At 38.8% G+C, this 72089-nt stretch overlaps 1 protein-coding gene and 1 pseudogene across 1 annotated transcript in view; both read left to right on the top strand.

Moving 5' to 3' along the window:
* Positions 1-21980: 21980 nt before the first annotated feature.
* On the top strand, positions 21981-23015 carry LOC110214983 (DNA-binding death effector domain-containing protein 2 pseudogene; annotated as a pseudogene).
* Positions 23016-65521: 42506 nt separating this feature from the next.
* TRPC6 (transient receptor potential cation channel subfamily C member 6) overlaps positions 65522-72089 on the top strand; it is a 169048-nt gene continuing 162480 nt past the window's right edge. Inside the window, exon 1 of the mRNA XM_020996177.2 lies at positions 65522-66162. Within this exon, the coding sequence (XP_020851836.1) occupies positions 65999-66162 (164 nt within the window). The 5' untranslated portion in view covers positions 65522-65998. The remainder of the gene's footprint in view (positions 66163-72089) is intronic.

Here is a 72089-nt window from a genome sequence, read left to right as displayed (position 1 = left end):
TAGCTCTTCTTTTTACTCTCCTCTCACTAAAGCCTACTCATAGTCCATTCTTAGTTCTGGTTTCTGTCTTGCATAAATCCCTAATTTCTTAAATTAATTCATCCTCTGTTCCCCAAATTGTTGACTCCCCTGTAAGGATAACTGTCAAAGATGGTCTTGACATCTTTCATGCCTTCTTCACCTTATAGATCTATGCCCATAGTCATAGATCTGAACACTCAGCCAAAGAAAGAGAAAAAAAAATCACCAATTAGTTATTTGGAAGAAAGTGTGAAACACTTTAAAAATAAAAGCAACTACTCTGTATTTAGAGTCCAAAGACTTGGGTGCGAATGCCATCTTGGCCACTTACTACTTGTACAGCATTTAAACTTGCTAGAGCTTAATTTCTCCTCTATAAAATGAGTGGAATGGATTACATGATCTCTGAAATCTCTCTCCCCTCTAAATCTGTGGGCTGATAAAGAGCCAAATATTTAGAAATTAATAGAGGTTTCTGGAGAGTAAATAAAAACTTGTGACCCCAAAGCAAAAGAGAAACAGGTTACCTCCAAACTCGTTTTCCTTATGGTGAATTGTCATACTGCACTAAAAGGTTGCTCTGGTGACTAACCTTTTTTCTCCCAAAGTGATAAAGTATAACCCCAGACTAGATTTGTTGCAGAATCATTGGAAAAAAGATGAAGACTTGAGCAGATTAAAGGAGCAAAAAAATGAAACTTCAGACACGCTAATGAGAAAAGAGGGGAAGAAACAGGCCATTGAAGATGTCTGCTTAGCACTGAGCTATAAATTCTCTCTCCAATTATTTCCCTTCAGCCAGCTGTGCTGTGTGACCCTTTGCTTTGCCCAGGAGGCCTTCCATTTTTTAATGGAGTATGACAAGGTAGCAACTCACTCAGGCTGAAGGCTTTGGGCTCTTCCAAATAAGAAAGATGTGCAAATCCAGCTACTATATAATAGATACTACATATTTTTGATATGTGAAGGAGCTAATAATTTCTTTCTTTGAATATTTTAAACATGTTATTGCTTAAATTGTCACAACAAAAATATGAAGACATTATAATAACTGACACTCTTATGGAGCATTTTAAAAATTTGCAAAAATGCTTTTACATGCATTTCCCCATGTAAGCTATACAACAACCCACTGAGTTAGTTATTATCTAGGTATATTATTATCCTTATGTTACAGATGAAGAAACAGGATCAGAGAGGAAAAGTGACTGGCCTAGGACCACACAGCCTAGGAATTAGCAGTGATGGGATTTGAGTCCAGGTTTCCTGACTCCCATGCCAGCACAAAATCTACCCCACACTGCCTCTAATGTAAATTGTATGCCTTCCACTTAAAGGAATTATATCAATTGTTACATAAAATAGATTTACCCTTATTCTCTCCTGTTTGATTCTCATGTTAGAGTGATTGTTCCTTTTGTGTATGGGTTGGACTTGCTGGGAACTGTGATGCCTTCTGACTCTCAGATTTCTATGATTCTGCAATTGGATTTTCAGAACTACAATTTGAGGATTAGTTACAGAGCATGCCACATACCTGACCTAAAAATGTCATTTGAAAATACTGGGTAAAGCAAAGGGCAAAAGGTTACAGAGGAGCAATGGCATGGTTGGATACTGGTGAAACAAGCTTATTATTACATGTAGGATTACAGTATATAATAATTAGTAATAATAATGATAATGAGGATGATGATGATTATCATAGGTAGCCTTTTATAGTGCTTTAAGGTTTGACAAATGTTTTACATGTGTTATCTCAGCTGATCTTCACAACAGCTGTATGAACTTGGTGTCATAATTATCTCTATTTTACAGATGAGGAAACTGAGGATAACAGCCTTATGGATCTAGGGCTAGAATACACCTCATAAGTCTTTTTGTTCAACTATATAATTTGAAAGGAAATCAAAGATGTGAGAAATTGAGTAGACATATTCTAGGTCATACTAATAGTGGCAGAGATGGGATCTGAAGTCAATTCCTCTGGCTTCTTCCAGTGAACTATGCTACCTCCCTTGGTTACACTGCATTAACTATGTTATTATAAAACAATGTTGGCAACCAAGATTAGAAGGGAAGCAGAAAACTGGAAAAGAATTTTTACAACCAGTGTCTCTGATAAAGGCCTCATTTCTAAAATATATAGAGAACTGAGTCAAATTTATAAGAACATAAGTCATTCCCCAATTGATAAATGGTCAAAGGAAATGAACAGACAGTTCTCAGATGAAGAAATAAAAGCTATGTATAGCCATATGAAAAAATGCTCTAAATCACTATTGATTAGAGAAATGCAAATCAAAACAACTCGAGGTACCACATCATACCTATCAGATTGGCTAACATGACAAAACAGGACAATGATAACAAATGTTGGAGAAAATGTGGGAAAATTGGAACACTAATACATTGTTGGTGGAGTTGTGAACTGATCCAACAATTTTGGATAGCAATTTGGAACTATGCCCAAAGATCTATAAAATTATGCATACCCTTTGACCCAGCAATATAACTCCTAGGTCTGTATCTCAAAGAGACAATAGAAAAGGGAAAAGGACTCACATTTACAAAAATATTTATAGCAGCTCTTTTTGTGGTGGCAAAGAATTGGAAATTGAGGGGATGTTCATCAATTGTGGAATGGCTAAACAAGTTGTGGTGTATGAATAATGGAATACTATTCTGCTAAAAGAAATGATGAGCAGGTGGACTTCAGAAAAACCTGGAAAGACTTATATAATGTGATGCTTAATGAAGCGAGCAGAACCAGGAGAACATTGTATGTAGTAATAGCCACATTATGGGATGACTGACTTTGATAGACTTTGATAGATTGCTCTTCTCAGCAATGCAAGGATCTAAGACAACTCCAAAAGACTCATGATGGAAAATGCTACCCACACCCAGAGAAAGAACTATGGAACCTGAATGCAGATTGAAGCATAAGCATGCTATTTGTGCGCTCTCTCTCTTTGTTTTGTTTCTTCTTTTGGTTTTTCCGTTCTTCTTTACAACATGACTAATCTGAAAATATGTTTAATATGAATATATAGGTAGAGCCTATATTAGATTGCATGCTGTCTCGGGGAGGGGAGAGGGGAAGGAGGGGGAGAAAAGTGAAAACTCAAAAGCTTATGGAAGTGAATGTTGAAAACTAAAAATAAAAAAATAAGTTTAATAAAAGAAAAAGAAAGAAAACCTGTTGGCCAGCATAGCATTATATGAGGTATGCCTTTGTGTTGGGACAATTGTTCAAAAAATGTCTCTTGGACATTGCTGAGAGAATGGCCCCCACAAAGGACAATCAAGGGTCCTCCTTGTAAGTCTCAGCAGCTCCTAGTCAAGGGGAAAGAGGGAGTATCCACAGAAGACAATGGTTTATTTATGCTTAGAAAGTAACACAAACACCAGGGTAAATGAATATCTTACAAACATCAGCTTTGAAAAAGACCTAATGTCAAGAAGTAGCTAAGAAGTGCTAAGGACATTAGTTAGTAAGTATTATTTTTTAAAAAAAGGATGTATATCAAAGATCCCTAGAAAACAAATGATTCCAACAGCACTGGATTGTTGAGCCGGAAGGTTGTTCTGCCTCCCTTTGCTTAAAATGACCTGAGGTTAGCCATTTACAAAATATATCATCAATGACTATAAGAGCAGGGTGAATTAGAGAGATATGTATTTATCTGAATAATAATGTAAACAACCCTAAGATGACTCCTTTTTTTAATAGTAGGAGGTTTGGGGTCAATTAAATGCAATATATCTTTATTTAAACCCAAATCATAATACCTAAATACAGTTGAAGTGTATCTCTGCTCCACTCTCATAGCCCAGGCTTTATTTTGTTGGGGCATAGATCAGAACCAAGCACAATTTCATTGAGCCTCCCCCATAAACCCTTAGGCTAGCTAGGTGGTACACCGGATACAGTGTTTGGTCTGGAGTATGGAAGACTCATCTTCCTGAGTTCAAATCTGGCCTCAGACACTTACTAGCTATGGGATCCTGGGTAAGTCATTAAACCTGTTTGCCTTAGTTATCTTATCTGTAAAATGATCTGGAGAAGGAAATGGCAAACCACTCCAGTATCCTTGCCCAGAAAACTCCAACTGGGGTCACAAAGAGTTGGGAACAACTGAAAAATGACTGAACAACATAAACTCTTAGAAAGTACCCTTGTCCTTAATTCTACCCTCCTACTCACATCTCTATCTCGTATACATAATCTCATAGGTAATGAAAGAGAATTTGTTTTCATTTTTAATAGGGGAATACATTATCATTTTCTGACTTTTGAGTTATTGGTCATGATCACGGTATCATCTAGTTGATATTCTGATTTTTTGTTTTTGTCTGTTGCACTAATGGACCAATGATACTGTAAACAACATATAAAGACCAATTTACTTCATGAGCTTTTTTTTTTTCCTTCAGTAGTCTGGATTTTTTCCTGGACAGAATCCATGATCATATTATGTCACAAACTTGGGGTCTTTAAAAAAGTATGAGTCCAAGAACATAGAATTATCACTGCTCTCCTAAATTAGTTTTTAAGCTGCTTTAGTCGGTGGTCTCATGAGATGATTTTCTTTTAACAATGAAAGAATTAGGTCTCTGGCATTATCCTGAGCTGCATCTGGCAGCTTCTTACCTTCATCACCAGTCAACAGGGTCTTATCCAATTTGAAAAATGATCCTTTAGTGCCCTTTCCATTATTTTTGTTTATTTTGCTTTACTTCTTTGCATGTCTGAGTATCTCAGTTGTATACTTGTATCCAGACACCATAACTAAAGCATGGATTAGGGAGCACTGTTAAAATTTTTTCTTCTCCTTGGCATGAATCTTACCTCTGTATTGTTTCACTTCTTCTCTGTATAGTATATAAACCAACAGGCCCATCTAATTAATCAGTTTAGGGCCTGCAAATCATCCAAAAGAGACAGCAGAGTGCATTCTACCACCTTTTCTGGAAATGTTTTGGTGTTTTTTCCCTCCTTTCTCCATGTACAGTAGATTCTGAGAATTGTTGGGAGAGCACATGACATAGAGAAGAATGCACCCCTCTGTTTCCTTCAAACTATAAGGATTAGATTTAGGTATACAACAAAAATGAAACTCTTTAATAGATCTTGATCGATAATATTACATGTCCTGTTTGGAACTGGCTTTATGCTTGTAGACCACAGATTTTTTTTTTTGGTATCATTGACAGTAAGAGGATATGAATGGGATTCCAAAGTCTTAGGATGCCCACTTCTACCTGTCTCTTCTCTGCCACCTCTGCCATCTTTGCCACCCTATGTCCTAATCAGTTGCCAATCATCTTCAACACAGTGCCCCTTCCCTCCCAGTGATTGGGACCATCAGGACCGAAGAGGAGCCCATGATCCTGTATATCTTTTAACAAGGGGATGGCCATAGGGTCTATTGGAAGAGTCCAGGGTATCAATTTAGTAGAAGTCCTCTGGACATTAGATCAGGGGATTCCTCTAATTATCCTATTACCATTACACTGATAAAAATGTTTTAACAAATAAATGAGGCCACGTCTGAGTTTTGCAAATGGGAAAGTCAGATGGCTCTAGTTAATTGTTGTCCTTCGTTCTTGAAGAGGACCAAAATGACATCACTATGTTAAAGTCAAGTCACAGTATGTCTGACTGTGGCTGAACAGACCAATATGAGCTTGGGATGCTCTACCACAGGTTGGGCACAAATAGTCCATGTGAATACATGGGGTGGATTCTCTAAATTTGTGTATCTTGCATTTCTTTTGAGCTTCTTCAATTCTGCTTTGCTCATAGAGCACAGCCTCTTCTCTGATGAGGGCATGCCATGATGGGTGGTCCTGTGCCAGTGTTTTCCATGCCATTCAATCAAAGGTGGCTCTACCTTAAGTGTTAAAGTAAGGAATGGGAGGAGGAGCCAGATAATTTTTTGCTTCTGTTACTGTATAGCTTTGGCGAATTTCCAGGAGGTTTTGCCAAAAGCGATCTTATTGGTCTTGCCAAGTGACCTGGGCCTGAACACTTTCACAGGTGACCATAATAGTGCCACATAAGCCCACCTACACTCTGAAGTTTGCGTGACATCAGCTCCATGACCCAAATTCTAGAAGCAGAACCCTCTTTGCTCCAGGTCCATCCAGATAATGTTTGTTATAAAAAGTTTAAGGGACATAGTTTCTATGTAATTAATCATTTTATTAATCATACTAGCAGATAATTAATGAAAGGGGCCAGTGTCACTCTTAAATGCCAGATGGAATCCACTTAACACTTATATGCCTTTAGAAGAGTGGGTATTCCTGAGGATGGCAATCAACTCTGACTGATTAACAATGAGAAGAAAGAATATTATAATGAGAGGTGGATCCAGTCTAATGAGCGACTGGGGGTGATATGACTATGATCACTCTCAATCCCAAACCACCCCCAGTGCCTAGCAATCTAGACAAAGGATCTACCCTAACCCAAGCCTGAGTAGAACACAAAGGAATTCACCTTAGATTAAATTCTTTGTAAGTTTCTCTAGTTGGGTAGGGTCTCTTACCCACAATCGAAAAGCATGTACCTTGGGGATTTGGGCTATCTCATCTATCAACAATGTCCTTCAGTTCAATGTAATTCAATAATTGATTATCAATATAACAGAAATAATTATTTTTCTCAATAAGAACTGAATTTGTGATTTTGGTTGTTAGGGAACTTCTGGATGAGGAAGCTCTCTCCCAATGCAGGTTGTCACCTTCTTTGAAACTTACACTCTTAAAAGAGTTGCCCAGAACAATGAGAGGTTAAGTGACTTGCCCAGTGTTACACAACATGAGGCAGAGGTTGAATTTGAACTGAGGTCTTCTTGGTTCTAAGTCCAGCTCTCAATTCCACTCTTCCATGGTAGGTTCTCTCCCCACAATTCCTAGTAAACACTAATAGAGAGCAGCATCATAGTAATATGGAGAACACTGAATTTGGAATCAGAGAGTCTAAGGTTGAACTGTGGCTCTGCGCCTTACTGCTTTCGCTTCACAAAGAGAAACAATTCTAATAAAGAGCGGAAAAAAAGGTGTGTCTGAAGTGACAGATGTAGATGCAAAGAGAACTCACTAACAGATACAGATTTCTACCTATATCATATCTGTATCATCTATATCTATACAAACATAGACATACATGTATTCAAGTATATATACACATATATTAAATCTATATTGGCATATATACATATATATTTAAATTTCTCTGTATATATAGTTTACGATGCATACATGTATGTACATATACACACATGTCACACACATATGCATGTGTGTATACACACACATATGTAGAAGATGCAACAAAGGATAGGTAGCAGAGGGTGAATACAAAAGCATGACTGTACTGTAAATATATATATATAACGTGTGTGCATATATATACATACATACATGTTCACATATATATAATGTGTGTGCATATATATACATACATGTATACATATATAATGTGTGTGTGCATATATATATATACATACATACATGTATACATATACAACATGCAGGTACACATTCATAGATGTGTATGTATATATCTATAGGTATCAGTAGTACTAAAGCTCAGAATGCACTGAGTTGGCAAGGAAGGCCACATTGACTATATGGAGGGAAAAAGGAAGATCAGAGAGGGTACAGGCCCACTGCCTGAGGACCATAGGGCAATAACTGACATTGGAAAGAAAGCAGAGCTGCTTGATGTCTATTTGGCTTTGGTTTTCTTTGCCAAGAAGAATGGCCTCTGGACTGGAAAGCACAGAACAAAAATGTAACAAGGGGGTCAGTTCTCAAGGTAAGGAAGGAGATAGCAAGGAAATATCTAGCTGTCCTTGATCACTTCAAGTCACTAGGCACAGAAGAACTATATCCTTGGCTGCTGAAAGAACTGATGGAGGGAACTGCTGAGCCACTGTCAATTATATTTGAAAGATCATAGAGACTGAGAAAGTTACTACAGAATGACGGAAGGGTAAATGTTGTACCAGTTTTCAAAAAAGGGAAGCAAATAGAGTCTACAAAGGAAAGGTCCCTGAGCTTGACATTCCTGCAAAATTTCTAGACCTAGTTTGTGAACTTCCAGCAGCTAGAGTGTCTTGCAGTGAATAGAGTGTCAGCCCTGCATTCAGGAGGACCTGAGTTCAAATCTGGCCTCAGTTAGACACATAACACTTACTAGCTGTGTGACCCTGGGCAAGTCACTTAATCCCATTGCCTAGCAAAAACACCAACCAACCAACAACAACAACAAAAAAAACAAGTACTATCAGTCTAACCACTTTTGTTATTTGACAGTCTGACTAAACTGATAGATCAGAGAAATGTTATAGACATAGGTTATATATTTTTCAGTAAATCATTTGATAAAGTATATCATGCTATTTTTGTGGAAAATACAGAGAGATGTCAGCTAAACCATAGTACCATTAGATATATTTGGAACTGATTAAATGGCTAGATGCAGCTTTCAGGAATAAGGAGATGCTAGCTAGGACCACTGTATCATGTCATGGCCAGACTTTCTATGGAGTGAGAGATATAGTTTTGGGTGCCAGAGCTTAGGAAGAATGTTGGGGTAGTAGCTTCATTCTTTGGGTTGCAGTCTCCTCATCTGAAAAATGAGGTAGTTGGAGTGCATGACTCTTTCAGCTGTAAATCTAAGAGTTGAAGATGGGGGAGGAAAATGAACATAGTAAGCATGGATAGATGAAGAATATGCATCCATCTCTGGATAAATGATGGAATCATCTTGAGACATCACTTCATTAGTAATTCAGTGATAGTGATCCCTGAGGTTGAACAAGCATGAAGTGATGAACATATGAATTTATTTATTCTAATCTTATTCAACAAACATTTATAAAGTACCTACTATGTGTAAGTCACTATCCTTGAACCTGGAAATCTAAAGACTAAACTGAAACAGTACATACCCTCCAGGGGCTTACAAGTCTAGTGGGAAGAAGGGGAGATACAAAGAAACAAGTAAAGGTAATTTGAAGAGGTAGGAAAGCCTAGTAGCTGGGGAGGGGGCAAGGAAGGCTTCATGTAGGAGGTAGCACATAGGTCAGGCACTGATACTACACCATAAGAAAACCATTGGTTATGTGGAACAATCTCTTATTAAACTGGACACTTTGGAATAGGTTAAGGGGTAGGCTTGAGAAATGGAATTGTCAGGGATAGGAGGAGGAGGGATAAATAGTAGTAAGTTCAAGGAAATGTGCAAGATATGGTAAAGGGGTCCACATTTACAGGAGAGTTCAGTTTATGATCTGCCCACTCAACTTCTAAAATTCCTTAGGACTAAGCATTGTCCTCTTTCTGAGGTCTTTTTAAAAACTATTCCTTCAGCCACAAACAGGGAGGGATAATACATTTAAGTTATCAGTACCTTCATTTGCATGAATTTATCTCATAGCTTTTCTCAATTACCAGAATGAAGTGGCAGCATCAGACTCCTGGCCATCTGCAAGGGAAATGGGAAAGGTAACAGAGGAAAGGAACTTGAGAAAGGAAGGAGGAGCACCAAAGACAAACTTCATTTGCTTGAGAGACAATGGGGTGTAAGAGAACAAGTTCCAGCTTGATAGTCAGGAAATCTTGCTTCTGCCGCTAAAGATATGTATGACCTTGGACAAGTCATTTCTGTTTTGAGTCTTAATTTGCTCTTCTATATGATGCAAGAGTTAGACACATTTTAACATATAATTATTTTCAGCTACATCTAGGGACAGATCTGATGGCAGACATCAGTGAAGAGAGAATTGCACAGATCTATGCCAGGAAGGGAAAAAAGAAAAGAAAATGTCTCATGAGGTAAATGTCAATCACATTGATGAAATACCCTTATGCAAAGAGCCCTGCATTTGATGATTTGGCAATGAACAGAATATTAAACACACACACACTACAATTCTCAGTGTAATTAAAACCTCTCTAAGCACATTGAAGACATGGGTATCATCAAAGTTTGACTCCAGAGCTTTCTTGTACAGTCTGAATTCTTATACAAAAATAGATCTTTTCATGCTTCATAATATATACAGAAAATTTATTTTAAAATATGACATAAAAACATCTAAAACTATTTACCAAAAATTTAAACAACTGAGGGATATGCATCTTGAATGTTTAACTTAGTTGCTTTGTCTTAGTTCAATCAACAAGCATTTATCAAGTAGATGCAAATACAGAGAATGAAACAATCCATTCTTGCAAGGAGCTCACATTCCAAAGGGGAAGACAAGAAGTACGTATATAAGTATATGCAGAATGATTATTAAAAGAATAAATAACAAAAGGAACATAGTGATTAAATACCAAATAGTTTGGGAAGGAGGGCACTAGCAATTGGAGGGATAAGGAAGACTTCATGAAGAAGATGTTTCCTGAGCTGTGTCTAGAAGGAAGAGAGGGTTTTATGAGAGAGACATTAAGGAGAGAGTGCATTCCAGGCACGGGGAATGGCTAATACAAAGGCAAAGATATAGGAAATACAGTGCTGTATGAAGAGTAGAGAAGCTAGTTTGGCTGGAGTTTATGAAAAATGAGTTTAGAAAGCAGTTTAGGCCAGGCTGTGTACAGAGGAATTTGTATTTTATTATAGGGGCAGTAGGGAGCCATTAGAATTGATTGAGCAGGAGAGTTGCAAGGTCAGAACTGTGCTTAGGATTCTTTAACAGCAGTATGTAGGACGGACTGGAGTGGTAAGAGAAATGAAGTATGAAGACTAATCAGAAAACTGTTGGAGTTAATCCAGATGAGAAGTAATGAGGTCCTACACTAAGATAGTAGCTGTTCTTTGCCTATAGCACTGCATGCCTCTGAACTGGCCATTCCCCTTGCTTGGAATGCTGTCTCTCCTCACTTCCACTTTTAGCTTAAGCATTGTCATCCACATGAAGCATTTCCTGATCCTTCCCTGCCCCAATTGCCAGTGTTCTTTCTTTCTAAATATTTTCTATTTATTTGGTGAGAGGCAGTGTAGGGTAGTACATAGAAAGCTGCCCTCAGAGCCAGGAAGACAGGAGTTAAGTCATTAAATCATGCTTCTGAAGCACGAAGTCTGTGTGACCCTGGGCAAGTTACATCTCTTAGCACCTCAGGAACTCTTAAAGACTGAATCACAAAGAGGTACTGACCTTTACTGATAAAGAAAGCCCCTCAAAGGGAGCTCCCTAAACCAATGAAAACACAGCTGCAGTCTCTATCTCTGGCCCCTCCCCCACCCCAATTCTATATTTGTACATTGGAAAAGCAGTCACTGTGGATGTCCCACGTTAGAACAATTGCCAGGGCTAGAGCAGGCCGGCAATCCCTGGGCTTATGGGGCCGTGCATGTGAGTGGAGCAATAGTGACCTCCCTCCCTAGAATGGTTCCAGGAGTTACTTGTTAAAACAGGAACCAGAGGAAGCATCATCTAGCTTATTTAAGGCTCTGACTTGCTGGGGTCAGGGGTGGGGGGGGGAAGGGGGGAGGGGGAGGAGACAGGACTACTAGGAGGGAACTGAATGATGGTACCTGAGGTTGAACCAAGAAAATCTGTGGTCAGAAAAGCCAGACCCAATCTAATATGGAACACTGCAGGCACTGTCAGACTTTGGTTTTCCCTGAAGACATGGTGTCAGCCACTCCTTTTCACGCATGCATCACCAGACATTGCTGCACCATTTAAAGATTAAGTGGGAATCTAACACTATGGCTGACGAGGGAGCCCTGACTCTAGTCACCTCCAGAGGGTACTATTTGGTTTAGGAAGTTCTTAATGATCAGAGCCACTCAGCAAAAGCCATACCAACAAAGCAGGTGCCAAATGTTCATTCTTTGTCTAACGTTTCATGATGAATAGAACGGAAGACAATGGGGATTCAATGGGGCTGATTTTCTGGGTGTAGTAAAGATGACCTTTTCCACTCATAATGATAACAGAAGCAAATTAGACAGACTGGCTGTGCTAGAAGCTATGTAGCGATGGTTATATAAGTGCTAATACTGTTGCAGATTCAGACTTTAGTAAAAAGAATTTCTTAAGTACTTTCGTTATAAAGCCATGCTTGAACTTCAGGCCCACATTGAATTACTAATGGATGGAAGAATATAAAGAACCAGGCTAAGTACTAGAGATATAAGTAGAAAAGAAAATGTCTTTTCTTTAGGAGTTTATGTTTCCTTATTGAAAATGTTTGCGTTTCTAGATGGCATTACTGTAGGTGTCTATGGTTGTGTCTAAATGTAGCCCCAAAATAGACCATGGCATGGCTAAAATAACTAGGACTCAATTCACTTGAGCCAGCCCACTTGGCTAGACAGTGTTGGTTTTAAAGACAGATACAGATCACTACCTAAACAATGGCTGGAAGGATGGAGATCTATTGTGAAGAATGGCAGCAATGAGCACACATGAGCTAGGCTTCTGGCTGCTAACCATGCTCAAGTTCACTTTGTTCAATTTGAAAGAACCAGAAAAATATGTGGTTTTTTGGTTTTCTTTTACTGTATGGACAAAGTGCATGCTAGCTTTGGAATTATGAAGATGGGTTCAAATCCTGCTTCTAACAGTAGCTGTGTGACTCCGGACAAGTCCTTTAACTTTTATGTCCTTCAGGCAATTCCCTAAGACTTATCTGCCAAGTCACAGAGAGGTTGCTATTTGATCTTCATGGGGTAAGAGAAAGTTTCCACATTGGGAGTTTCCCCAAGTTTTGATTTTGGAATAATAGATATTCCATCCTTACGTGCCATATAGTTTAAGTAATTATGATCATGTCACTCTAGTTCTCAAAAATCCTCAATGTTGTCCCATTGCGGTTAACTTCTAATTTAAGATCATCCATAATCTAACTCTAATTGATACTTCTGGTCTTTCTCACATTATACTTCATGTCACTTATACTTTAAACTGGCAGTTCCCAAACTTTTTGGCTACAGGACCCTTTTACACTCTTAAAAATTATTGAGGACCCTAAAGAGCTTTTATTTAAATGGGTTATATTTATCAATGTTTGCTGCAACAAATTAAAATATCTGAATACTTTTGTGAAAAGTTTTGACCTCTCAGATACCTTGAAAGGGTCCAGGGATCTCCAGGTATCTCCAGGGATCTCTCCATCACACCTTTAGAAGTGTTGTTTTAGAAAAATTTGAGTAACCACCGTTTCTCAAAGATGTCTTATACTTTTCTACCTCTGCACTTTTGCTCATACCATTCCTTACATACTTGGATTACCTTCTTTCCCTTGACCCCCATCTCTGTTGAAATCCTATCTACTTTTTAAGATGGTTAAAATGCATCTAATTTCAGGTAGAAATGATCTCCCTCCCCTTCCCCCTCCCCTTGGAATACTTATAGGCTTTTCTTCATATTTCTGTTTGGATAAAAGGGTCCTGTATCTGGAGCTGGAAGGGACCTTAAAGGTTATCAGATACAATCCCTTCAGTTGATAGATAAGAAAACTGAGGCTTATTAAAATTATGTGACTTGCCTAGGGTCACACAACCAATAAGTGTCTGAGGTAGGATTTATGTTGCCAGGCACAAAATAAATTAGAGACATGGGCCAGGCGGATCAGTAAGGACTGACTCAGTTTATTCATCTGAGGGTACAGGTTATAATAGACAAAATCTAGCCTAGCTACAAAGAGTCATCCCTGTGAGACACTCCTCAAACATCTGCTGAGAAGTGACAATACCTATTTTCTCGTAACCAGAGTTCCTAGATTGGGATGGAAAACTCTAAGACTTTTCCCTGGCACCTAGGCCACCTGCAGAGAGGGTGATATGTAAATCTAAGGCTCAGAGAATGAGAAGGAATGTCTCTGGAACCTCCCTTGCAGCGGGAGATTTGGAGAGCCCTGCCTCCTAAATGATTGAGCCCTGTGGGTTAAGCCTGGGCAAAGGTCAAACTTTGTCCTGGATCTTAAACCCAGATAGGACTCTTAAAGACAGCCCTCTACAGATTTAAATCCATCTCTTCCTGATGCCAAATTATGTGCTCTATCTGCTATACCATGAAGCCTGAAATCTTTGCTCCTCATTTTTACAAATTAAGGAAATGATGGTCAGAGAGTTAAGAAAGTTAATACTTATTTGTTCCTGAAATTCTCTTCCATGAATAGCAGCACCACTCACCCAAGAACATAAAAGAAGTAAATACTAAAATGAAGTACAAAGAATAAAAACAAACTATCCTCAGAAGGTTAAAACTATGCGGTTCCATCACAACCAAAACTGCACTTTATTTAAAAGTGGGGCTTATATTCAGCAGACTCAATTTTACTTTTGTATTCAAAATTTCAGGTCAAATGGGTAAAGTGTTCTTAATAGAAGAAAGAATGGGTACATTATTATTCAAACTCTGGACGACAGAAATTGTCCTAAAATCACAGTGACAAATAGACACAATTGTGTCATTAACAACAAGGTGACCTTCTCTCCTGCCTTCCAGAGATAACCAGCTTTCTGCCTTAAACAAGCTATTGACATATTCATCTCCAACAACAACAAAAATAGAACATTTTTGGTAAGTTTCACATTTTTTTCTAGCCAGTTTTCAAATCCTGTTACTTTCCTTTTTACCAGCTGCTGTACTTTCTCTCTCTAGTCTTATTTTCTGAAAGTCACAACCCTCCTGCCCCCATTAAGATCATCTACATCTCAGAATAAGTCTGACCATTTCACTCTACTACTTAAGAAGCTCGGATGACTCTCTATTGCCTTTATAAGTAAATGCAAACTTTTCAGGTTGGCCATTAGAATACTTCATGTACTCCAATCTGTTTTTCCTTACTTTTTTTCACATGACTTTCCTTCACTCTCTCCCCCACCAATCTGGACTGTTTGAGAGGCCGGAAACTGACTTTCCATCTCTTGCTTCCATATCTTTGAACAGACAATATTACGAGCCTGGAACTATAGCACTGCTCACTTTTAACTCTTAGAGTTCTAAGCTTACTCTAAGGCTCAATCACTTGTCATCTACTACAGTTGGACTTTCCTAATCTCCCTGGCTATTACTGTTCTCCCTCTCCTCAAAGTATTTTATACCTGCTTCTCTGATACCTTTAATATTGTATCCCCTCAACAGAATATAAGCTAATGAGGACAAAAACTGTTATTTTTATCTTCCCCAGTGTCTATCACTGTTCCTAACACATAGTAGATACTCAACAGAAGAAAGAATGAGTTCATTATTATTCAAACACTGAATGATAGAAATTGCCCTAAAATCACAGTCCCAAACAGACATAATTGCTATCTTAGTTAATTGAATTGAATGACCTCCTAACTCAAATAATAACATGTTTCTTAGGCACTCTACTTTGTATCTGTTTGAACAAGATGTTCTTTCCAGCATAAGCTCATCACCAGCTCATCATCTAAATTTACACTAAGCTGCTAACTCATGCCTTGATTGACTCACCTTCCTTAGACTCTTCTCTCCTCTGATTGGCTTGTTGAAAGGTGGACTACCAAATTTCTCCCAATGTCAGGGCACAGACCGCGCTGTCAGTTTATTCCACTTTGTATCTGCTGCCCTGTCTCACCATAGAATAAGATGACCCCACACTGAATATCTCCCTGTTGTTCAACAGGGCACCCTGCTTTCCCCACCCCTGCTTTCTTGCCTCTTTTTATGCACTGTCTCCCACTTTAGATTGTAAGCTTCTTGAGGGCAGGGGCTTTCTTTTATTAATTGTATTCCCAGTGCTTAGCACAGTGTCTGGCACATAGTAGGCACTTAATAGATGTTTATTAGATTAGAAATGTTTACTGTATTGGATCGATAGTTTACAAAATGCATTTCTGCAAACAAACCTGTGAAATAGGAAACTGACGGCTACTTCAGACAGTCTGTAACTTGCAGGGATGAGGTACTAAATGGAAATTATCTTCTTCTCTCCCAAATATAATTCCATTGGACTGGGTGTATCACTTGTTTGACTCAATATGGTAAATTCTTACTTGTGTTCTCTTGTAATATAACCTCTCCTTACGCTCCTCATCTATTTCAAGAGCTTTCTCCAGGGAATACTAAACACAATTGCTACCAAAGTTGTCTTCTCCAGCCATCATTTTCCCCAGGTCATTCCACTCCTGAAGGCTAAGGAATACCTTCCTATTAGATGTTAGATCACACCTTTTCTTTATACCTACTTTTTTTTGTAACTTAGTAATCTGTCCTTTTATACTCTTTTATGCAATGTCTCCATACTTTCATCCTCCTCCTTCTAACCTTTTGTGTATATATTACCGTGCCTCCAGTAAAAGTTCTATGTCCTGTGAGCTTGCCAATGTCTTCTTCCAAACTTTTAAGTCAAGGAGCTTCTGCCCCATTAATGATGGAGAGCTGATGTATCAATCCAGTCACATGACTCAATGGAACCCATTTTTTCTGAAACTTATTGCTCTAGCTAAAGTCAAGTGAAGAAGAAAATTCCGTTATGACAATTCTAAATAGTCAGAAGTAACTCATTGTCAGTTGTAGTTATGATCTTACCAAGAATGGCAGGCAGGTAGAGTTTTTTCTACCATCACAAATGAGGGACATATTCATCCTACCCACTCCTATTTTAATACTGGGTATAGGACAGAGAGAAAAAGCAGAAGATACATTTTAAGCCAGGTAACTGGGGGAAGATAGGTAGCACAGTAGATAGAGCATTGGGCCTAGAGTTAGGAAGACCTGATTTCAAATCTGGCCTCAGACACTTACTAGCTGTGTGATCCTGAGCAAGTCACTTAACTCTGTTTGCTCAGTTTCCTCATCTGTAAAATAAGCTGTGGAGAAGTGATTATTAATAACCAATATCTTGGGGGAGATTCAGAGCTCTCCCCTTCTTCCAAAATCCCGATTTTAAGTTCAGTCTCTAGAAGGACATTACTGATAATGAGATTTAGTTAACTTTCCTCAATCTTGGTCAGATTACTCTTTCAAGGAATTTTAATCTAAGGTGGGGAAGCCCATTGTGTTCTATTTGAGTTGGGTGGACATAGACCCTTTTGTCTAGCTAGCCCAAGGCTGGGGGTGGACTGAATACAGGGACAGTTTCTCTGTTCAAGGGTGACGTGGTGTCACTCAGCCTACTCTTTGAAGGGTATATAAACTGTGAGCCCCTCTGGGCATGATTGTCTTTGGTCTAAGACAGATGGCCAAATGACCATCCTTTCATTAATAACATTCTTTATTAATAAAATTATTAGATTACCCAGAAAATATGTCTCTAGTCACAGCTGGAGAAAGAAATGGCAAACTACTCCAGTATCTTTGGCAAGAAAACCCAAATAGGTTCATGAAGAGTTGGATATGAATCAACAACAACAAAATGGGGTAACTAAAATGATTTACTAACACACAATGTGGGAAGCAAGCACTTATTGCCATCAAGAAACAGAAAGCTTATGAGAAAACTTTTAAGGATGCTTGGAATGGTAAATAGTAAAATGGAAGACTGAAGATCTGAGTTATTCTTATAACAGTGCTCCTCCTTAAACAAACAAAAATCAATCCTAACTGATTAACAAGTATAAAAAAAATTATGTTTCATAAAATCAATTCATCCTTAGCAGTATTTTATAAAGGAAAATGCAATCCCCTTAGAAGCAGAAGATGGTGTCTTAATGTTACCACTTAGTATTTATGTGAGTTAAAGTTTTTGGCCCTCAATTGTCTCATTTGTAAAACAAGTATAATAATCTATCTTCTTAAATCATGGAGCCTGGACCAGATGGTGGCTTGAGATATCTTTCAGATCTAAGATTTGTAATTAAATTTTCCCAGCTACTGGCTTTTTAAAAAAATATATTTTTTTCATGAATTCCACAATGTATCATTCTTATTTCTTTCCTTTATGGTTTAGAACCATTCATTCATAGGATCATAGTCATAGAGGTGGAAGAAACCTTATATATTATCTACTCCAAAGCCATCATTTTAAACATGAGTAAATTGTGGCTCAGAGGTCTTAGTGATCTGTTCAAGATCACACAGTTACTGCATGTCCAAGAGAATCCACTCTTCAAGACTCTAAGTCCACCAAACTCTCAACTACATCATGCTGTCATTTCCCCATCCTAAACCTTCATCAATTGTCTTTACAGTATAGAAAAGAGTTTACAATAGGTTTTGTTTAATAACCGCCAGAATCAAGGTTAAAATTTTGCCTTTGAGAAGTCTGTTGGCTTTACTTTTAATTAGTTACATTTGGTTCTAAAGTTACTCTGTATGTCTCATATGTTTCCTACCTATTAAACTAAGCTCTTGGACTATAAGCAAGGACCTCTGTAAGCAAGGACCATAACTTGTTTAAATATTGGATATATAAGCTCTGCATACAGAAGGCTTTTAATAATGAATAAATAAAGATTATTTCTACCCTTGAGGGGCTCACAAGTTAGTAGGAGAGACAAGATAAAAAAATAACATTTATATATCATTTCTATGTGCCATACATTGTGCTAAGTGCCTTACTGAAGTTTTTATCTCATTTGAGCCTCACAATAACTCTGGGAGGTAGGTGTTATTAATTATCTGCATTTTACAGATGAGAAAATTGAGGCAAACTGAGGTTAAGTGACTTGCCCAGGGTCATACTGCTGGTAAATGTCTGAGACTGGATTTGAACTCAGGTCTTCCTGACTTCAGGTCCAGTGCTCTATAAACTGCACCATGTAGAAGTATGCATAGATATCTAAAAATGTAATTATTATTTAATAAACATGCATCAATAGAAGTCCAGGAAAATCATCTCCCCTCCCCCATACACACACAGCAGTGACCAGACAGGAAGTCTGAAAGCACATATATGATATGTACCAAACAAGAGCCTATTGGCTGGTGACTCATGGGAGTGTGGCTAGGCATGGACTAGTTACTTTGAAGAGCTGCATGAGAGAAGTGGAACACATGTGGAGTAGATGGAGGTTGTGCCAAGAAGGTGCATCAGCGAGGCTGGATGCTGAGTGGAGCAAGAAAGACACTGGAAAGCACTGGAACAGAGGCTCAGAGAGCCACAGACCCCATATTTTCATGCAAGGTGCTCTACTTGTACTGTCAATGAGGCTGTGAATCCCTTTATAAGGCAGGGATATCACTGGATAAAAAGTTAAAACCCTTAAAGGATAGGAGATTGAGAGAGACATATTCATACACACACACACACACACACACACACACACACACACAGAGGGAGAGAGAGTCAGAGAGAGACACACACAAAGAAATTCTGATATTTCTTAACTTTTCAGAGTACATATGAGTCTTTATTGTATCCTAGACCCAGAGGAAAATGAGCTGAAGGACAACAGAGTGTGATGAGGAGAGTTAGAACCATTTCTTCAGCCTGAAGTTCCCAAGGCTGGTTGACTTTGAGCATCTCTATGGGTGGCCACTTGGCCTTAAGGCTAGAGGCTGCTGAGTCTCTGGTTCTGTTGTTAGTCTGGACTGGTATTAGAGGACTTCCTGTACAAAACATAGACCCAGTGCTCCACCAAGAAGACTATACACAACAGTTACTATTGCAACTTCATTTACCTCTGATTTGGGTCACAGTAAGTGTTTGTATGTGACAGCAATCTCAGAAAGAAATGTAAAAAAAAATTGCTGTATTATAATCTTTAACAAAAAAGTGAAGTATTGCCTTCATGCACTTAAAATTTCAGTAACTCTAGAATAAATTTAATGAGCCTGGACAGTATCAGAATCTATGGCAGCAAAACTTAGCATGATGCTTCTGTTAGCTAACAGTGTCTTTGTTTAAGATGCTACTTGAACAGACAAAATTTTGTCATCCGTGGGCTGTGTTAACTAAAGGACGTTGAAAAGACATTTGTTCACGAATGTCCTGATACATCAATGGCTGCTAAATTATAAACACATCTGTTAAACCTGAATTTTGCCTTCCGACTTCTCAAATACTATTTTGTGTTTAACTATTACCATCTAATTTATTAAACTTGCCTAAACAAAAACCTTATTCAAATCAGAGTTCTCAAGTATAGATTTTTTTCTTTTGCTCTATATCCAGCAAATAATGTGCAGAAACTTATGATAGGGTTATGGCAAATTTCACAGCAATCTTCAACCATGGAGAGATTGTGGCACTGGACCAATAGTCAGGAAGACCTGGATTTAAATCCCACTGTGGAGATACCCCATTTAAAAGAATTGTAAGATATAAAACACCTGGGAGTATATATGCCAAGACAAACCCAGGAACTACATGAATATAATTATAAAATGCATTTTATGCAAATAAAGTCAGATTTAAATAATTGAAGAAATATTGTTTATGGGTGGGCAGAGCCAATATAACAAAAATGACAATTCTGACTAAACTAATCAATGCCATCCCAATTAAACTACCAAAAACTATTTTACTGAGCTAGAAAAAATAATAATAAAATTCATTTGGAAAAAGAAAAGGTCAAGAATATCAAAAGAATTAATGAAAAAATGGAAAGAAGGAAGTTTAGCAGTACTATATCTCAAACTATGTTATAAGACAGTAATTATCAAAACTGTCTGGTGTTGGCTAAGAAATACAAAGGTGGATGAATGGAACAGAGTGGACATGCAATAGACAATAGTAAATGTAACCCTGAGTTTGACAAAAAGTAAAGATTTAAGCTTTTGCAATAAGAATACACTATTTGGTAAAAATTGTTGGGAACACTGGAAAGCAGTCTGGCAGAAACTGGGTATAGATCAATACTTTATATCATTTACCAAGATTAGATGAAAATGTTGAAACTTAGCACAAATGCTATCCACTTCCAGAGAAAGAACTGATAAATAGAAGTATGCATACTATGATTCTATATATATTTATAAATCTGTGTCAAATCTTCTCTAATGTGGGGTGGGGAGGGAGGGAGACAATTCAGAACTTAAAATGTAACCTAAATAAATAAATAAATAAGTGCCTCTGACACTTATTACTTGTACTCTGTCTGTTGCACAGTGTTCTTCTGTGGCTGAAATTAGGTAATTTAGACAAAGCTCTTTGGAATCCATTTGCCATGAAAATTCAGGCTAAAATTTCCAAGCAGCAGCATGGCCAAATTTTCAGGGTCCCTCTCTGAAACCAAGTTACGCGAAGCTGCTGATAAAGCATAGCAAGAGGCTCTGATGATCTGCCTGTCAGCTTGGGCTGAGCTTTTTGGGTTGTTGAGTGCCAGGCCCTCTGATTTGGATGGGGTTAGAGGAAAATACCAAACAATTAGGAAACAACAACAGTAAAACAAACATATCACTAATTCAGAAAAAGCAGTCAAGAAGATATCAATATTTGCTAATCCATGTTCTACTTCCCATGTTTTGATAATACACATATATTGAAACCATCCTTAATTAAGGTATGAGAAGATAACAGGTAGGCTTTTACAAACAATGCTTTACATATCTTTTTTGTGTAGGAATTTTTGCATTGGAAACAAATGCAGTTGATGAGGGGGAAGGGAGTACAAAAGGTGATTCACCTAGGCACATTCATAGAAGGACAGGTGATGGTTTCATCTGACCTCACACACAGCGGCACATGTGCATGGTGCAAGTGATGGTTTCTTGATCCACTAACTCAAAGAAAGAGGAGGGTGTGGTGTTAGAAAAAGTCGTACTTTGGGAAAGGGTACCGTGGTGATCAGAAGATATGTGATAAGCATAAACAGGCTGTAGTGCATTACCAATGATAAACTGCACAGAGAATACAGAGAATTTCACAGAGAAAAGGTATCATAAAGAATGACATGACTGGAAAAGGAGGTGGGCCAGTTATGAAGTGAGAATGAAGAATAATAGATAGGCAGACCATGTGTTCCATTGGTACCCACATTACATTAAGGGACCTGGAAAAAAGCCATCAGCATATTGGGTGAATCCTTCCTTTTGGGAAATTAAATTAAATTATTAAAATTAATAAGGATGGACAAACCCCACATCCGGAGCCTCGACAGCATCTCCTCTCCTCGAGTCTCCCCTAGACCACCCTCCTACCTGCCCCAATGTGTGGGGCCCTGGGGGCCGTGCAGCCCCTGCTGGGAGGAAGACTCATGAGTAGACTCTTATGGGCTGCAGTCCCTGCACCACATGTTCCAGGTGGTGGGCTCCCAGCTGACAGAGCAGGGGCTGTTCATGCTCTCCTTCCTGCTGGACGAGGCCCTGCCAGCATCCAAAGATGGAGACCCCAGCCTGGCCCCACTGGGGGGCCCAGGCCAGCCTCCAGCCCGCTCTGGGCTGGAGTTTCTGCTGGAGCTAGAGAGTAGGGGCCATTGTGAGGAGGCCCACCTGGGGCCCCTGATGTAGCTGCTGCGGGTGCTGGCGCATCTGCTGCGCAGGCCCTCGCTCAAGTGGGCCCGCCCAGTGTCCCCTGAATGCTATGTCTGCGGTCCTTCTGGATCAGACGTGTAGAGGCTGTCAGACCTCAGCCAGCTAAACTTCCCAACGGGCCCAGTGGGAGGCAGGTTCACCTCCTGGGAAGAGGTAGAGGAGAAGTCTGGGCCACTCCAGTGCCGGAGGGAGGCAGCGGTGGGGACCCCAGGGAGCTTGGTGGTCGAAAAATCTCGTTATCATCTCCCGCTGCAAAGTGACTTGCGACATCTGCCTCCCCGTACTGGCCCAGTACAGCAAGCACGGGGGGGGGGGCCTGGCTCAGGGTGTGGTGGACTGCGAGCAGGCCACGGCCATGCTGATGTCCAGGAACCTGGGTTCCGTGGTGTGTGACATCAAATTCTCTGAGCTGTCTTACCTGGGTGCTTTTTGAAGGGACTACCTGAGCAGGGCCCTGCTCCAGGCCTGCGCGGTGTCTTCCTGACAGGCTCTTCGAGAGGCTGTGGGCCAGGAGACGATTCTCCTGCTGCTCAGCTTGGATGAGGGGAATTACGAGGCCGGCCGCTGCCGCCGCCTGCTGCTGCTGGGTGGCCGTCCCTCGGGGGAGTGCAGGCCCTGCCACCATGCTGACTCTGGACTCTGCCCAGGGCACTGCTGGCTTCTGCCCCAAGACACCCGGGGAGGGGGCACTGCTACCATCCTTCTCTGACTCCTTTCTGGCCCAACTAGAATGTCTGAAGGAGAACCCCCTCCCTGCTGTGGGTGGGCTTATGGGGCCCATGATGCTGCAACCCAGCTAGCCTGGGGTGGGAGGGGGGGAGGAGGAGGAGGAGGGGTCTTCTCTCTGTTCTCCTCTCCTCCCAACAAATCTGGGGTATCTCTACCAGTGACAGAAGAGTGTATATGCAGAAGTAGCTCATGCAGCTCTTTTTTCTTAGGCCCACAGTGCCCCAAGGCCTATAGACACATCCTTGGACCCACCCTGGCTGGGCCTACAATGCACCTCCACCCAAAGACAAGAACACCCCCTTTGCAGCCCTTAACCCCTCTCTTACCAGCTAGTGGCAGGGTTCTAGGAAGGGCTGGTTAGGTCTGTCCATGGCCATCTCTGCACGTGAGCAGGACTTCAGAGCTGCTGGGACTTTGGAGATCATCTGCTCTAGCTCCCACATTTTACAGGTAGGGAAACTGAGGCCCAGAGAGGGCAGAAGGGTTTGGATCAAGGTGAAGGGATTTAGAGGGAGGGCTGCAATTCCCATCCAAATCAGCTGGTCTCCAAACCCATGCCTTTTCCATTGGTCTACCCTGGTTTGGGTAGAGGTGTTTGTAGAACCACACCAGAGCAGGGATTTCTCTCCACTATCCTATAGGAGGAGGCAGTGTGGAGTCCTAGTCAGATCACTGGCCTTGGGTCCAAATCCTAAACCTGATACTTAACCCTTCAACTCCTGAGTTTCAGTTTCCTCATCTGTAAAGGAACGGAGTTGGACTCATTGGCCATAGAGGTGCTTGAGTTGAAAGGGACCTTTGAGGCTATTTCATGCAGCCTTCTTGTTGCCTGTGAGAAAGCAGGACCAGAAGAGAGGAAAGAGGTTGCTCAAGGTCATGCTTTTGGCTGATTTTTGTTTCTGTGACAGGCTTTGTAACCTTGGGTAAGTTACGTCCCATACACAGGGAAATGGCTCCAATTGTACAAGTTGTTTGGATGGCTCATAATGGCGAGTCAGAAGGATTCTTGTGGGCTCAGGAAGGCAAGTGTGGGTAGCTGGAAACCACTGGACGTGGGCTTCAGAAGGCCCAACATGAAATTCTGGCTCTGTGAGACCTTAGAAAAGTCAGTGTTCTACTCTAGGCTTCAGTTTCTGCATCTGGAAAATGGGTTCTGTATATAAATGCTTTTACTACTGACCTCCCACAACCTATGAATGTTGAGCTAGAGATGCTGATTGTCAGGGTAGGGTTGCAAACCCAGCTTGCTCCTGCCACTCACCCATGTGTAGTCTGGGCACAGCTTCACTTAATCTTGGTGGAGGGTGGGCCCTCAAAGCCAGCTCTTACCAGTCTGTGACTCCAGCAAGTTGCTCCCTGCACTTTAGTGAAATCCCAAATCTGGTTCCTGTCCCTACATGCAGGGAAGTTCAGGTGGATCTATGCTATCTGGCTAGGAAAGGCATAGAAACCCTCAGACACATCTGTTAATCTTCAAAGTGACTTAAAGGAAGATGTTTGTTTTTTTTTTTACACCCCTTGTCCCGACCCCCTCCCAAGCATCTAGTTAGCCTCTGTGTGTGAAAGGCAATGGAATGTTGGTGCCTGGGTCTCAGTGGGGACTTGGGAATGTGGTTGGAAAACCCTGGCAGGTGGAAGAAGAGTCCAACTGATGTCAAAAAAGAGGAGGCCTGGGAGAGGCCAAGCTAGGAAAAACAAATTAGTAAGGATGATCAATATCCTGGAGAGATGAAGCATTGAAGCATGAACTATAGAAACTCGAATTGTATAGACTACAAAGAAATAAAAAAGAATAAGGACTTGATATTTTGCCACTCTGTTGTTCATACCATGTTTTCCAACAATTGTTCAATGGATGGGGAACAGATAATGGCACATTTTTACTAGCCCAAAAATGCTTTTTCTTCTGAAAGTTTTGTGAAAATTACTAGAAATCTATAATTAAAGAGGTAGAAGGGAGAGACCACTAATCAAATCGAGCATTTCAGGTCAAACACCATGATTGAAACCTCAGAATCTTCTAAGCAGGGAGAGGGGTAAGTGGAATCTTGAAGGAATAATTAAAAATTGGTTCAATGTTTATGGGTGCATTTTAGCTCAAAGGCAGCTCAGTGTGTCTCAGCATGGAGAAAGTCACCCAATCCTGAAGGACAGAGTAGCAGCACTTGTTTCAAATAGGAAATTGTATTCTCTCGAGGTTATGAACAAAAACATCCAGAAGACTTTACTAGAGTTGGCATTAAGGGCTTGGGAGTTTCTTCTTGACACCCACATCTTCTGAAAACTTATAAACTTAAAAAAAAATCCTCAACTAACATTTCTCCTCCTTGTGCCCTGCTCCTTTCCTCTGTCATAACTTCTTTCTTGGCCTCTGCATCCTGATCTGGGAGTCTTCAGGAATCATGGTCCTGACGCTATGGATGGTAGACCAATCTCAGTTAAAGAATCATGACATTTTATTAATTTGCAGCATAGTGTGAGCTAAAAGCACTGCAGGACATACATAATGATTCTGCTGTCTAGTGAGTCATATTTAAGCCAATAATGAAGGCAAAGTTTTGCAAATGCCATTTGAATTTCCTCTTTGCTACAATTGTACAAACAAGCATTACAATGTATATGAGTGAATTAAGAGCTCTATCTTGTATGCATTCCCAATTTTCACATTGATGAGGAAAACAAAACATTTTTTTTCCCAGAAGCAGTAAGCCCACATACCACTCATAAGGAACGATGAAATTTGTTCAGTGGCATGAACCAATTTTTAAAACATTATTGCAATGCTACTACAATGGTGAAGATGTGGTTACTGTGGTACTGTGTGAGGTTAAAAATTATTTTCAAAGCACTTGAAGCAGTTGAAAATATAAATGCCACATAAAAAGCCATGATTTGCAGAGGATGGTGTTTTTTTCAGAAATAGTACTCATGGAAAGAACAGTGCATTTCTGCAATAATTGCAAGGTAATTTGAAGGGAATCAAAGTACTTTGTAGCATTTTTCTTCTTTTAATGACTTTAAATGGGCTGAGTGGAGAAGAGTACCTGTTAATCTGTGCACAGAGATTTAGTTTTGCTAGTTATTCTTTTCTCAAAAAAAAAAATGCTGACCACATAAACTGATTCAAGGACCACATAATAAATACTTGTTGAGCTGAATCAAACTGAGCTGGCCACAATAGACTGGTTTAGACCATATAGGCAAGGGAGTTAGTACAAGCAAACCATGTTTCAGTAATACATGTGGCCAGTACAAAGCAGTTACATTATTGTGGACTGACTCAGCAAAGAGAGACTGGAATCCAGACAAGAATGTGACTGGGCATGGTGTGAAGAAGGTTCCCAGACAGGAAGGAGGTACTTTTTTTGTGGCTAAGGCAGAACACAGAAAAGCTTATCTTGAGAAAGAGAAATCCTGAGTTGATAAGATTATAGAGCAGATAGGTGGCACAGTAGATAGAGTGCTCTGCCTGAACTGAGGAAAACCTAAGTTCATATCTGGCTTCAGACACTTCCTTGCTGTGTGATCCTGGGAAAGTCATTTAACCCTGTTTACCTCAGTTTCCGCCACTGCAAAACGAACGGGAAAGGGAAATGGCAAACCACTCCAGTGTCTTTGACAAGAAAATCCCAAATGGGGTCATGAAGAGTTGGACGTGACTGAAAAACTACTGAACAGCAAGACTATGACACTTAGAGATTCTAGTATCCCCACAATCCAGCACGTGATTTTTATAACATTTGGAAGTGTTCTACCTTTAAAATGTATTTTACTAGTTGTATGACCTTAGGCAAGTCACTGCTTCTGTAGGCCTTAATTCCCTCACCTGAAAAATGAACTAGATTGGTCTCTAAGGTCCTTTCTAGCTTTAAATATACAGGATGAGCCTATGATTCCACACCTTATCTCCCTGAATGGAATCAAGACAGCATAATGTGGAGGAAAGAGCACTAAATTTGGAGTCAGAGGAATTGGGTTCAAAGCCCTTCTCTGCCACTTAGTTACCTGTAATCTGTAAAATCAAAACTGCTTTTAGGCTTGATAATCTCTAAGGTCTCTTTCAATTTTAAATCTACGATCCTATGTGTCCTCCAGCAAGTTAATTCCCTCTCTCTAGGCCTCAATTTTCTCAAATGAAGGGGTTGGACATGCTTAAAAGAAGGGAATTAGGCTACATGACCTGTGATGTGCCTTTCAGCTCTGATTCTATGATCCTATGATTTCAAAGGCAAATATTTTTCAGTTACTTATTTTCTCTTATAAGATATAGAATATTCAGCATTTACTAAATGTTTATGCATTTAAGAGAATCTGGAAAGAGGGAACCAGCAGAGCTACATGTAGTCTGTAATAACAAGAAAGGCAAATAATTAAAATTGCCAAGTGTTGTTGTTGTTATTGTTTTTAAGGACCCCGAGGCCTTTATGTAAAACTTAATTAATGACTGAATATTTATTTAGAGACCATTTTGTCTCTAGCACTGAGCAAGGCACTTGTAAGGGACACACATACAAAATATAAGGTATGGGGACCTACCCTCAAGGATTTTATAATCTAGTTGAAAAGACAACACCAGCACATGTAACAGTGACAGAACATTATTGTTCTGCTAATCAGCAAGTGTTGTCTGTTAGTGCAGTGGGAAGTTCAGAGAATTCGGAGTTCAGTGAGGGCTGGAACAGTTGGAGAAAACATGAGGAGGGAAGATTTGAACTGGGCTTTGAAGGAGAAATGGCTTAGGACAGGGGGAGGGCATTCCAGAGAAGAGAGTCTGCAAAGTTATAGGTGGTGAGAACGAGCATGTGGTATAATAGGGATTATCAGGAAGGCGGCTGGATGAGGGAAAGGATTCATTTGATCAAAGATATGTATCATTTTACAGGTGAAGAAATTGAAACATAGGGGGATTAAGGGACTTAACCAATGCCACACAAGTATTAAGTAGCATTCAATAGCACGCAAGTGCAGGTCCTCTGAATCCAAACTTAGTATACTGTCTAATAATATACCAGAGCAGGAAATAAGTAAAACTCTTGCTCAGAAACTCTAATGACCTGATCAGCCTGGGTACTATTGTAGAGTTTTTTCAAATCTCTTGGCTTATCTTCCTCCACCCAGGAACCCTGAAGAAATCTTTCTACGGCGCTGTGCAGAGACCAATCACCAGCTGTAAGCACATCAACCCTAATATTTCTTATTGAAATTATTTATTCCTTTTACTTTTACATCTCTGGCAATTCTGGATATTAATACTTTTGTCTCTTCTCTCAACCCTACAATAGAACCTTCCCCGGTAACAAAGAATAACTGTGAAGAAAAATCATGGGATACAGTGACCACTTGGCAGCCAGGTTGCTCAGAGGAAAGACCATTAGGCCCAGAGTCAGGAAGACATGAGTTCAAATTTGACCTCAGGCACTTACTAGCTAGTGATCTTGGACAAGACACTTATCTGCTTTTTGCCTCAGTTTCCTCAACTTTAAAATGGGGATAATAAGACCTAGCTCCCAGAGTTCTCATGAATCAAAGAAGATGTTTGATATGCTTAGCATAGTGTCTGGTACATAGTAGGCATTGTGTAAATGTTATAAATGTTATACACGCTATAGCTATTATTTTTAATACATCAGACAAAATATATATTTGGCCCTTACAGTTTGCTGGTTTTTTGCTGAGAAGAAGGAAATGTATTTCTTTCTTATTTTCTGCATGAATATTTTTGGTTTTTCAATTACTTAGAATTGTATTCTTTCCTTTCAGTGTTCTTTTCAGATATATTGTTGTAGTCATTGGATATATTGTTCTTCTGATTCTACTTATTTTCATGCTTCAGTTCATAAAAATCTTCCTATAATTCTTTCAATTACTACTATTTGTTGTTTCTTACTCTTCATAAACTATAACTTGATCAGCTATTCCCCAATCAGTGAATACTTACTTTCCTTCCATATCTTGCTACCATGAGTGCTCCTAGGAATGTTTGGCTTAAGTTGGACCTTTGTTTCTATTTTTTATTTCCTTGGGACATATGATCAAGTAGTGAAATGTCTGTGTAAAAGGCAATAAACAGTCTAATCACAATTCTAAATCATTATGCAGAATAGTTGAACTCACATCTCTAATAATGATGTATTAATGTTCCTATATTCTCACAGCATTTCTGACACTAATGCATTCATAATACTTCAGAAGATAGTCATATTGAAAGATAACAAAAAAGAAACCATTAAGTGAGCCCTTGTTATATAGTATGATATATAACATTACTATGTTAATAAATATTAAAATATATTATATTAGATATATTATAAACTAGAAATATGAATAAATATATTATTAAATTCTATATTAATAATATATAATAATATATTATCTAATACAATATGAATTCCCATAGTCATTCACAGTGCCAAACAATGAGTTCCTCTAACTGATAATTCATTACCTCTTTTCCAGAAGAGGGAAGTATGTTCCATCAGGGGCTTTCTGGAATTTAGTACTGTTTTCATAAGAAAATATATTATTCATATTCAATTTGACCTCTCCATCTCTTCCTAAATGTTGCTTAAACTGATGCTAAAAAGTCTGCGTTTTTTTGTTCTCTATGTAGAATGTTATCTAAAATATATTGCAGATATGCTTTTGGATTCTCTTTTGCTTAATACAGGGCATCATGAACATCAGAGCTAGCAGAGTGACCTTTGGTATACCACCTTGCCATAGATTCCAAAGGTGAGGTCAAATTGTTTTTAAGTTTGTCCATATTTAGGGGAGGGGGGAAATCATATCTCTGTTAATATTAGTGTTCTCAACCTCCATTTTCTGGTTCTTGATTTGTCCTTTCTTGAATTTTTTTTTAGTAGCATTTCATTATTTTAAGGATGTGTGATTTTGTTAGTTTCAATACTCCCTCCAATGATGCATATTGCAATTCCTTTTATGATTTAGTATATTTGTCTTCGAGTTGCTGTGCTTAAGTTGCTCACTCTATAGCCAAATTGATTATTACCCACTTCAAAATTTGCTAGGCTGCTCCTTACATAGTAGACCTATAGATTAATACTGGATCTATATTTGTCAGAGTTTACAGATATTCTCTTATCATAACCTTCAAACCTCAAGGTTTACTTCCACATCACAATAAAACATCCTAGTATGACTTTAATTCTGTGTGTAGGTGTTTTTATCAATATTGGAAACTTAGATTGTTGCCTACCAGAAACATATTTAAAAAAACAAAAAACAGAAACAGAACAAAAATGAGAGTATAGAAAACAATTTGCCATGTGTCAAGAGAATATAAAAAAGTAAGAATTATAATTATGTCATCAGACAAAACAATAACATTCAAAATATAAAAAGAATAAACAACAAAACTATATTATGCTGACAGGAATCATCAACAGCAAACCAATATCGATATCAATATCAAAAGGGCAACTAGGTGGCACAGCAGATAGAGGGCTTGGCCTAGAATCAGGAAGACCTGAGTTCAACTCTGGCCTTAAACACTTACCACCTGTATGACTTTGGGTGAGTCACTTTAATCCTGTTTGCCTTAATTTTCTCATTTGTAAAATGAGAAGAAAATGAGAACCACTCCATTATCTTTGCTAAGAAAACCCTAAGTGGGGTCATGAAGAGTCAGACACAACTGAAATGACTGAAAGACAACAATAACATTAAAAGGGAACCTGTAGAACTCTACAAATTGCTAGAGAAACTAGATCTAAAAGGCTTATGGCATCTTCTAAATGGAAGTGTTAAAGAATGTATACATACATTCATATATATAATACATATATCTATACACATACATCTCAGTGCCAAATGGAACTTTTAGATATGTTGACCAAATATTATGGCAGTGAGATATTTTAAAGAAATATAAAAAGGTAGAAAGAGTAAATGCATCCTTTAGAAACCATAGCTCAATAGAAATAATAGTCACTTCAGGGATCACAAACAAAACAGACACAAATGGAGACTTTGTAATGAAATCCTAAATAATGAGTGAGTTAAAGAACAAATTATAGAAATAATTAATAATTATGTGAAAGAAATATATAATGGGGGCAGCTAGGTGGCACAGCGTATAGAGCACTGGCCCTGAAGTCAGAAGGATCTGAGTTCAAATCCATCCTCAGACCAAACACTTGACACTTACTAGCTGTGTGACTCTGGGCAAATCGCTTAATCCCAATTGCCTAAAAAGAAAAAAGAAAAAGAAAAAGAAAAAGAAAAAAAAGAAAAGAAATATATAATGATAATACATACAGATGCCTAGAAAATGGAGAATTGCTAAATAATTTTACATGATCATAATGGAATTTTACTGTCCTGTAAGAAATGATGAATGTGATGAATATTAAAAAGAATGGAAAATCTACTTAAATTGATGAAGAATGAGGTAAGCAGAACGAAGAAAACAACATACACAATGATTCCAACAATTAAACAGAAAGAACAACCACATACAAAAATCAAAAGTGAATGTTTTATATATATCATTATATAAAGAACAAGTATAGACTGAAAGAAGGGCTTTGAGACAACATTACACAAGAGGGCCAAAGTTGTGGTGTATTATACATGTTTTTAGACTTTTTTTATGTATTGATTAGTTATGCTGATTTTTTCCTCTTCTTTTTCTATTTTGTCTTTAAAAATACTATGTGTTTTATGGGATGGCACACTGGGAGGAATTGGGGAGGGATACTGGAAGAAACAATGGTGATGTACAAAAAAGACAAATGAAAATTTATTTAAAATATGGTAAATATACTAGAAAATTCAGATGGTCATGATTAAATAAGGAAACAAATTAAATAAGGAAATCTCTCTCAGAGAGAGAGACAGAAAGAGAGAGAGAGAAGAGAGAGAAAGAGAGAGAGAGAGAGAGAGAGAGAGAGAGAGAGAGAGAGAGAGAGAGAGAGAGAGAGAGAGGTTTATCTCCTGTTAGTTTTAGGGGCTATCAGTATGAAGAAATAAAGATGATAGTGTGGGGTCGGGTATATTTCTAGTTTGGGATCACCTATACAACCTTCTTATCCCAAAAGTTTGTGCTACCTCTGTGACCCTTTCCTCTGATTGGTTGGTTACTCACAGAAGCAGTATTTTAAAGAAAATGCTCTGGGCAGCCATGTCTTTGTTCTTCTCCAGGTTTAACTCCTGATTCTTCCTACATTTTCCATTTTTTCCCTTCACTGCACCCCTCAGCTTCCTTTTATGTGTTGTTTTCTCCCATTAGAATGTAAGCTTCTTGAAAGAAGGAACTATTTTTCTTTTTATATGTATTTGTATTCCCAGGGCTTAGTACAATTCTTGATACATAGTAAATACAGTTATCCCTTCCACATTGTGGGGGTTAGGGGTGCGGTCTCTGGTGGTCTGGAAAATCCACATAAAATTTTTTGGCCCGGATTCCCTTCATATCAGAGAAGAAGTCTGAATTTTCTTTTTCTTTTATGGAGTGTATGTAGTACCTTATTATAAAATTTGGGTTGATGTTATATAGTACTACACATATATTTCATGCATTTCTGACTTTCTAAACTTTTTCTGTGTCATCTGCTGGCCTTCATGTGCTGTTTGTAGCTTCTGCAAAACTTCCTCAAAATTCCCATTTAATTTCTTATGCTGAACTGTGATATATGGAAATTGTGATGGGGAAAGTCATGATGTGGAAGGGATAACGGTCCTCAGTAAATAATAGTTGGTAGTTGCTGAAATATAAGCTTCTTGAGAACAGAGACTTTCTTTTTGCTTCTATAAGTATTTTCAGCACAGCACAGTGCCTGACAGAGAGTAAGTGCTTAATAAATGCTTATTGATTTGACTTGATTGCAGGTAACTAAATTGTCAGGCAATGTACAAACAAAGCAGTACTAGAAGCCCACTAGCACCAATGACTTGCAAGCTAGGAACAAAGTGATTCTGAAAAAAACCAAAATGGGTTAGATAATCATTTCAGTGTTATTTCAAGGGTCCTGTGCATGATAGAAATTTATAGCCACAGCCCACAGTGGCATAAATTTCCATGCCCATATTGCTCTTCCATGTGAATTGTGAGGCTTCATATGTCTTTAATGTTGGAACTTTAGGTGCAAATCTCGGAATAGGGAGAGGGGTTCATGAAGCCTTTGATACTATTGTCTGTCTGTGAATTGTGGCAATAGACTAGGTGAGAAAAGACAACTGGTTACCCTCAGAGAACTGATAATAAGAATAAGTTGTTCCTGGGGGAAAGTCCTGATTAGTCTCTACTGATGTGTGTGTATATATATATGCATATATATATATGTATACATATATATATGCATATATATATATATATTTTTTTTTACCTGCACTTTCATTGATATAGGGAATTCTCAGGTGAAGAAACTCCCTCTACCACTGCAAGTCTTAGAAAACTTTTTAAAGCATTGAAAGTTGAGTGATGCCTAGAGTTACACAGCCAGAACACGTCAGTGATGGGACTTAAACCTAGGTCTTCTTGGTTTTGAGATCAGTTCTCTATCTACTACTCTACACTGCCTCCCATTTCTCACTCCTTCAATCATGTAAATAATAGTATATAGAATAGGTAGTATATAAGTATAAATAATATTGTTGTTGTTGCTTGTCCTTTGTTCTCAAAGAGGATTGAGTGAGGGAGGGCTGTGCAAAGTCATCAGCCTCACTTTCTCCTCCAGAGCCATGTGGGTCCAGTGGCAAGATGAAGATTAGGACAACTTCAGATGGCCTTGCATGCAGCATATAATAGGAAGCTAAGTGGAGCCATAGTGTACAGAGCATGGGGCCTGGGGTTAAGAAGATCTGAGTTCAAATCCAGCCTCCGGCACTTACTAGCCATGTGACTCTAGGCAAGTGACAACTTCTGTTTGCTTCAGTTTCTTCATCTATAAAATGGGGATTATGATAGCACCAGCCTCTCAGGGTTGTTGTGAGGATCAAATGAGATAATAATTATAAAGCTATTAGCACAGTGCCTGATACATAAGGGGTGCTATATTAATGTTAGCTATGATGATGATGATGATGATGATGATAACTGGGCGCTACTAAAATAGAATCTAATAGTAAATTCTGTAGTGACCTCGGTGCTTTCAGAATAGCATTACAGTTTGGCTAATAAAGCTACTTAAATTTGTTGCCTGTCCATACAAATCTTAGCTACCAATCTAGCTGCTATTTTTATTGGATTTATGGATTTTTTCCCCATAGGAATAATGTACGAACTCAAGGGAGGATATATATTTTAAGAGAAAGGAAAGATTTAGTCATGCATAAAGAATCTGTTTTTTAAACAGTATTTTTTCCTAATCACATGTCAAGACAATTTTCAGCATTAATTTTTATAAGATTTTAAGTTCCAGATTTTTCTCTCTCCCTCCCTCTCCTTCCCTCTTCCTAAAATAGTAGGCAATTTGGTATAGGTTATACATATGATATCATGTAAAATATGTTTCCATATTGGTCACAGTTGTGAAAGAAGAAACAGAAATCGAAAGGGAAAAAAAACATGAAAAAAAACAAGTAAAAAAAGTATGCTCTGATTTGCATTCAGACTCCATCAGTTCCTTATCTGGATGTGGATAGCATTTTCCTTTGTGAGTCTTTCGTACTTGTCTTGGATCATTGTGTTATTGAGAAGAGCTGAGTCATTCTTAGTTGATCATCACACAATGTTGCTGATACTGTGTACAGTGTTTTCTTGGTTCTGCTCATTTCACTTTGCATCAGTTCATACAAATCTTTCCAGGTTTTTCTGAAACCTGGATTCCATTACATATTCCATTGTATTCCATTACATTCCATTACATTCATATACCACAGCTTGTTCAGCCATTCCCCAACTGATGGGCATTCCCTCAATTTCCAATATTTTGCCACCACACAAAAGATTGTTATAAATATTTTTGCACATGTATGTCCTTTCCCCTTTTTTGTGATTCCTTTGGGACACAGACTTAGCAGTGGTATTGCTGGATCAAAGGGTAATGCATAAAGAATACTTAAAACTCACATGATCTTCAGAACTAGACTTTATAGTTTCTATTTAAAATATTATTAGCATCCTTCTTATTATGCAACCACTATGAACTTCTATAGAATCTTTCATAAAAGAATTGCAAAGCTCATTATATGCATTTAATGAATTCTTACAACACTCCTTTATGAAAGATAAGTATGGCAGTTGCAAAATATAGATGAAGGAACAGAGGGAACAGAAAAGCAAAATGACTTACTTCATCAAATGCAGTTGTATGTCAGCAAGAGCTAGCAGGAGAGTGATGACTGGACCTCGAGAGTTTCTCCAGCGCGTTAAGGGAGGTAGCATGAGTAGAAAGAATGTTGGACTTGGAGTCAGGGGCTCAGGGTTTTATTTTTTTAAATAGCATTTTATTTTCCCCCCCAATTACATATCAAGACAATTTTTAGCATTAATTTTTACAAGACAGGCTCAGAGTTTTAATCTTGCCTCTGACCCCTACAAACTGTATGCCCATGAACAATTTGCTTCATTCTCTGAGCTTGTTTTTCCAAATGAAAAATGTGATTCAGCAGACATTTTAAAGCACCTACTATGGATGTAGCAATGTGACAGGGGGTGAGAAGAATTTCCTCATATGGCTTACAGTCTAAACAGGAGTTCTTAACCTAGGATCCATGAACTTGTTTATTTTTTAAAATGTTTTTAAAATATTTTGATAACTTTCAATATAATTTGTTTCCTTTGTAATCCTATACAGTTTATTGAAAACATTCTTCTTAAAAGGGGTTCATAGCCTTCACCAGACTCACAAAGAGATTCACAACCCCTTCTCCACCAAATTTAAGAAGCTTTGCCTAGTAAATAATAATAATAATGATTATTTTTATTACTTATTATAGGGTGCTTATAAGAATCAAATGAGATATTATATGTAAGTTATTTCGCATATTATAAAGGCCCATATAAATGCAAGCTTCCATTATTATTATTGTTATTCATGCCTAGACTACATAACAGTCTTCTACCTGCCTGGATAGATTTCTCTCTCTTTGCCCTGCCCTCTATCTCTACCTGTTAAAATTTCCACCTTCCCTCAAGGTCCAGCTCAACTGATACCACATCTTGAATCCTTTCCTGATCCCATAACCATAAGTATGTCCTTCTTCTCCAATCTCTATACTACTTTGTTAAACCTCTTCAATATATTTATTATACCTCAACTTTATTATATTAACTTGTTTATCTTAGCTTTCCTCCTAGATTTTAATCTCCTTGAAAGTATGAAATGTTTTTCTTCTATCTTTATGTATGTCAACACTTAGCACAGTGTTTGGCCCATAACAGACAGAAGCTTTACATGCCAGCGTTTGTTGAACTGAATTGTCTCCAGTCTCTCTCCATCTCCATCAGACAGCCATAAGACTAATGTTCCCGAAAGACTGTACTTTCACCACATCAGTCTTTTGCTTTCAAACCTTATTGACTTCCAGTGTTTATAGGACAGAGTACATCCTTCTTGATATGGTAATACTCAAGGTCTTCAACAATCTGGTACTATTCTAATTCATTCAGTCCTTTGACAAATATTTATGGAACCCTCCCTATAGTCTTCCCCAATGTGTGTCCTCTCCTTCAGGCAGACTGCTTTCTTCAGTTTTGTCTAAAAATACCATGTGCATTCCTACTTGTCAACCTTTGATCATGCTGTTCCTTTACTACCTAGAATGACCTCCTCTACCCATGACATCCTTCTTTTCCTGAAAGGCCCAGCTTGAGTCTCACTTCATTTGTGAAGATATCTGGACTGTTCAGGTGCATATTGATCACTGATTCTACCTTCTCTGAAGTCCTATAGCATTTATCCTTTTTTTTAAATACCACCCATATTGATGTTTAAACATGTACAAATATTGATAATCATTACTACTCAGTTGTTTCATGTGTGTGTGTATCATCATCATAGATTTAGAACTCAAATCAACCTTTGAAGTTTATAGGTGAGGAACTGGAGGATCAGGAATGTAAATGTATGACTCACCAAAGGCTAAACAGTGACAGAGCCGAGATTTGAATCCATGTCCTACTCTCAACTAGAATTCAAGTTCCTATAGCATATAGGTCATGCCTAACTTTCATTTCTTTTGTAACCCTCTCACCAATAACTTCATATTGGTCAAAGAGAAGGTGCTCAAGCAATACATGCCAATACATGCTTGAACTAGCTAGCAATCCTTGTAGAGGTTGTTGTTTAGTCAATTAGTCATGTCTGACTCTTTGGACCCCATTTGCGGCTTTCTTGGCAAAGATACTGGAATGATTTGTTATTTCTTTCTCTAGCTCATTCTATAGATGAGGGAATTGAGACAAACAGGATTAAGCAACTCGTCCAGGGTTACACAGCTAGTAAACGTCTGAGGCCAGATTTGAACTCAGGTCCTCCTGACTCCAGGGCTGGCACTCTATCTACTGAGCCACATCACTGCCCCACTGCCAGAGGTACTCTTTGATTAATCAGTGTCCAGCTGTACCACATCTGAGTTGATGGATAAGAGACATCTGATTTTTTAAAAAAACACAAAATTGTGGAGTGAGAAAAGTGAAACAATCATTTTGCTGTTGTGGAGTTTTAGGGGATCATTAAGAACATCCAAACTCTCCTAAACAACTACATGATGCAAAGACATTCCCTACAACGAGGGCTTGAAGTGGAAAAAGAAGAGACTAAAATAATTCCCTCCACCAGTTCTATTAGAATGATCTCCTTCCTCCCCAACCCTAACGGAATCACGCCCTCCATCCCAACCAATGCCAGTGGAATTTTCCTGGTCACCAACGCTCATCATAGACGTAGATCTAGAAGAAGCTTCAGAGGCCATCTAATTCAACCCCTTCATTTTACATCTAAGGAAACTGAGAAGCAGGGAAGCCATGTCTTAGTATATACAGGTAGTTTCATAGGTAGAATTTGAAGCCATATCCTCTGATGACAGTCAATTCTCTTTCCACTGTGCCATAATCACTGTATATCTTATCAACCCTCCCTTCCTCCCCTACCATGCCAACCTATTCACTTTGGGTTTTAGTGGAGAAAATAGGAGGAGAGGTGAGAGAAATGAGGCAGCTAGGCTGCACAGTGAAAGGAATTCTATACTTGGAATCAGAAAGACCTGTGTTCAAATCCTGCCTTTGACACTTCTGATGCTGTAAACCTACCTCATAGAATTGTTATGAGGACCAAATGAGATGACAGAAGTAAAGGGTTTAGCAAACCTTATAGTGCTATGTAACTGCTAGGTATTATCAAAAGAAGAAGAGTGAGGGAGAACAGAAGGGAAAGGTAAGAATTCACCACAGAATAGCTTTTATCTTCTGCTCAGCAATGAGAAAGTGGAATTAAAACCATGGCAAGAAAGTACCCAAAGTACTCATGGACAATTTGTCATTGTATTCTGGAATGGGCTGGTTGGAGAAGCAAGGAATGGAAGGGATATTATATCCCTTCTAGCATTCTAAAGTAAGGATACTGACTTTTCCTAGGAAGAATATTAGATTTCACTTCTAAGGTGCATTCTAGTTTTCTCTTTCAATAATAGCAGGTTATAAAGCCTACTGAGAAAACAAAACTGAACAAAGCAAAGAAGAACCTAGTCTAAAGTTCTCAACCTGTTCCAAAACTGCAGATTAAGGCATGCTAAAGGAGATAGGAGAGGAGGGAGGTAGCTAAAGAAGAGGGACTAGAGGTAGGGAACAAAGTTCATGTAATCCAGAAGGTACTCTTTAGATACTACTATAAAGAAAACAAAATAAAAAATTAACATTATCTTCCCTTGCCTTAGCCACTACCCAAGGAAAAACAAAGATGGCAGCCCTGAATGCATTTAAAGTTTTAAAAACTGTAATGATGATTGCTTGTTTGAGCTACTTTCTGGACTTCTAAAGTTTCAATGAATTTTAATTAGAGGATACCTTTGTGAGCTATTGTAAGACCTAGATTAGCACAATAACTGCAGGGATTTCAATTAAAAAAATTATGTGTATGTGTGCACACACAAATATGGATATATGTATGTGCGTGTGTGTGTGTATAAACACACATGTGTGTATGTATAACTGTATCTTTGTGGAATATAATGTGTGCCTAAAAATTTGTCAATAAAATGAATTTTTGGAACTTGAATCCTAATTGCTAATTGAATGGAAACCATCAGTTCACTCTTTTGTAATATGTCTAAATGCTCAGGGATTTATAGGTTTTGGACCTCAGAGTATTTATTTCTCAAGTTTTCTTAAGTGTGTGTGTAGGACACAACTGTATAATAAAAACATTGGCTGACAGTAGGTGTCCTGAGGGTCAAAGAGAATAGAGCTGGGAAAGCTGCCCATTCTGAAAAGTCAGTCCCCTAAGGAGGACACTGGAGGGAAGTTTAGGGCTGAGAACCAGTCATCTCAGGGGTCGGGGCAGCTCTTAATTCCCCAGGGGAACTCTATCCCCTAGAGTCTTGTCTTAGAGATGTCTAGAAGAGACCTAGGGCATGTTCATGTGCTGAATGCACTGGGGTGAAGTTCAGAAAAGCAGCATAACTTGTTATATTTTTAAAAAGAAGTTGTTTTCAAGCCCACATGAGAGACAGTGAGGCAAGGGGAGAAGTTGGGGAACTGAAAAGGGTCGTACACCAAATGGGCACTTGATTAACGCTTATCTTCAGCATGGGCTGTCTAGGGCATGCCCTCTGGTGGCAATATAGCATCTCTGCAGCCTTTTCTGAAGTACTAAAGACAAGTAATTCACAAATTAGTGAGCTCAGCTAATATTAGTTGTTGAATCCGACTCATATTCACCTGAAATTGGAATCAAGAAGGAAAATATTTATCTCAGCTGAGAAAAGTGAGATGAATGAAACAAAGATGAGAACTGAATCAAAGGTTTCTTTAAGACCCACTGAACACTAGCCAAGTAGGAAAATGGGGGAATCATTTGGCTAATGAAGGACAAAAAAAAATTCATCTGAAGCATCAAGAAAATGGAAAAGTCTTGTTTTACTTGATTCATATAAATAATTGCTTTGCTTTTCCATTATATTTTAATAGTATAGATTTGGTGTAATGTATAATAAAACTTTGGACAGGTATTCCATAGGTTAGATGAAAAGGCCCTACACATAGTTTATATGGGAAGCTGATATGCATTTATTAAGCACCTACCACATGCCATAGGCACTAAATGCTGGAATACAAATATAGGTGGAAGAAAAAGACAGTCTCTGTTTCCAAGGAGCTTATAGTCTAATGTGAGAAGGCATCTCAAAACCAGATGCAGTGGGGCAGTGGGGAAGGTATCCTTAATGGGGCATGGTGGAGACTCTGGAGAATCAGGAGTAGAGGCTAAAGAGGATTGAAGACATGGCTGGCCTGGGTACTTTCCTTAAAATGTAAGTCCAGATTATGTGAGAAGCCTTAAATAATATAACATGGGAGAACAAGTCTTTTGATTCCTGATCCACTAGGCCTCTTTCCATTAGGCCATTATTTCAATTTATCATCGAATTCTCACCATCTGTGAGATTTTGTTTCAATTTAGCATTTTTCTTATAGAGAAAAGCCTTATTTTGTCAACAGTAAACTGTAGGTGGAAGGAAAAAAAAAACATTTGTAAAGAATATTTGAGAGATAAAGAGGTGTGCCTCATAGGGACAAAAACTTCATAATCAATCCTACCCAAGTCCAAAGGCACTCATTTAAAAATTTTTGGAATAATACATGTGTGCTTTACCCTTGGACTTGAAATGTTTTATAACATTCAGAGAAAATCAATGATGCTATTTTTATGCAAAATGTTAATAAGATTAATTTATGATCAGTCATGTAAGATTTATTTACAAAGGTCAGTAGAGTCATGAGTGAGGTGAGAACTGGGGTTTAGAAAGGTTATCAAACTGTCGGGGCAGCCTGGTCTAAGCCACACATAGAGAGACAGTGGGTCCCATAGCGAAGATGCAGAGTAAACAGAAGGCAACATCACTTGTTCATCACAGTGAAAATGTTGGTACCAATTGAAACCCTTGCATCTGAGTTTAACCTTACCACTTATCCCTTCCTCAGTTTCATCCCCCCTCTGAAGAAGCATCAATTGTTGACAGTTACCTACTATTATTAGTACTTCCCATGAGTTTTTACAACTATAAGAAAGATGCGATTAAAGGAATTTCACATTACTATGGTCCATCACTATTTCAAATTCAACTTGTGCTCATGTGGAGTGGAAAAAAGTTGGATTTATAGTCAGAGAAATGGAGTTTATACCAGTTTTCTCTTAACTACTTGTACTATCTGTGTGACCTTCAATTAAGACACTTAAACTTTCTGAACCTGTTTCTTCATTTGCAAAATTAAGGGTTCAGACTAGATCAGTTGTCAAATAGACTGGTTGGGTCACATAACACTTCCAAATACAGCAAAAACCAGATTAAAATGTAATTAGGAAATATTTAACAAAAGAAATAAAAATACAATAAAATATAGATAACATATTTTGAAACTTAGTCAACATGCAGCCCAGAGGGATCCTTATTTATGGATATGTAGCATCCATTTCTATTTGTGTTTGACATTACTGGTCTGGATGATCTTTTCTGAGTCTCAGTATGTGATTTTGTCCCATGCCCCATGGATCTTGTGTCCCATGAACCCTATGTCCAAATTAGAAAGCATCATTTTTCTTACTCAACCTATCCCTTTACCCAAACTCCTCTATTTCTGTTATATACCCCATTCTTCCAATGTCCCAGATCCATAACCTCGGAGACATCTTTGACTCTTCCCTTTCCCTCACCTCCATATCCAAACAGTTCCTGACTCTTGCCAATTATCTTTCCATAGTACCTCTTCTATCTGTCCCCTTCTCTCCACTGACCCTGACAAATCAGGCCATCATCACCTCTCCTTTGTACTATGATAGGGATAAGGAAAACAAAAGGGAGCAGAATTGGATCTGGGATTTCATTGACAGCTTCTGGGTGAGAGAATTCTATCAATGCAGGTCAGCACCTTCTCTATAATTTAGAGTCTTAGAGGGTTGGCTAAAGCATTGAGGTGAGTGACTTGCCCAGGGTCACACAAAATCAGAGTCAACAAACACCTACTGTGTACCAGGCACTGTGCTGGATTTACAAAGAAAGGCATAAAATAGTTCTTGTCCTCAAGGAGCTTACAGTCTAATGGGGAAGACAATAAACACATGGGAGCATAATGAAGACTTCCAGCCAGGGTGAGAAATTATTTGGTAGATGTGCGAATTATAGAGTTGAATTCATCTCACAGAATCATGAGTTTCTGGAGATCATGAAGTCCAGGAGAGTAGCTGGGTGAGAAATGATGATGGGAAATTCCTATTGTAAGATTTAGGAGGAGCTCTCCAATTTCTACCATCCATTCTTTTCAATCAGAGGGAGGGAGGAACTGTGGGGGCAAGGGATGCTGAAGAGGTATGAGTTTCAGAATTGAGTTCATCTTACAGAATGGTGAGTTTCTGGAGCTAATGAAATCCAGGAGAGTAGCTGGGTAGGAAATGCTGATACATAGGCAGTATTTGTCAGAGGCAGGACACGAAATTTTATCCTGGAGGCCAGCTCTCTAGCTACTATTTATACTACTTGTCACAAACTATTGTAATAGTTTCTTAATTGGTCTCCTTGCCTCTGATTCCCCCCCCTCACATTTACTTTTAAAACAGTTGCCAATATAATCCTCCTTATCATACCCCTGTTGATAAACCTTGCCACAGGAATGAAATATAGACTTTTTAGACTAACATCAAAGACTCTTCACGATTTGACTCCTATTTACGTTTTATTTTGTTCCATTGCCCTTAATGGATACTTTATTTTAGCCAAACTAGGTATTCCGGTACTACATGTTCCTCAGATATATCTTACCCTCTCCTGTCTCCACCTAGGACCTGTTTCATGCCAACTCAGACTATCAGAAATCTTTACTTTAAGGCCCAACTCAAATGCTACCTGCTGCATGAAGTTTACCCCGATTTCCCCTAACTTACCCACCAACTTTTCTGAGAATATGTTTCCTTGATAATGGATTTTATACTCTTTTGAGGGCCCCCTTCAAGCTAGAACAAGTGGCTAGCATATGATGAAAGCATGAATAGTGGGTATTGTACCAATTTGAACATTTTACTGTTGTTGCTATATGGCAGAGATATAGTCTTTGAACTATTAAAATCAGTATTGTACTTAGAGCGATGGAGAGAAACATGATGGGTATGAGTAGACTGCAATGAGGAACACTGAACAACAAAGTTCTTTGAACAGCTAAACAAGTTGTGGTATATGATTGTAATGGAATACTACTGTGCTATAAGAAATGATGAGCTTGATGATCTTAGAAAAACATGAATAGACTTGCATGAGATAATGAGGAGTGAAATGAGCAGAATCAAGAAAACATTGTATACAGTAACAGCAATATTGTTTTAAGAATAACTTTGAACAGTTAAGTCACTGTGACTACTACAAATACCCAAATTAACTACAAAGGACTATAAAGGAAGATTCTATCTGCATCCAGAGAAAGAATTGATAGAGATATGTATAAAATGATTTTACACACATACATACATAAATATGTGCATATATATATATATATATTTGTGTTTAATGGTAGCCATCTCTAGGGTGAGAGGGGAAGGGAAGAAAACAAGGGAAAAAAAAGAAATTTATATGATAACTATTATATATTTAAGTGAAATAGCAAGTTGTACATAATAGATTCGTAGTTTCATGTGCAATAATTTTTTTTATTATACTATGCTGTAGAAATGCTTTTTTCCCATAAATTATGAATAAAATAAATTTTAAAAAAGAGTAAGAATAAAATACGTCATCAAGGAATTATAAGCTAAGAAAATGGGCTGCTCTTGTGCTGGGGGTGAGAGAAGACAAGTGGACAGCCATGGTGCTCCACTGGCACCCTCTCAATGTCAGGAGAACTCAAGGAAAGCTTCTAGCACACTGGGTTGATTCTCTGGTGAACTTATAGGAATATATAGAGAAGAATCTCGTGAGATGGGCAGGCAACTGATGGGTCAGGGTATGACTCTTCAGAGGGAACGTGCAAAATAATGAGCTTATAGATCCATTTGTGTATTGAATTACTATTGGGATTCATGGGAAGGAGATATTACATCCATTTATGCATTAATGTTGGAAGAGGTACTTGAGTTTGGTCTTGGAAGATGGTTAGGATTTTGACACGTGGGGAGAGACAATACATAGTTTTTATATACAAGGAGCTTATCATTGAATTCAAGAGGCAAGATTAACCCATGAAGTAGTTAGAAATATTCTCATAGTAGTAGGTGTTTTCTTCCCCAGTTTCTAGGTCATATACTCAGTATTCTCAAGTGTAGTTTAATAATGGTCTGCAAATATATGAAGAAATAGCATTCTGAGGGTGTTAAACAATGGTGTGAACTTTCACCAAAGACAAACAAATGCACAATGCACTTGTTTTGTTTTCATGTAGATGTTTAAAATCTTGATTAGCAGACACGAAAACGAACTGCCATAGGAGGCTCTGTGCACTCTCTTTATTAGAGGAGTTTAGGAATGAGGAAGATTCATCTATATTAGATGGGTGAAGGTAGAATAACAGGCTGAAGGTGGAATAACAGGGTGATCTTTTGAGGTATCTTATGATCTTGATTTATTGAAAATAGCAGTTGAGAAAATATGTGACTCTATAAATAATAAAATTCGGGAGTGCTTCTAAAAGTCATGGGGCTGGGTACTGGCCCTGGAGTCAGGAGAACCAGAGCTCAAATCTGACTTCAGACATATAACACTCACTAGCTGTGTGACTCTGGGCAAGTTACTCAACCCTATTGCCTAGCAAAAAAACAAAAAACAAAAAACAAACCAACCCCCCCAAAACAAAAACCAACCAACCAACCAAACAACCAAACAAACAACAAACAAAAGTCATGGGGCCTAGAAATGCTCCAAAATGGGACAGAAAAAAACCCACAACCTACATAAACATTGAAAACATAGAACAGGATTATTCAGTTCTTTCAAATTTAAATATTTCAAACATAGAGATAGCAAAGAGGAAAAATAGATCCTCCTGAAACATGGTGTTGAGAAATTATCTGTGCTTCAGTGTCTTCTTTTTAGGCATGGGTGAAAAGTTCAGTGATTCACTGAAGTTCTCTCACAGGCATTTCCACAATGTTAGTTCTTCCCTTGGATCCAATTTTTTTCTCCTATTTTTAAAATAAATGTATTATTTATTTATTTACAACATTCTTTTCTTTTTAAATTATAAGTTCCAAATTTTCCCACTCTGTTACCCCTCCTCCACTCACTGAGAAGGCAAGCAAAATGATATCAATTATACATGTGAAATCATGCAAAACTATGGAAAAATATTTCCATATTAGCCATATTGCAATGAAAAGCAAAAAATATAAAGAAATCAAGAAACTTATACTTTAACTTGTACTTAGAGTTTATCATTTCTCTATTTGGAGGTGGATAGCATGTGTGTATATATATACATGTATGTGTGTATATGTGTATATACGTACACATATGTATGGAGGTGTATATATATACACAGAGAGGTGTGTGTATATATTAGCATATGATGCATACACACAGACATCTCTGTATATATATACAAGTGTGTGTGTGTGTGTGTGTGTGTGTGTGTGTGTGTGTGTATATATATATATATATATATATATATAGACAGATACAGAGAGACAGAAAAAGAGAAGGGCTGACTTATGCAATGCGTAGAGCACCGAATCTATAGTCAGAAAGTCCTGCCTCAGGAACTGCTTGATCCTGGGCAAGCCACATAATTGCTAATTGCCTCAGTTTTCTCATCTGTAAAATGGAATCATTATAGCTTTTATACCTCAGGGGTAAAAGTATTTTTGCAAACTTTAAAGTGCTATAGAAATTCAGTACAATATTGTCATGGCCTAGTCATGAGCATTGCATATTCCTTCAGCTATTTAAGTCATTATTTCTTTAAGGATCACTTTTTAAATTAAATCTACATAATATTGTGTGTGCTTTGGTGGATTTTATGTAATTTGTAGTTATTTAGAATGGAATTTCCCTGAAATGCTGTTGATTTTTGTGGGTTTATTCTGAGTCTATTAATTGTCTTAATCAATATCTTTGCTGATTCCTTAGGATTTTGTAAGTAAACCATCATGTCTTTTGCAAATAAAGATGGTTATATACCCTCTTTGCCTCTCTTTACTACTTTAATTTCCTTCTCTTATCTTATTGTTATCATTAGCATTTCTTGAAATCTATCCAATAATAGGAGGAAGAGTGGGCTTCCTCATTTGCTTTTTTGTTATGACAATAAATGTTGTTTTTATTGCCTTTTATTTTGTTGCATTGTTATTGTGTATGATGATGAATTTTGAAAAAATAGATTTAGGCTTTGTATTTTTAGATATCTTGTATCTTTTTTCTGTAGCATTTAATTATCTAACCAAAATAATTGTAATAGTGAAAATGTTTTATGTTTTAGGAAATATTAACTGAAAACAGTCAAAATATCTATGGGAGAAAGTGTATAAAAACTGCACAGGATGAGAAAGCATGTATGGCTTGTCCACCTGAATGGATGGAGGGGATGTTTACACTGACAAGAACACAGGCTTGCACAGCAGACAATTGTATAAAAAATGAGATGCTCTCTGACTCCTTCATTAGAGACAAACTGGTCATATGTCTAGAGAATAAAAAACACTTAGAAATGAGATAACTAGGTTAGGGAAAAGGAGAAGGAAAGTTAAGGAGAGAGAGAGAGACAGAGAGACAGAGACAGAGACAGAAGGAAAGACGCAGAGAGACAGAGAGAGACAGAGACAGACAGACAGACACACACAGACTTTTCAAATATAAAAGAAAATTGGAAAGGGGATCAATTTCCAAAAATGGCTGGACCAATCAGAGCTCTGCCAACAATGTATCAATGTGCCTGTTTTCCCAGTTACAAAAGGCTAAGAAGAAAGTAGAATACAGACTATCCTGGGGATAAGGATTATGGATAAAAACAAACTGGCCTCCGCAAAATGTGCAAAAACATCTAGACCAAGAGAAATAAGTCAGAATAGTCTTCAAAGGAGAACGTGGATCTCTCTGTCTCTCTGTCTGACTCTCTGTCTCTGTCTCTCCCCCCTCCCTCTCTAACTCTGTCTCTTTCCCTCTCTCTGTCTCTGTCTACCTCTCTTTCTCTCCTCTACCTGATCTCACACTGACCAAAGTAAAGTAGTTGTATATGGAGGAAAGCTGGTCTGAGAACTGAGTGCTATTATGGTGATTTATTGTAAAAGGGGATACAGCAGAGAAGAGATGATGATATTTTGGGGGTTGTAGTTACAAGAAGGAACTCAAATCTTTAAGTGGTGGCAGCAAAGGAAGGGAAGCAGCAGCTGGCCAGCTGCTGTATGGCTACATCTGGGGAGTGAATCAGAGCACTATTTAGTAAAGGTTTTCTTTCAGGACATTTTGGCCTTTGAGGACTTTATGGGTGAGCATCATAATCTCTCAAAGTAGCTAACTAGCCCTGGCTTGGGGCGCAGGCATTCTAGCATAAGGCAGCTAACTTTCCACCTGCTAGGCCCTTTATCTTCTTTCTGTGACTAACAAAAACTGAGTTATCTTTAGAACGTGAAACCTCATTAAATACCTTTCAGGACTGACTCAGTATCATTCAGCTTGGGAAAAAACCAAACCTTCCCTATCCCGTATTTTTCTTTAATTCCCAAGAGCCAAACCTGGCAGAGGCACAGCCTAAAATTATCTCAGGCTAAGTTGGTCTGGGTTAGGTTTTTACACTAAAATTTCAAGCTACAGTGAATCTATGAGGTTTCTTCCCTAGCACTTAAGAACGGTCTTTTAAAAAGTTTCATTTACTTCTAGTCATTTTATTAACAGTAACTATGAGAACATCCATGGATATCTAGGATTTCTTTCTAGTTACAACACATACAAAGGATTTTGTAAATAGCATACCAAGTACAAGTAAATATATAATGTATACATACACCTAAGAAAGGTAATGTGGTATAATGGATAGAGATCTGGTTTAGAGCCAGGAAGACGTTAATTCAAATCCCACTTCTAATATATACTTGCTGTGTGATCTTGGACAAGTCACTTAACCTCCTAGTATTCCAGGCAAGTTATAGAGAAGGTGCCTGCATTGGTAAAGGGGATTTCTTCATCCCCAAGTTCCCTGTATCAATGGAATCTTAGTCTATTTTTATGTAAGTATTATTTTCATTATTCCATTAAATTAATTCCCCCACTGAGTGATTTTATTTAGTACCAAATATTTTCCTTAAATCACATTTTAATACATGTATTTTTTATATTATGTTAGCACATACACATATACATATTAGTGTTTATGTTTTCAATGTAGCAATAAACCTACTTTTCTCACCTTCTGCATGATGACATATAACATTCAGCCTGGTCAACAAGTCCATTCCTAGAATCTAAAAATTAGGGGTGGCCTTAAAAGAAAGCTGCTTATGCTGGATGCCTCTGACTTTCTTTTAGATTTGGTTTTCTGGGAAGTCTTTGTGCTGCTATAATCATTGCAATGAGATGATCATATTTCAAAATTCTATCCTTTATTCAGTCAAGCTGCTCTCTTCATCCTTAACTTCCTTTACATACCACACATACATACATACATATATACAATGCACACACATATACACATACCACACAACACACCTCACCACACATATAAACACCACACACACATCACACATACCACACAAGTACACTCCACATACCAAAACACACACACAAACACTGCTCATTCGTATTTCCATGCTTTTTATCATGCTAGTTCCCACACACAAAATATCCTTTCCCTCACTTCCATTTAACACTTCTTGTACTTGAAGTCTGACTCTTCATGATTTCTTCATAATCCTTCCTTGGTTTCTCCAGGCTAAACTCAGAACTCCCTTTACACTTGGAGTCAATACATTATAGTTTAGCAGTTATTCATTCTCTCACTGTTTCTTTTAGGTTGGTTTTGTTTCTTTGTAACTAGACTGTAAGCCACATGACAGCAGGGCCAGTGTTTTGTACTCTTCTGTGTGCCTCATAGTACCTCCTACTGGGCTTGTCAAACACTCAATGTGCTTAGTTGATTGTTTATGTTATTGGGTTATTATTATTCCCCCCCTTTTTTTAAGTTAACTTTTTTTAATCAGCAAAAATTCATTTTTGCTTCCTCTCCCTTCCCCATTCCCTCCAGATAAGAACAAAAGAAAAATAAAACCCCTGTTACAAACATATATAATCACGCAAAACAAATTTCTGCATTGTCCCTGTCCAAAAAATAATCTGTCTCAGTTTGTACTCTGAGTTCATCACCTTTCTATCAGGAAGTGGGTAGCATGTTTCATCAATAGTCCTATGGAATCATTGGTATTGATTATATTGGTCAGAGTTCTTAAGTCTTTCAAAGTTTGTCTTTACAATATTGCAGTAACTGAATAAATTTCTCTCTGGGTTCTGTTCACTTCACTCAGTATTAGTCTGTACAAGTCTTTCCAGGTTTCTCTGAAACCATCCCCTTCATCATTTCTTATAGCACAATTGTATTCCACTATTTCATATGCTATAATTTGTTCAGCCATTCTCCAATTTATGGACACCCTTCAGATTTTAATTCTTTGCCACTTCAAAAAGAGCTGTAAATGTTTGCACATCTTTAGTTTAGGTTTTTTGGTTTTTTGCTGAGGATTAATGTCTCCCTCAATCTCATCTCCCTCTATTTCTCCCTTCTCCTCTTTCCTTCCCATTCTCCTGATGAGTGTATGTGTATTCTTCTCTCCTTTGACCAGTTCAGATAAGAATGAGGCTTAAATGTCAGCTACTCCTCTTACCCCTTCCTCCATGTTTGCATAGATTTCTACTTGCACATCCTGATTATATGAGATCATTTCCCCTAACTTTCCTTTCTCTTTCCTCCACTTAGAGTAATCTTACTCTCACTTTCCATTCTTCTTTTTAAGATTATCAAGACGTAGCAGAAACTTCCAAAGTCTTCTGTCTAATTGCACTCCCTCTATGAACCCTGATGATGATAGAGTTTATAGGTGACACATGTATCATGTGTTCATATTAGAGTATTAATAGTTTATCCTTGTTTAGTCCTTTATGGTTGTTCTTGTTTATCTTTTTTTGTTTTTCTTAATTTCTATGTTTGAACTTCAAAGTTCCTATGGAGCTCTGTTCATTTCATTTTTTTTTTAAAGAAGGGATGTTTGGAAGCTCTCTATTTCCTTTAAGATCTACTCTCCTCTGCCACCTCTTCCTGTCCCGCTCCTTCCCATAGGATTATATTCAGTTTTGTTGGCTAAGTCATTTGATTGTAAGCCTATATATTTTGCCTTCTAAAATAGTGTACTCTAAGATCTTCACTCTTTTATGATAAATTATATGTGATTTTGACTGTGGCTCCTTGGTACTTGAATTCTTTCTTTCTGGATGCTTTCAGTATTTTTTGATTGATCTGGAAGCCTTGGATTTTAACTATAATGTTCTCAAGAGTTTTCATTTTGGGGTTTGTTTCAGGTAGCAATTGGTAGATTCTTTCTATTTCTACTTTGTCTTCTACCTCTAAGATACCTGGGAAGTTTTCTTTTAAGCCATCTTGAAATATGATGAAATATCTTGAAATAACTTTTTTTTGGTAATGGTTTTCAGATAGGCCAATCATTCTTAATATTTTTTCTCTTTTATCTGTTTTCAAGTCAGTTGTTTTTGAAACAAGGTAACTTACATTTTCTTTATTTTTTAGGTTTTGTTTTTGCTTTAATATTTTTTGTTGTCTCATGGATCCATTCTATTTGATCCACTCCAATTTTCAGGGAGTTTGTTGATTGGGCAGCAGGGTTTTGTGCCTCTTATATCAACCTCTTAATTTCCTTTCTAATTCTTTCTTCCATAGTTTTCAATTGTTTTCCAATATTTTCCTCTAGCACTCAAATTTCATTTATAAGAACATTCCTAACTCTTAAAAAAAAAAACCCCAAAACTCTTGCTCTGTCTCTTCTAAGAATTGTAATTGAATTTGTTTCCACAGTATTTTTCTTTCATGTTTTGCTTGTAGATATTTTGGAGTCATTTTATTCTTCTGGGTTTGTGTTTTGAGTATCCCTGTCATTATAATAGTTTTTTATGGTGCAATTCCTTTTTATTCTGTTTACTTATTCTTCCAGCTTACATTTTGCTTTTGGACTTTATGTCAAGGCCAGGCTTTTTGCTCTTCTGGAGGGAAGGTCTGAGTTGCTTCTGTTGCTGCTTTCTTGGGGTATTGAGTGTTGTGCTATTCCAGGATTTTGAGGACATCTCAGAATGGAGACCTGAAAGCTTTCAGTGCTCCCAAGGTGGTCTGATCCAGGACAAAGTCTTATCACTGCCCTCTCTGGTCTGAACTCTGCAAGTTTCCAACCTGGGTTGAGCAACAGGAAATTGACTGCTGCTAGACTTAGCCACAAGCAACCAGCTGGAAAGCACTGCTGTTTCAGAGCAACAGAACTCGATGCTTCTATGTGGTCTGGGATTCCTGCTCTGGTTTTTCCTATGTAGGCTTCAGAATGGGCTAGCAGCTAAAACTGAGACCTCACTCAGGTTGTCTGAGCCACACAGCCACTTCTTGTTTCCAAAGGGTAGGGCCCATACCCACTCCTCACCTTGGACTGCCATCCTTAAGAGCAAGTCCTCTCCTCTGTCTGCTTTTGATCTATATCCCAGAAAAGGGGAGTGAGCAATAGGGCTGCTAGTTAGCATCTGTTCTTACACCTTACATAGGTTTAGACCTCTCTGTGCTGGCTATGAGACCCCTTCTTGCATGTTACATTAACAAGATACTCCATCTTTTGGCTCTGGGCATTTTTTCTGGCTAATCCCCCCATGCCTGGAACACTCCTTCCTTACTTTGCTCCAGCTACTGACCTCCCTAGCTTCCTTGAAGTCCCAACTAAAATCCCACTTTCTACAGGAAGCCATCCCCAATCACTCTTAAAATTCTAGTGCCGTCCCTCTCATTATTTCCTACTTATCCTATATACGGCTTGCTTTATGTATTTATTTGTTGGCATGTTGTCTCCCTCACTAGATTAAAAGCTCCTTAGGGACCATCTTTTGCCTCTTTCCATCCTCAGTACTTAACACAATTCCTGGCACTTAATAGGAGCTTAATAAATGTTTACTGATTGAGTGAGTGAGTGAATGAGTGTACAGCCTCTCTTTTCACTAGACTGTTCCATGTAGTATACTCCTGGACACATCTCATTCCTGATGTTGACAGGCTACTCTGTCTCCCTATGCCTATCTGGGCAGGAAAATGACTTTCTGCAATTTTTTCTTGGGTTTACCAAATGAGATTCAGTCTGTGGATTTTCTAGATCTATTTGGAAGAGTTTCTTTTCTTTTTTTTGAAAATTTGATAGGAGGAGTTCACTGTATTATTTCTTACTATTCTGCCATCTTGGCTCCACCTTACAGCTCTACATCCCCCTTATGAGTGACTAAGGAAGCAACTTTTGTTCTGAACCAGACTTGTAGCCATAGAAAGCAATATTTGAGGAGGCAGATTGCTAAAACTCTAGTCTCATACTCCTGTTGGAAATATGTAAGGGAAAGAGCAAATGATAAATGACAGCACTTTTCCTGCTTCTCTTAAAATGGAAACTAGAGTCTGACTTAGAGATAGGCAGAACAGCTTCCAGAGGTATCTGTCCATGCGTGGTTCTTGGTGGTTGAGGCTGGGTTCTTGAAGGCTATGATAGTAACCAGGTGGCAGAGTAGATGCAGAGCCGGACCTGGAGTCAGGAAGACTCATCTCCCTGAGTTCAGATTTGGCTTCATATACTAGCTGTGTGACCTTGGGCAAGTCACTTTAACCCTGATTGTCTCAGTTTCCCCATCTATAAAATGAGCTGGAGGAGGAAATGGCAAACCACTCCAGAATATTTGCCAATAACCCCCCCCCAAAATATGGGGTCATGAAGAGTTGGACATGAATGAAAATGACACAACAACAAATGATAGCAAAAGGAAGGTTCTGGTAAGACTTATGAAGCCAGAAAGTCTTAGAGATCTTCATCTCTAAGTAGGTGCTAAACAAATACTTATTCCCTCCTCTTCTCTCCACCCCTCCACCAATGAAAACAGCTCACTTCCTGACTTGCCCTATTTCTATTTTTCTATTTTTGGCACTGTTCTTCTAGGCAGGAAGGCTAGAAATCTAAGAGTCATGTTTGACTTCTTCCTTTCCCTAACTTTCTTATCACTAGCAAGTATCTAATCTGTTGCCAAACATTGTGATATCTACTTTCACAACATCTCTTGTATACATCCTCTTTTCTCCACTCACACAGGGCAATATCCTGGTGCAGGCCCTCGTTACCTCACACCTCAACTATTGTAATAGCCTCCTGTTTGTTCTCTCTGACTTAAATCTATCTCCACTCCAGCCCATTCTCCAATCAGCTGCCAAATCGATCTTCCCATAATGCAATCTAAACATGCATCCCCCTACTTAATAAACTCTAATGGATCCTAGGTGCCTCCAGAATCAAATATAAAATCTGCTAATTTGGCTTTGAAAGCTCTTCCCAACTTGGCCCTTTCCTATCTTTCCAATTTTCCTACATGTTACCGCCCTCGACACATTCTACAATATAGCAATACTGGCCTTCTTGCTATCTATCACATGCAATACTCCATCTCTGGATTGTAGGTGTTATTATTATCTCCATTTCTGTAATTGAGGAAACTGAGGCAAACAGAGGTTAAGCAACTTGCCTGGATTTGAACTTAGACCTTTCTGACTTCAGGCTCAATCTACCTCTCTTAGAAAACTTCTCTCCCTCAACATGCTCAGTGCTCCTGTCTGCTAATGTCCATCTGATACTCTTTCCTCACTAATGCTGGCTGATCAGAATGAAATTAACAAGAAGTACAACTATCCTCATTTACCTATGAGTTGGGAGGACAGGAAGGAATGGTGCCTGCTGGAGACAACTGCAGGTAAAGTAGTGTCATCATATGAAAGTCTGTTTTCAGTGAGAAAGTCTGTTTTCAGATGTAGGAGAATTTGTCCACAATACAAAAGGCATCCCAAAGATCACTGACCTTCCCTAGACCTGCCTAACTGATATGTTTAAAATACAGATGTGTCACACTGTTACTCAAAAATATTCAAAGACTCCCTATTGCCCAAAGGTAGAATAAAATATAAACCATCTACCTGGCATTTAAAGCTCCCCATAGTCCAACTCTCACTTACTTTTCTAGTAGAATTCTGTAATATTTCTCTTTAAGTACTCTATGGTCCAGTCAAACCGATACACCAACATCCCACCTCCTGTCTTAGCTCCCGTGACTCTGTGCAGGTTCTTTTTCTTCCTCTCCCAATGTGTGGAATACACCCCACTTTACTTCCAACTCATGGAATCCCAAGCTTTTTGCAAAGCTCAGCTCAGATGCCACTTCCCACATGAGGTCTTTCTGATCTCTATCCTCTCTCTGTCTCAGTCTCTGCCTCTGTCTCTATCTCTGTCCATCTTTCTGTCTCTTTGTCTCTGTTCTTCTCTGTCTCTTTGTTTCTGTCTATCTCTGTCTCTATTGCTGTCTCCCTGTCTTTTTATTTCTCTTTGTTTCTGTCTGTCTTGGTCTATTACAACCCTTGTTCCATGCCCCAGCGATCTCCATGACTGTCAGCCAGGTTTCTCAATTGGATTCTCCAATTTATGTAAAAAGAATGGACAAGGATGCATATGTGGCAAAGAAGTAGCAGGCAAGGGAGAGATAGTACATTCAAGAAAGAGGCATAGGCAGAACAGAAGCTTGTCAAGGACAAAGATTGTTTCATTTTTAATCTTTGTATCTTCATAGTGTCTCACATGGTGTCTAGCACAGATGCTTACTAAAAGTTGAGGTGAATGACGTGTGTGCATGTGTTGGAGAGAGAAATGGAGATGGTCGTGCTGCAAATTAGGAAGTGTGCAAAGAGAAAGCAATGAAAGTGTTAACAAGTTGAAACTGCTGTCATGGAAAACTTCTCACTCATTATTTTCCTTCTAATTCGTCTTGACTTTCTACTGCACCATGCTGCTTCTCTCAAAGAGACATCAAGTTCCTTTAGTGAAGCAACTATTTTTTTAAAACGTGGGTGGCAGCTAGATGGTGTAGTGGATAGAGCAGTGGGCTTGGAATCAGGACTATTCATCTTCCTGAGCTGAAACCTGGCCCTAGACACTTACTAGCTGTGTGACACAGGGCAAGTTACTTAACCCTGTTTACCTTAGCTTTCTCATCTGTAAACGAGAAGGAAATAGCAAACCACTGCAGTATCTCCAGTATCTTTGCCAAGAAAACTCCCAAAAAGAGTATTGAAGAGTCAGACGCAATTAAAAACAACTCTGAGAACAACTGAACAATGATAAACCTGACATGGGTATGGGTGAAAGAGGTAACTTTTGATAAGTCAATTAACATGGCTAAGCCTCAGCTTCCTCATCTGAAAAATGAGAATAATAATACCCACTCTTCCTACCTTATAGGATTGTTAGGCAATGAAAAAGCACCTCATAGATATGCTATGACTAGGGGGCCAAGCCCAGGAAGAATGAATTAGAGGATGATATAAGACATTATAGCAAGCCCTTGTTTAGCCAGAAATCACTTTTCCGGAAACTTCAACTATCTGGAATACAACCAAGCAGCAGGAAGTAAGAAGACAAGTGGAGGCAAAAATAGTTAAGTTAAGGTTTATGAGCTTGATTGACTCTATTTTTATGCACACTTCTAACACATATGGGTATCTGTCCACAGTGGATTACAAGTCCATAAAACAAAAAAAAAAGTGGTTGTGGAATGGTAAGTGGGGAGAAGAGACATTAACCACAATGAGGAGACAGAAAAACATAAGTGAACATAAGAACTCAGAAAACCTAGCGGTCTTGGACAAAGTGAGCTGGGACAGTGGGCTCTACCCATCTCAGTGGAATCTAAGGACATTGCGCCATTGTACAGCATAGGGATCCAAAACCTAGCTCTACCACTGATTAATTGTAGACTAGTCACTCAACTAAGTGACTTAATTATGTTCCTCAACCTTTTTGGATCTCAGTTTCTTCCTTTGTAAAATGAAGGGATTTTACCAGATTACATCTCTAGTCCCTTCTGGCTCCAAATCCTGTGACCCAGACGTTCACAACTACGATGCTGACTCATCAAGAAAAGGCTTCAATTATGCACAAGCTCCAGGTAAAGAGGCAGAATACCCTACAGTCCATTATAGAAAGATTTTCATCTCAGATGTTTAAACTAAAATTAGTTTTGATACCCAAAAGGACAAGTTTCATTTATCCATCATCTGGACAAGATAAATGAGATGCTACTGTTGATAATCAAATGCTTACTTGTATGCTTCAGACTATAATCACTCAAGTGGATCAAAGAAGGGAAAGATGAAAATATGAAAAATATGAATTTCTATATGTGGCCATGAATGGCTTGAATATTCTCTTTTCCTTTCCATTAACTCTGCTTGTAAATATTACACCACTGTGCTAGCCTTTCTTCCCATAGTCCTATATAGGGACATAAAATCAACATCAACAATGACAACGATGATATTTGAAATACGGGAACTTCTCACATTTATAAAGTTTTTTTTAATAGCTTAGGAAGCTAGGAGGTGGAAGGAAAGCCAGGGAAAATGCTCAGTCAGCATATGGCATGTCATGTATGAGGGACAGCGAGGCCAACAGTGTCACTGAATTATAGAATATATGGTAGGGGGTAAGGTATTAGAAGATTGAGAAGGTAGGAAGGGGCTAGGTTATGAAGAGATTTAAGAGCTAAGCAGAGGATTTTAGATTTGATCTTGGAGGTAGTAAGAAATGACTAGAGTTTATTGAAGGGGGTGGGATTATATAATTAGGTTATTGCAATAGTCTATATGTAAAGTGGTGAAAGGAGACAAGCATTTATTAAGTGCCTACTATGTGTCAGGCAACATGCTAAGTGCTTCACAATAACCAGAAGAGGTATTCCATCAGGGCGGTGACAGTGTCAGAGGAAAGGAGAAGGTACATGTAAGACTTATTATGCAGGAAGAAATGAGAGAGCCTGACAAGCGATTGGATAAGAAGGGATGGCGAGAGAGTGAAAAGTTGAGGATAACACCTCGGTCATAGATCCAGGGTTGAAAAGGGATCTGCACTCAGTGGTGGCACTCTGGATAATGGGCAGCCTCAGGCCCTATACTGTGAACCAAATAAGGAGCAAGTTCAGAAGCAAGCAGCAATAGTTTTTGGTGAGGCTCAGACCCTCAGTTCCAGCCTCCAGAACAGTTTGAAGCCTGCATAAGAATAACCAGGGCAGAAGGGAAGCATACAGTTCTTTCTCTGAACCAGTAGAGCTTTCCAGCTGACTGATAGAGCCTGAGTCCAGCAGCGGTCAAGTTTCCTGTTGCTCAGAGCTAAATCTAGGTCAGGAACTTGCAGAGATCAAAACAGGGGTGGCAACCAGACTTTGCCCTGGATCAGATGACTTTGGGAGCACTGAAAGCTTGCAGACCCTCAGCTTGAGCTGTCCTGAGGTGCTGGAATAACATAGCAATCAATATCCCAAGAAAGTAGCAATAGGACCAGCCCAGACATTCCCTTCAGAAGTGTACAGAGTCTGACTTTCATAGCAAGTCCAAAGTCGAGAAGTAGGATGGAAAAATGAACAAGCAGAAAAAGAATCCCATCATAACAAGCTTTTATGGTGACAGGGACACTTAAGATACAAGCTCAGAAGAAGAGAATGACTCTAAAACATCTACAAGCAAAGCCTCAGAGAAAAATACAGCTTCAGCCCAAATTAACTAAAATTTCTGAAAGAGGTGAAGTGAGTGTTTAAGATAAATTTTAAAAATGTATTTATAAATGAAAAGAAAGTTCTAGAGGTAAAATAGGAGAAATATGAGCTACAGAAGAAAGAATTAGAGAGGATATTAATGGGTTGTCACAAAAAAATACATATCCTTACCGAAGCAACAAATTTTGAAAATTAGAATAGAGCAAATAGAAGGCAATTACTCCATTAGACAATAGAAAATATTTTTAAAAAATCAAAAGACTGAAAGAAATTGAAGATAATATAAGGTATGTCATAGCAAAAACAATTGAGCTGAGAAACAGATCAAGGAGAAAAAAGATTGAAAATCATTGGACTATCTGAATTCAAGTATTGTGGAGCCACAGTCAGGATCACACACAATATAGTAGTCACTGCTTTAAAGCAATGGAGAACTTAGAATACAAAATTTCAGAACGCAAAGAATAGAGACTTACAATCAATAATTAATTTAGCCAGTAAAACCAAGTATAATCTTACAAGGGGGAAAAAATAGGAATTTGGATGAAATAGATGGCTTCTAAGCATTCCCAATGAAAAGACCAGAGTTTCATAGAAACTTCGAAGTTTAAACATAGGAGTTAAGAGAAAGATTAAAAAGGTAAACACAAATGAATAATCATGAGAAGCTAAACAAGAATAAATTGCTCACATTCTAATAAGGGGACATGATCCGTATGTCCCTTCTGAATCCTATCACGATTTGGGGTCAGAGATGGAGTTTAATTATACAAGGCCTGGGAATGGCTCTGTTATGTCTTGATGATCTTAAGAAAAGAGATAGGAAGAGAAATAGACTGGGGATGTGGAGAGGAAAAGGAAGATTAGGGAAAATTATCTCACATAATCAGGGTATGCAAGTAGACATTTATACAAACAAGGAGGAAGGAGTGGAGGGTGTGACTAACACTCTCATCTAAAGCAGTCAAAAGAAGGAAGAACACACAGACACATAGCTGAGTGCAAACATACATTTCATTCAATGCAGAAATAGAAGGGAAAGGAAGAAATGAGAAAGGGAAATTGGAGAGAGGGTAAATTAATGTAGGTATTCATTCCTCTTCAAGCTAAGGATACAAAAAATATTTAAAGCTCTCTATGAGGTGGCAAAGAATTAGAATCTAAGTGGGGTGGGTATTCATCAATTGGAGAATAGCTGAACAGGTTATAGCACATAAATGTTGGGCACTAGGTGAAGAAGTGGACAGAATGCATGCCTGGAGTCAGGAAGACTCATTTTCCTCAGTTCAAATCCATCCTCAGACATTTACTAGCTAAGTGACTCTGGGCAAATCACTGAACCCTGTTTGCCTCAGTTTCCTCATCTGTAAAATCAGTTGGAGAAGGAAATGGCAAATGACTCCAGTATCTCTGCCAGCAAAAACCCATTGGGGTCACAAAGAATCAGACAAAACTGAAAAATGACTGAACAATACTATTGTGCTGTAAGAAATGATGAAAGGAATGATTTAAAAGAAACCTGGCAATACTTGTGTGAACTGACGTAGAGTGAAGTTCAGAGAACTAGGAGAACAATTTATACATTGACAACAATATGGTAAAGCCAAATATCTTTCAAGGAACTGGGGACTCGGATCATCCTAATGACCAAGCATAATTCTAGAGGATTTATGATGAAACATGCTACATACCTCCTCTTTGTTGTTGTTCTTCTTACCTTTTTGAAGAGGACCAGTTAGATCCTCTTGATTCTTGACTTGAGCATGAATTGAAGTGAGGCAGAGTTGCACAAAGTCATCAGCCTCACTCTCTCTCCCAGAGTCATCAAAGTCCAGGGACAATATAAAAGTCAGGATGGCTGATGATGGCCCAGGTTGCAGTGGATGACCTTAGCTTCTATATCTGACCAAGCTCTGAGTGGTCTGCTTCAGCTGCCTTCATGGCCTTTGGAACAAATTGTTCTCATCCACCCATTCTATTGGGGAAGTCTTCACATGCTTAGGGTAGGCATTCCCCTAACTCACTCATGGGTTTGAGGCCTTTTGGTTACCCTCAATCTGGTTTAGCACATCTGCTGAGACAGTTTTACCAGGGTGGTCACTGTGCATGCTATAGCTTCTTTGATCCACAGGTGAGAGCTGAGTGACAGGTGTTCACCAAAGGTAGATGAGCAGAACTGAAAAGGGTGTGGAAAGCCCTCCTACCAGAGGCGCTAGTCCTCTCTGAACACCTCATTCACTCTACATACCTCCTAATAGAGAGGAGAAGGACTCAGAGTGCAGAATGACTTTTTTTTGGACATGGCCAGTGCTGAAATTTGTTTTGCTTGATTTTATATGTTTATAATCGGGATTTTGTCTCTCATTCTCACTGGTGTGAATGGAAGTTGAGATGAGAAGGAAAGAAGACATATTTTTGCTAATTGAAAAAAATGGAATATAATTTGAGGGGGGAAGGGGAGGAAGAGGTTCCTATTACCCTTAGGATCAAATACAAAATCCTGTTTGGCTTTTAAAGGTCTTTATAACCTTGTCCCTTCTTACCTTTCCAGTCTTCTTACACCTTACTCCCTTCTGTGTCCTCTGTAATCCAATGGCTCTGGACTCCTTGCTGTCATTGCGTCGAGTATTCTGAGTATATACTTGTTTCTAGATAGTTGTTTCCATGTTGTCTCCTCCATCAGACTGAGCTCCTCATAAGGACTGCCTTGCTTCCCTTTGTATAGCTAGTGCTTTTCACAGTGCCTGGCACATAGTAGGCACTTAATGATTGCATTTGGACTTAATATTACCTCTCTATCCTTGCTTTCTTTGCTGGAGAGGTGAGAGAATTGGATGAAAGTCTCTAAAGTATTTCTCAGCTTTAACGTTCTGTTTGGGTTTTTTTTTGGGTTTTTTTTTTTTTTTGGCTAGGCAATGGGGTTAAGTGACTCACCCAGGGTCACACAGTAAGTGTTATGTGTCTGAGTCCGGATTTGAACTCAAGTCCTTCTGACTCTAGGGCTGGGTGCTCTATCCACTGTGCTACCTAGCTGCCCCCCCCCAGCTTTAACATTCTGAAGTTTTGATTCTGTGCCTGTGTGATAAGCACTAGATACACATTTGTTAGCTCTACTTCTTCACTAACTAGTCATCAAATGCTACATTACAGGATGACAGGCCTTGTCTTGTGAAATAATAAATTAGTTTCACACCGTATGTTATAAAGGGATTAGTTTGTCCAGTGCCAAGGACGTTACATCAGAATGAAATACAGTGTTATGATGAGATCTACCAACAGCTAAGTCTGTAACAGTAAACAATATTTGATTTTCTCTTTGAAGCTAAATCTGAAGTGGCACCACTGATGTTTGCTAACTTTTTTCTAATGCACAATGTGTCACAATGTGAGTAGAAAATAAACTAAAATCTGTTTCTATGCCACAATTTTTTTTTCTCTATGTCTGGTGCCAGCAAACAAATTAGCTTGTTATTGTTGTAATGAAGTATTTATTTTGTTGTCATTTCAAATATCGTATACATTGTGGTTTTAAATGTAATAGCTGTAATAAACAAAATGGCAACTCATTTAGCATTTAATAACTTTCTAATCATTAGTTATTTTAATCAGCCAATTAAGTTTTAATTGATCTATTATTTGATTAGTTCGGGATCAACTCTTTCCACCCATGTAGACCACAGCTTCTATGTCAGAGGTAACTGGTGGCACAGTAGATAGGGTACTTGACCTGGAGTCAGAAAGATCTGAGTTCAAATCCAGCCTCAGACATTTACTACAATACAATAAACAATTATTAAGTGCCTACTATTTGTCAGTCACTGTGCTAAGGCACATACTAGATGAATGATCCTTGGCAAGTCACTTAACCTCAGTTTTCTCAAGTGTAAAAATGGTGATAATAACAGAGTTGTTGTGAGGATGAAATGAGATAATATTTGTGAAGAACTTAGCATATTGCCTAGCATATAGCAGGTGCTGTATAAATGCTTTTTCCTTCCTAACCTCCCCACATAGAGATCAGCTTATCCTTAATCTACAGTTTTAGAGAGTTGCTGGGGAAGAATGAGAGGTTAAGTAGCAGGATCACAGATGCAGAGCTGGAAGGAACTTTAAAGGTCATTTAGTCCTTAGCCTCACTTTACAGATGAGGAAACTGAGGCCCAAAGAGGGTAACTGACTTGACCAAAGTCATATAGGTAGTAATTAGAACAGTTCAGATTTGAACTCAGGCCTATGTGACTCCAAACCAACCTATTTTTCAACTGTACTACATTGCCCATTGTCACACAACTAGTAGGTATCAGTGGCAATTTTGGAACCCAGATCTTCCTGACTCCAAGGTTGACTTTCCACAGCAAGGCAGCATTGTGGATAGTATACCAGTACTGGAGTTAAGAAGACCTGGGTTCAAATCTTGCCTCAGACATATAATAGTTGTGTGGCCCTGGGCAAGTCATTTCACCTCCATCTACTTCAGTCTCCTCACTTGTAAAATGGGGAGCAAAGATTGTTCCCAGAGTTGTTGTGAAAACAGAATGAGATACTATTTATAAAGCATTCTCCAAACTTTAAAGTGCCATAAAAATGCTAGCTAATACAATTATACTCTACCCTCTCCATTAGTTATTAGATAGCAACAAACATGCTTTAGATATGACTCCACATGTCTTAGGATGGAGAAACATAAAACCAGCCTTCTGTTATCTGGTTGATAGACACTCCAATTACTGTGGATATTTTTTAGTATAGTTGTGAAAAACTTTGTGTTACTGTTGGCTGAAGGTCTGGCCTTCAATTTTTTCCCCCACACTGAGAAAAAAAATAAGCTTCATAAATCTATAAATAGCAAAGACTTTTGTTTCCTCTCCTCTTTTTTGATTGTTATTTGTTTTCCCAATAGTTACACTAACACACCTTTGAACAACAATAATACATTACAGGCAGGTAGGAATATCTCAGGTAGTTCTCAAGGTAGGAGAGAATGAGTTCAATGGTATAGATAGAAGAATGAGCCTTAGAGAAAAATAGATACACTTTTGTGACCACTGAGGGAAAAGTTATAGAATGTTAGAGTTGCCACAGCTTTGTGGTTATTTTATCCAATTTTTTCCAAAGTAAAGGATCAAACGATGTTCAAGAAAATCACTAACCAACCAATGAAACTTATGGCTGTTTATAGCCATAACCACTGATCATAACTTGCTATTCTACCACTTAGTTTTAGTTGAAAAATAATCCTCAATGTGAGTGAACTTTCCTCAAGATGCCTTGTTGAAACAGCATACCTGGGAAATGCATCTACCTTTTAAGAAATTGCATTCCAGGTAGATATGCTATGGTTAGTACTTCCCTCAAAGAAGTGATGCTAGGGGATACTCACCTAATAAGTATGCCCTTTAGATTGGGTCTTACAAAAAAGCTGAAAAATGGAGACTGGAGATGATTATCTGGATAATATGACTATAAAATGTTTTAGACAGAAATGTTTCTGGCAGATGGGTCTTAATTTGTTTCTCAAATTGGCAAAATTTTGGGTCTCCCTTTGTGTGTATAGACCCAGTCAGAGCATGAAATCTATTCCTGCTGCTCTTTGACACCTGGGTTCTGTCTACAGACACAAGAAGGTGCATTGGTGGAGAGATTTGTAATTAATCTCTTCTTTGTATTTACTTATCTATGTTACATCTTGTCATTCTTCTCTCCCTCCCAGAGTGTAAGTAGTTCCAAGGAAGAGACAGTTTTCTGATTTTGTCTTTGCATCCCCAGAGCTTAGCACAGTTCTTGGCACATAATATATACTTAAGAGATTGGATTGAATTGAACCTTTCAATAATACAATCCCAAGATGCAAACTATGATGACACTGCAGTATCATTTGATACTGGTTATTGTATAATCTTCCTATTTAGATCATTACTAATGTTATCTGCTTTGCTCTAGTGGAAGTGTTTGCTACTCGTATATAGAGGAATCAAAGATTTTAAAACAAACTTCTCCAAATAAAATGTGGAAAACACTGGCACAGTGTTTTCATTGGATTGGGAAGAAATTATTCTATAAACCTGAAAGTGTGCTTAGAACAGTGCCTGGAACATAGTAACATTTAATAAATGTTTATTGACTGACCGTATAAGGATTATTATTTTTTTTAGCCAGTCAAATATTATAGTCATCTATTTATGTGTTGTAATCTTCTGAGGATAGGGTATTTCTATCTCCTCTAGCATCTACCACATTGCTCATCACACAATAGGTATTTAATAAACGTTAAGTTGAAGAATTTCTGTTACAAAGAGGTTTCATATGTAACTGTTGAATTGAATTTTAAAAGAAAGTTTAGTGAACACTTACTATTTTAGGTTTTGGGTCTACAGAGACTAAAAAAAGGGAGAGGAACAATCTTTGCTCTCAAGGAGCTTACATTCTGAAATGGGAGTTTATAGTGTACTAAGACTTGCTTGTCTTTATTTAGACAGCTGTGATATAGCAGAAATACTATTGCAATGAGAAGAACCCCATTCTTGACCTTCTTTTCCATTTTCTAGCTATGTGATCTTTGACAAAGCATTTAGCTTCTCTAGCCTTTTGTCTCCTCATCTGTAAAATCGAAATAGCAATATCCAAGGAATGAGATAACATAGCCCTTATTCCAGTGCTTTGCACATAGCAGCAGCACTAACTTCTCTTCTACCCTTGAGAGGCAAACTTGACGGGAGTAAAAAGTGTCTGGCACTGATAGCCTGGCTTCAAACCTGGACTGTTTCCAGCATTAGTCCTGTGACTTCTGAGCTAGTCATTTAAAGCTAATTCCCCAATTTCCTTATCTGTGCTCTCTTTACCTCACTGGGTTATGGTGAGAACCAAGAGAAATAGAAGTAGGTCTTAAGGAGAATGGAACAAGGGCAAGCCCTCGAGTTCTGTAAGCTGTGAAGCATTATTATAATCTGAAAAGACATTATTGGAATGCTGTGCAGTTTTTCTTTTGGAGGGGGTTCTTTGTTCTTCCTACTTTGCAGCGGCGGAGACCCATGGAAGTATACGCTGTGTATTTCGAAGGAGGGTACTGACACTTGCGGGTGGGGGTGGGGAGACAAAGAAACTGCTAAAAGAGCATAATCTAAAGACGAAGCTAGCAACGTTGTGGCAGACCGCACTGAACCTTTGGAACGCGTGGACTTCCTCTTCGAGTTGCGCACGGAAGATAACCACTCTGGAGAGAGCCTGGTTCGACGGTGTTATCGAAATACCTGGTCTAGCAGAACCTGGGCCTCAGAAACAGTCCTTGCTTTTGATCCTTTCGAATTCTCCCCATCCCAGGAAGCTGGAACCAGAGGGAAGAAGTGCAAACTTCATCCTAGTCTTTCCAGGGACCCGTTTGGCTCCCTTTGAAGGTGGGACAGTCAACGGGATCATGACGCGGGCTGCGGAGGAAGAAGGAGGGGAAGCGGAGGGCGGACAGTCTTGGTTGACATAGTAACTCTTCATCACTTCCACTCCCTCTGGTTTTCTCTGGCGAGCTAGCGAGAGCGCTCGGCTCTCTCAGTGACCCCTCCTGCCCGCCTGCCTGTCTGCGCTCTGCTCTGCCTTGGGGAGCGGGGAGCGCACGCTTGCTTCCCGTGGGGCTCCGAAGATCCATTCTGTTGGGACAGGAGAAGCTTGGGCCCCTTTCCTGTCTGCTCTTCAAAGTGCCTTGCTGGGACGGCGGCGGCGTGCGCCTTTCCGCTCATCAGTGGTGTCAACCTTTCTCTCCAAAGAGTGTCTGCCCCGCATCCAGCCGGGCTCCAACGCCAGCCCTTCCTCCAGCACAGGAGGCTGAGGCCCCACGTGGAGACACCTTCACCTCGTGTTCTGGCCTGGCGACTCTGGACCGTAGTTGGGGCAGGAGCTGAGCTGTCCCAGGGTACCCCGTGACCGACTAAGCGAGGGCCATGAATCAGAACTCTCCCTATGGCCCTCGCAGGGTCTGCACTCCTGGAACCGGAGCCCGGAGAAATGAGAGCCAGGATTACCTACTCATCGACTCGGAGCTTTGCGATGATAACTCGCTACAGCAGCCCTCGGCCCTGCCTCCCTATGGTTACTATCCCTGCATGTGAGTTCTGGGTACTGCCCAGGGGCGGGGGGAGTTCAAGCGGTGCGGGTGTGTGTGTGTGTGTGTGTGTGTGTGTGTGTGTGTGTGTGTGTGTGTGTGTGTGTGTGTGTCTATGTGTCTGTGTCTGTCTGTCGGTGTGTAGAAACATAAAATGAGACAGAGGCAGAGGTGGGATATACAGAGACACAGAGACAGATACTGAGATAGAGCAAGAAACAGAGACAAGCAGAGATAACGTATATGCAGAGAAAGGCAAAAGCGGACATTGTTGAGACTGTAACTGCCAACCTATTGGTGGATTCGTGTATGTTTTGGATGTTTGTGGCTGCATGTTTATATGCATGTGTTCATCCATACTTGAACGTGCTAACTTTCCTTCAACCCTGATTTGCTACGTAAAAGTGCATTCTGCTGAGAAACAAAGGGGCCAGATACTGCAGTCTTTTCGAATTTTCCTTTCCAGGTGGGTTTAGGAGCAGTGGAGGAAGAAAGTGTGAGGAGGCTAGCTTCTCCTGCAGCCTTTGTGGGCTGGACTGGGAAACTTGAAATACTGCTAGCAGATGCCTCCCTGTAGTTGGGGCTGGAACTCACATCCACCTTCTTCTACCATCCCCGTTCTCCTGTATCTTCCTTTTCCTATTTCTTCGTTTGGCTTGTTTTTTTGCCCTTCAACTGGTCAGTTGGAGCTGACCAGGTTGGGCGCTCCCAAGAATCTTAAGCGCTGATATATGTTTGTGGGTGAAGGTGTTGAATCACATCACTGATACTCCCAAATATCCTTCCCACCATATTTTTTGGGAAGAGAGAGTCATATTTATAGCATCTTTTCAATCATAAACAAAAAAAAGTCTGTTTGTTAGTCTTGGAAACATTTTCCAAAGATCTAAATCTCTCTTCTGCAGCTGTGAGGCATCATGATGGGCAGAGAGCCCTCATGGTAGTTGGAGGATTAATACAGTTAAGTAAAATCTTGGTTTTCCAGGATCTGGGGGAAAGGTTTCAGTAGGCATGGAAAAACAGTCTTCAGAATTGGTGCCAACATGAGGTCAAGGAGACTGGAGAGGGTAATACCCTTAATCTAGGGGTGAATAGTCAGAAGTTATTTAAATATTTGCCTTTGGGAGAAAAGGGTCTAGCTCTTCCTCACCCTCCTAACTCTGTAGCATAACTAGGTCTGTCCCCTAGAGAATGTTTTTTCTTTACCTAAAGCACCCCTTTTTTGTTGGTAATGTTTCCTGACCTTTACACTGTAGTTTGCTAATAGAAGAATATTGCACTACTGTAGGAAACACTGAGATGATATCCTGCCTTGGGGTTTCTGACAAGCCCGTGGCAATTAATGTGAGGGCACCCAACTTAAACTGGAAAGGTTATTTATACAATTCAGAGAGTGATAAACTAGGCCTCTGATCAGTGAAAGTGCCTGAATACAGTACTTTTACTCATGATGAAAGTTGATCCTTCTTTTCTGTTTTCTAAAGAAACTCCTCCCTAAAACCCAGAGTGAGCTGGCATGTCCAAAACTGTGTTCCTGAGGCAAGTTAGTTACTGATTTGAAAATGCTGCCTGAAAATACAGGACATCAAAGAGGAATTCTCTTTCTAATGTATTTATTCATACCTTATGAGAATTTAATGCATTTTCTATTGCTAGTTGATGATTCTGATTTTTAAAAGTTACCCTATCTACATTTTGAAACCAACAAATGTATATCCTCTCTAAGGTTATCTTCCATTTACCATGTACCTATCTTCTCTCTCCCTATTTATTTATATGCTGATGTCCTCTTGAGGATAGGTACTCTCTGTGTTTTTGCCTTCTTTGTATCCTCTGTACTTAGCACAGTGCCTGCCACAAGTCTCTCCCTGAACCAGTCCATCTTCCGTTCAGCTGCCAAAATGATTTTCCTAAAGCGAGGTCTGACCATGTCACTCCCATACTCAATAAACTTCAGGGTTCTCTGTTATCCTGAGGATCAGATATATCCTCTGTTTGGCAATCATTATCTAGCCCCATCCTGCTTTACTTTTCTAGTCTTCTCTCTCTCTCTCTCTCTCTCTCTCTCTCTCTCTCACACACACACACACACACACACACACACACACATCCAGTGACATTGGCTTCCTTGCTTCCTTGCTGTTCCTTACAAGACACTCCATCTCTCAGGTCTGGGATTTTTTTCAGTCTATCTCTCATGCTTAGAATGCTGTCCCTCTTCATCTCTGCCTCTTGGCTTCAAGTGCCAACTAAAATCTCTCCTACAGAAGGACTTTAATTATTTTCTGTTTATCCTGTATATGACTTGTTTGTACGTATTTCTTTGCTTGTTGCCTCCCCCATTAGATTGTGAGCTACTCTTTTGCTTTTCAATGTATCCTAGGTGCTTGGCACAGCACCTAGCACATAGTGAGCACTTTATAAATGCTTGTTGACTGACTGGCATATTGTAAATGTTTAATAATATTGATTGATTGAATGATTTCATTTTTGCATTCATTTTACAAAGTACTGTAGATTTCCACATGGGAACTATCTTACAGATTATTTAATACAAAACATTTAGGTTACAGATGGAGAAACTGAGGCCCATAGAAGTTAAATAGCTTGCCTAAAGTCTCACGAGATACTAAGTGGCAGAGCTAGGATTCAAAATCATATCTGCTTATTGATTCCAACGTTCTTTCGTCTGGACCATTCCACATTGGCTCTTCAGGCCATTCTTTGAGCCATAAGTAGATGAACTTTTATTTGGATATAACTTAGCTCAACAAACATTTACTGAACATTGTGTACAGGTAAAATATTCAGCTAAGTTTGAGAGGACATACAAAGATGAATAAAAAGCAATATTTGATTTCAAGGAGCTTACATTTCGATAGTATACTTTCTTTAGAACATCCCATTGTGATAGGTAGTACAACAACTGTTATGCCCATCTTACAGGTAAAAAAATGAGGCTGAGAGTTTAAATGATTTGTTCATGATCACATAACTGGTAAGTTGCATAGATTGAGCTTGAAACCAAGTTGTTCTGATCCCAAATCCAATATATTTTCCATTACTTAAAAAATGAGACTTAAAAAAGAATGCTATTTCCTTTTCATTAGGTTTCACATTGAATACAGTTTTCTCTAGCTATTTATTATCATCTTGGCCACTCTGATTATCACTTTTTCCTGTACTTATGGGAAAAGCAATTTTGATGAGAAATGGATGGTTAGAATAAATATTTGTAGGAAATTTAAAGGGGGTAATTTGAGAAGAAATGATTCAAAAACATTATGTAATTTCCTCAACCACAAATGTATATTTTTCCTTTTGCTTTCTCTAGTTACATATGCTGACCTAACTGGAATATCTGATTCTGTCATAATTAACTATATTCTGCTTACATTGTCTCTCACCCCCTCCCCCACCAATTCCAGGCACTCACATGGTAGAATGTAAACTCTTTGAGGGCAAGGATTTTTTTTTTTTGGTATCCAATGCATCCAGTTTAGGATGTGGCTTGTAAATGACTTTAATCAATCCTTATCAAACTGAATTGAAATGAGCAATTAGTGAACACTTATCAGGCCCATAATTCAATGTTTCTGTGTTTAATCCCAGAATCCCAAAGCACGATAATATTAATGTCAGAGACTTTCTCATCACTAGAAAGGTCCAGGCATGCTCTTTTGGCCCAAAACTCTTAACCTGGAAAATCTGAGATGACCCCTGTGTGGAGCCCTTCCATTCCAAACCCAACATTACCCAATCCCTGCATACTTAAGTTAATTACCTGCTGGAATGCATGGCATAAGGTTTTTTTAAATAGAGGAAAGCAAAATAAATACTTTATTAAGCAACCTTTAGCCCCCCAAATTAACCCTCTACATTCATTTTCTGTTCAGGTTACAAGGGCTTCTCTGAAAAGTCCCTGCCCCACCAGTCCTAACTGGACCTGGGTCAGTGCTGCCCAAAGACAGCCGAAGTCAGGGAATGGGGGCAGCTGTGTTACTCTTTCTTGTTTCAACTTTCTAAAGATCTTCATGGCTCCACAGAATATGCAGCCTTCTCAAGCATGACACACGAGTCTCCATAGTTCCTTCTAGTCCTTGAATAACATTTCCCTGGTACAAGCTGATGGCATTTTTTTTTGGTCAATCTCTCTCTCTCTCTCTCTCTCTCTCTCTCTCTCTCTCTCTCTCTTTCTCTCTGTCTTTCTCTCTCTTTTTCCTTTCTTTACCAACATTATCTAAGGGAGAGGCAGAGCAGGGAAAGTGGTTCTGAATTCTTTCAGGGCACATCATTCCTTAAAGAAAGGAAGGAAGAGACACAATTCACATATTGCTATAATATGGCTAATAGGTTGAGCTGAACAGCAGAGAGATGAACAGAAATGATTTAGTAAGTTGATTTCATAGAGCATGTGTGCATATTGTATGGAAAGAAATTTGAACATCTGCAAATCCTTGTAACGAATGTTACTTTTTCAGAGCCTCTGGTTTCTAAAGATAAGTTATTAGTTTATCTGCCATTATTATTTTTGTCTGTTAATTTGACATCTAAATCATCATATTAGTTTGTGTCTTGGACTCTTTTTGGTGATGTTTAAAAATTTTGTTCTGACAAATACCCTGAATTTTCCTAAGACCAGTATTCTTTTCCTATCGGTCCACTCCTTGGTCTGTATTGCTAGCTCATCACCTATGCCTCATGTCTTAGCCATTGTTGTTCCCGAAAGTTCTCCTCTCAAACCTCTTTTCTTCTATCAATGGACTCTTAGTGAGCTCATCTTCCCTTTCCTCCTCCCATGGGTTCAAGTATTATTTCTATGAATATGATTGCCCAAACTACATATCCAGCCCTCTCTTCTTTCTTAAGCTCCAGTCCTATATCACAAGCTATCCATTGCACGTCTCTGCTTGGATATTTGTAGGCACCTCAAACTCAATATAGCCAAACCAGAATTCACTCTCTTTTTCTCTAAACCTATCCCTCTTCCTAATTTTCTTATTTCTGTTAAAGGCAATACCATTTTTCTTCTTGCCTACATTCATAATCTTGAAATATCCCTCAATTCCTCACTATCCCTAAATTATAATTTCTGAGTAGTTGTCAAATCTTGTCTATATCTGCAACATCTCTCATGTCTCTATTCATGCACAGCCACCCTACTTTGGATCCTCATCACTTCTTGTCTTGACTATTGTGATTGCTTCCTAATCCATTTCTTTATTTCCCAATCTTACCTCTCTCCAATTCACCCTCCAATTTAAATGCCAAATTAATAATCCTAAAGCACAGATAAAACCATGCCATTCCTGTGCTCAAGAAGTTTTGATGACAGTTTTTTTCCATGTTAAAATACATGCTCTTCTCTCTGTCTTTTAAAATCCTTCACAATCTGTCTTCAACTCATCTTTCCAGAATGATTTCCCAGTATTCCCTCTCACACATCTCTGTTCCAATCAAACAGGTCTAGTACATGACATGACATGTCCCACCTCTGTACCTGGAATACACCCTTTTGCCTCCATCTTTTGGAATCCTTGGTTCCTTTCAAGGCTAAGCTCAAGTGCCACCTGCTGCAGGAGACATCATTACCTGTTTCCCTCAGATGACAGTGCTCACTATCTCCTCCCCCCATACAAATGGGCCCTTTGCAGTCTTCTACTTATTTGTGGAAATAGAGCTGGAGAATAATTTAGAGGTCCTTTAGTCTAATCTCTTTTAAAGATAGGGAATCTGAAGCTCAGAGAGGTTAAGTGAATTTCCCATTGACAAGCACGTAGTAATTGACAGGGAGGAGATTTAAATCTAAGTCCACTGATATCAAATCCAGCCCTTTTGCTGTCTCTAAATTGTTCTGTTCTTCCCTTTTCCTTGAGTGCAAGAACAATTTCACAGTTTGCTTTTATATACCTAGTGCCTGGCCCACAGCA

Source organism: Phascolarctos cinereus, unplaced genomic scaffold, assembly GCF_003287225.1.
Source record: "Phascolarctos cinereus isolate Bilbo 61053 unplaced genomic scaffold, phaCin_HiC Scaffold_726;HRSCAF=1367, whole genome shotgun sequence".
Lineage (NCBI taxonomy): Eukaryota > Metazoa > Chordata > Mammalia > Diprotodontia > Phascolarctidae > Phascolarctos > Phascolarctos cinereus.
This window is presented reverse-complemented; position numbering and strand designations above follow the sequence as displayed.